The sequence below is a fragment of the Meles meles genome, chromosome 11, assembly GCF_922984935.1.
Source record: "Meles meles chromosome 11, mMelMel3.1 paternal haplotype, whole genome shotgun sequence".
Lineage (NCBI taxonomy): Eukaryota > Metazoa > Chordata > Mammalia > Carnivora > Mustelidae > Meles > Meles meles.
Genome location: NC_060076.1, coordinates 76,510,492 through 76,582,580, shown reverse-complemented (window position 1 = coordinate 76,582,580; position 72,089 = coordinate 76,510,492). Strand labels below are relative to the sequence as shown.

The following is a 72,089-nucleotide window of genomic DNA, read 5'->3' as shown; positions in this document are numbered from 1 at the left end:
TCTTGATCTCAGTGGGAAGGCTTTCAGTTTTTCCCCATTGAGAATGATATTTGCTGTGGGTTTCTTATAGATGGATTTTATGAAGTTGCATATTTTGAAGAGTTTTAATCAGGAAAGGATACTATCTTTTTTCAAATGCTTTTCCTGCATCAATTGAGAGGACCATATGATTCCTCTCTTTTGGAGACATGTCTTGATTTATTCCATCACAATGATTGATTTGTGAAAGCTGAACTACCCTTGCATGGGGATGCAAGGGGGGTACATTAACTCTTAAGGGTAGTCCTGTGCCCTGCTAAAGGACAGTCTGTCACAGGTCAGTTTGCACTCTGTATGTATTTGACAAACAATCACTATGTTTATCTGAAAAAGAAGTAATATGCTAAATTCTAAATGATAGTTTTTTTTTAAATGATGGTAGGTTTTGGGGCCAATGTGCATTTGTGTCTATATACTGGAACTTATACACCTGCTCCTCTGGAGTATGACAGCTGTTTATTAGACTAAGCTGGGGTCATGAAGGAACATTACATTCAGTTTATTTTACTGCAGAAGGTATGAAGGCATGCACTAGATTTCTGTTAGAATTTCACACACAAAAAATTACTATCTCTATTGTTTGTAGTGTTCACTTATGCAAAAATTGCACATTTTGAGGCAGCACTGGGTAAAATTTTGGGCTTATTGAACCCCTACCTTCATACTAGAAGGTGAATTAGGACCCTAGGAAGAAAGAAGTCCCATATTGAGTGTCTGAACTATGTTAAAACTGTGTAGACTCCAAGTTTACAAGCCTTCTGAGAGAAAATACACATGTACATCCACACATTCATGTACACACACGCATGAAAGAGAAGACTAAGGAGAAAAGAAGTAAACCTGCCATGGCCTCAGTTTCCAATTCACGAAATGAGAAAGTCAGGCTAGAAGGTTCTCCAAAGTCATTTCCAGCTCTGAGTGTAGCACATATCTCAAATCCTTGACCTGTATTAGCCCTTTGTGGACTGGGGGAGGAAGAATACAGGTTGCTCTCCAGCAAAACTTAAATTTAGAGCTTTAATTAGAAAAAGAATCAGAATTCTCTTTCAGATTTTTTTAATTTTATTTTTAATTGTGCTTTTATTGTTTCCATTTTATTTTAAAAGAATGAAACCTGCAATTTGCCAAATTGCTGTATGCTTTTCCTTGCCATACAACTGCCCTAGCACGTTAACCAAAAACAAGTTTCTAAAATGTATTTTTAATGAGAAACTGAGATCCCTGAAATTTGTCTTGTACATTTTTTTTTTTTTTCCCCTTTAAACCTCTTATAGGGCTCTGGAGTTTCCAGACCTCGGTGCCAAGAGCATGGCAAAGGAATCCGGCTCAGTTTAGTAATTACCTTGTGTTCGTCTTGCTCAAAGTTGTTTTTCTCTTAATGGGTTAGGAGAGCCATTCAAATGCTTTGATTCTAGTCATCAAAGTTCCAGTGGGGAGGGTAGGTGAACGTGTATGTAATGTTTAGCCTATAAAAATGGCCATACCCAGAGCTTATGCGGTATAAATTCTTACCAGGGACTCTGAGTAAGTTCAGATCAATGTGGAAGAAAGAATGAGATAATGAATGAGTCGAGGAATGTCTGGGAGTATCCTTCCCTCTCTAAATTAGGTCTCACGAGTTTAGTAGATGTTTATTTTTGCCCCCCCTCATGGCATGAGAGAAAGATCTTCCCAAAGTCTCCCTGTGTGCTTCCAGAATGCTGACTCACTCCCAGACTCCACCGTGGAGTGGGTACATTAGCCCACAGTTTCTCAGGCTTTCTGTGGTGAAGGACCAGTTTGCTTCCTCTCATACTCCCCCATCCACCATGGACTGATACTTGCATAAAATACAGTGCAAATCAATCACCAAAAAAAATGACACACAAAACAAAGACAAATAGGGGCACCTGGGTGGCTCAGTGGGTAAAGGCCTCTGCCTTTGGCTCAGGTCATGATCCTGGTGTCCTGGGATCAAGCCCCACATTAGGCTCCCTGCTCCTCGGGGAGCCTGCTTCCCCCTCTCTCTCTGCCTGCCTGCCTTCTGCCTACTTGTGATCTCTGTCTGTCAAATAAATAAATAAAATCTTAAAAAAATAATTAAAATTAAAAAAAGACAAAATATAAGCCTCAGTTTTAATTATTAGACGCAGTTACTCTGTCAGATTGTAATAGAAGTTTCTAACCATCCTCGATTTCTATACTTGTTGTGGATGGTAACCCAATAATTATTTTGGGAGCATTCTTATGACTTGAGCTGGTGCCATTCACCTGAATGTTGGGACTTTAGTTGAGAACACTGGGACAACAGTTCTCTGTTTTTTTCCTGGGAAGATCCATCTTGGGACATGTTTTTCTCTTAATGGGAAGAGAAGTGGCTTGGGAATGAGTCAACACTGAGGAAGCAGAACCTAGGGATAGTGAGTCAGAACCCAGATCTACTCTTATATTGCAGAGAAATATAAGCCAATAAATTAAAATTAAGCAAGCCAGAATTCATCTGGCTTTCTATCATCCACAAGGGAGTCTTATGTGATACAGTGATTAACTTGCATATTTCTTCATGAACTTTTAACCAGATTTTCTTTGGCAGTCATCTTTCCTAAACAGACTATGCCATTCTTCTGGTTATGAAGCTGCCCTCAGTGTCATGAAGTTCAAGTTTCTGAAACTGCCATTCAAAGGCATTCACCATTGATTCCCCTTCTACTTTTTCAGGCCAATTTTTTGCTGCTCTCATCATCAGGCACATACCATACTTTAGCATGAGCAGACATGTATTTTTATATATGCTTATATATGTTCTAGTTTTCTCAGGTTCCCTCTGGCTGGATTCCCACACCCTTTTCTGACTTTCTAAGAATAGAACCTTGAGAACATAAGGTGTTCATTACTCTGAAACATTAGGTATCGCCATCATTCCTGTTGATTCAAGGGCTAATTTTGCACATGTTTGCAGGAGGGAAACTTCATGCACCCAGACATTTGATAAAAGTTGCAATTAGACCCCAGAGATCTCATTTCATAGGGAATTTAATGTGGTTTTAGTAAACAAATCTCAGAAAGCAACATGCTTAGACAAAGTATGACCTTAAGTTACTATAAAAATGAATAAGCAAGAAATGAAAACTTACATCCACACCAAAACGCATACAGAAATAGCAGAATTATTCATAAGAGCCAAAAAGTATAAAGAACCCAAATATTCAACTGATCAATGTATAAATACAACATGGCATATCTATATAAGGGAATGTGATTTGCCATAAAAAGAAAGAAGTATTGATACATGGTACAAAATGGATGGACCTTGAAATGGTATGATAAGTGAAAGAAGTCAGGTACAAAAGGTCATATGATTCCATTCATATGAAATGTCCCGAACTGACAAGTCAGTAGATAAAGTAGATTAGTGGTAACTGGTGGGGGGGGGGGGGGGGCAGGAGGAATGAGTAGACCAAACGGTGAATGAAGCCTGTGGGGAAGAGTTTCTTTTTAGAATAATAAAAATGGGAATGCCTGGGTGCTCAGATGGTTAGGCGTCTACCTTTGGCTCAGGTCATGACCTTGGGGTCCTGGGATTGAGCCCCACATTGGGCTCTCTGTTTGGCAGGGAGTCTGCTTCTCAAAACCTTTCTCTCCCCACTGTTCCCCCTGATTATGCTCTCTCGCTCTCTCTGTCAAATTAAAAAAAAATAATGAAAATGTTCTAAAGTTGATTGTGGTGATGAATGCATAACATTGTGAATTCAGTAAAAGCCACTAAATTGCACACTTTTAATGGGTAGATTATATGGTATGTGAATTAAGTCTCAATAACGTGGTCTAAAAGATGTATAGGAGGGTTATTCATAGTTGCCAAAACTGGGGAGCAGCCAAGATGTCCTTTAATAAGTGAATGGATAAATCAACTGTGGTACATCGAGACAATGGATATTATCCAGCGCCAAAAAGGAATGAGCCATTAAGTCATGAAAAGACACAGAGGAGCCTTAAGTGCATATCATGAAGTGAAAGAAGCAAATCTGAAAAGGCTACACACTGTAGGATTCCAACAAGATGACATTCTGGAAAAAACTCTGAAGACAGTAAAAAGATCCATGATTGCCAGGGATTGGGGGCAAGATGGGATAAACAGGCAGAGCATAGAGGATTTTTAGAGTAGTGAAACTACTCTGTGTGATACTACAATGGTGGATACACATCATTATACATTTGTTTAAACCCATAGAAGGTACAATGCCAAGAGTGAACTCTAATGTAAACTATGACTTTGAGTGAGAAGGCTGTATCATTGCAGGTGCATTGGTTGTAGTAAATGCCCCTGCTGGTTCTGGATATTGAAAGTGGGGGAGGTTGTGTGTAAGGTAGGGGGCAGAGGGACATATGGGAACTCTGTACTTTCTGCCCAGTTTTGCTGTGAACCTAAACTGCTCTAAAACATAAAGTCTACACAAAGAAGAAGAGGAGGAGGAGGAGGGAGAAGAGGAAGAGAAGGAAGTCCTGAATGCCTCACAAGGCTCATGTCAGTTGGCACCAACTATAAAATTTTCCCTAACCCTTCTCTCTTCTCCTTCCTGGCAGAAGACTCCTTTATCTGTGTTTTCATTGTGTTCTTATTCCTACTTCCTTTATAGTTCACCTCACTTCACTTCATTATAGTTGTCTGCAGGTCTCACTAAACTATGACCTGCTCAGGGGCTGAGGCAATACCTTGTTTTGTTATTTCTACTAGAAATACTACATAGTAAAGTTCAGTGAGTTTGGTGTGTGAATGAATGAGAGACATCCTACAGCTAGCTACTCTTTTCAATACAGTTTAAAAGGATTTTGCCCCAAAATCTGTTCTTCAGGCCTTTTGTTATCCTGAAAACAGCTGTCCCCATGTGGCTTATCCCAAGGACAGTGAGGAGGATGGGAATGAGAGAGCATGGAGGACTGTCCTTAGAAAAATGGAGGACATATGAGAATCTACACTTATCTCTATGGAGTTTCTTCAAATTGAAGCCTATTATCTTACTAGAGCTTTTGAAAAATACTCCTCATTAGAGACAATACAATCAAGTGTAGTATAAAATCCAGGACCAGACTTATGTGGTGACCTAGGTCAGCTGGGAAGATATCCTGAGGTTGTGAGAACATCTCGCTCTACCAAAAGCCATCTCTGCCACCTCCGGATGGCTGCCTGAGATGTTCGTGTGAAGGCTTTAGTATAAGGCTTGAGGGTTAGATGTCTGTAAACTGTGTGAGATGTATTCCTTTGAAGGATGACATTTTAAGCTTTTGTTACTCACTTACACCTTACTGAGAATCATAAGTAATATGGTTGTTGAAAGCAGGTTTTCAGAGGGCAATGGAGAAAACCTATCAAGACATTGGTGGCAAGAGTGAAAAGGAAAATGTACCTAAAGGGGGGACAGAATAACAAAAAGAATGTTTCTTTTATCACAAACTTGCCAGCATTGAATAGACAAAGTGGATACTCTCAGCCACAAGGCTGCTTTAATTTTAGGACTAAGATGGCTTTTTAGAATATCACTTATTTAAAATAGAGGTGTTGAGGGTCACCTGGGTGGCTCAGTGGGTTAAAGCCTCTGCCTTTGGCTCAGGTCATGATCCCAGGGTCTTGGGATGGAGCCCCGCATCGGGCTCTTTGCTCAGTGGGGAGCCTGCTTCCTCCTCTCTCTCTCTCTGCCTGCCTCTCTGCCTACTTGTGATCTCTATCTGTCAAATAAATAAATAAAATCTTTAAAAAAAATAAAATAGAGGTGTTGAGAACATTGGGGATTTCATCGTCAGTGCTCTACGAGTTACAGCAGAGTGATCTAGAGAAGTCACTTACCCTCTCGGAGTTTTAGTTTTGTTCTTTCATAATAGAGACACAGTAATACCTGAGCTGCTTACATCATGGGGTGATTGTGAGGTTGCTCCCTGTAAACTTCTTGAAAAAGTATCAAATCATTTACACTTGCTGTTACTGTAGGAGGAGAAGTGCTGTGAACCTCCCCTACTGAACCTCAGTGGAGGTTATTTTTGGTCAGATTATATATATATATACCTTCCAGTCTTGTTCCTTTAAATTTTGAAGGAACTTCTACCAGGTTCTGAGAAAAGTTTTAACTCAAGGCACATAAATGTACAAAAGGATACCGAGGCAACATATGCCCTTTTAAAAGAGAAAAGCCATTCTTCGACTATCCTCTCAAAATCATTAATTTGTATCAGATAATTGTAGAGATTAGACATGCAGACTTGCCTTTCTAAGGAGCATGGTGTGTGTGAGCATTTGTGACCCACAGTACCTGTCACTCTGTTCCTCTGTTCCAGAGATCACCTGGCAATTCACAAATGTGGCAGGATACCTGTCCTGTGTCCTTCTTTAACTGTCAGCCTGTACAGGGCTTTTCCCTAGAATAGCACCATGAGGTCCTTAAGGACAGAGATCAGGACCTAACAGGTGTTTGTGTCTCTTGTCTTTCAAAAGTAACTATTGATTAAAAGAAAATGTGGCTAAGACTGCATGTCAGGATGAGGAAGAAGCGGTGCCTCTTGGCAGGTCTGATCTTCCAAGCAGGTGACCTGTTCCTGCAGAACTGAAAGGAGACTCTGCTGGGCCAGGGTGAAGGCTGTCCTACCCTTTCACAGATGACCAAGGTAATAATGCCAGGCCAGGGGCATCAAATAAAGGGCATCCCAGTTTAAGAAAGACATGAGAAGTTAGGAGGCAGTTCAGAGGACAGCTGTCATGAAGATAAAAGAGTTTAGAAGATGGAGGAAGAGTGGAAGGAAATACTGGGATTATTTAAACCTGACAAAAAGGAACCTGGAAAAACTGTCACAGGTAGTTGATTTTCAAACATACGTGGGGATGATAATATAGGGTGGAGCTTCTCAACCCCTTTTCCTGGCAAGGCGTTCCTAGGAAAGGATATACAAGGTCCACAAGGGCAATCAGGAGAGGATCTTCAAAACTACATTCTTCAGTAAGGCTGTGACACTCCTGGGTCCCACCCTGCCATCAGGGAGGATATCGATAGCTTACTTAGCAGCCTGCAACCTATCCTGGCATTTGGGGAGTTTATGAACTGTATGTTTGTGCTCCTCCCCAGATTCATATGTTGAAACCCTAATCCCAATGTGATGGTATTAGGAAATGAAGACTTTGGGAGGTGATTAGGTCATGAGGGTGGGGCCCTCATGAATGAGTTTTTATCCTTAGAAAAGAGACCCCAGAAACCTCTCACCCACTTTTTCTGCCATGTCAGGTTGTAGGGAGAAGATGCACCTGCCTGTGAACCAGGAGGTAAGTCTCAACAGACACTGAATCTGCTGTGCCTTGATCTTGGAATTCCCATCCTCCAGAACTATGAAAAATATATGTGTGTCATTTAAACCACCCGGTCTATGGCATTTCTTATAGGGCTGCAACTCACTGAGAAAGGATTTGTACACCTATTAGGGTATGGATGTACAGAACACAGTACTTTAGGTAGAGTAAGAACAACTGGTGTCAAAATTTTATGAAAGACTGAAATAAAAGGAGAAAACACTTTATTCTTCAATATGAAATATACTGGATTGTTTTGTCAAAGGGTGTGTGTGTGTGTGTGTGTGTGTGTGTGTGTGTATGTGTGTGTGTTAGCTTGTCCCCAAACCATTTATGCAGTTTAACTTCACTAACATTAGGAATACGAGTGCTACAGAGTTACCCCCAAGACCATTTGAAGGTTTAATTATTTACATTTATTTTATATTGATTTTAGTTTTGGGATTATTGAATAATGCATTATTGAGTTTAATTGAGTCAGGCTCTCTGACAGAAGATACTAAAGGCTGAATAAAACAAAAACTGAAATGTGCTGTGCAACATGTACAAAACTAGGTAAGTGTGAAAGAACTTTAAGGTCTCTATCTGGGTTCATGGAAGGCAAACACATTTTCTTTTAAAGGTTTTATTTTTAACAGGGAGTACACAATCAAGGGAGCTGCAGGCAGAGGGAGTGGGGGAAGCAGGCTCCCCATGGAGCAAGGAGCCAGATGTGGAGCTTGATCCCAGGACCCTGAGATCATGACCTAAGTTGAGGGCGGTTACTTAACGGACTGTGCCACCCAGGTGTCCCAGGCAAACACATTGTATAAAAAAGCTGGATCTGAGGACCTATGTGATCCTGAGTGTAAATGTCAGGGTACAAGCAAAATTCCAGGTAGTCTTGAAGACTTTCAAGGGACAGACCTGGTAAGACCCAAGTCAAGGTTTCAAACAGTAAAGGGGACCCAGGTAATATATGAATTATACATGGAACAAATAGAAAATTTCATAAGTTTCATAAATGATGAAAAGGAGCAGGAAAATAGGATGGCAGACCTGAAGGACTAGGAGGGTGGAGGGGTCTTCTGAGCTAGTGGGTGGGGGAGGGGCTGTGGACACACCTTGTTCAATTGTCCCCTCCCTCACCCTCAGAAACTCTTTGTGACAGTGTTCTGTGATGTAAGCCTGGGGAGGATATATATTCAGTGTGCGCACAGTATAGGCTGTCTTGTGATTCAGACAATGGAGTTCAAACACTGGGATGTTCTCTCATTTCTGAATAGCGATACTAAACTATGTCTGAGCTTTGGCTCAACATACTTGGAGACTAATCCCAACTTCACCTTCCTGTGTGGGTTGGGATTTCTCCTTCTGTTCCTGTGCTACCTGGTGGGGATTCTATTTCCAACTTGGAAAACCAAAACTACCCAAACGGTAAGAAATCCGGGGTGGGGGGGGGATTCAACATAGATTATTACGGTTTCCATTTCTAATCCCAAATTAATCTATTTTTAAGATTTTATTTAAGAGAAAGCAAGTGAGCAGGGTGGGGGGGGGCACAGTGAAAGCTAAGCAGGGAGTGCAATGTGGGGCTAGATCCCAAAGACCCTGGAATCATGACCTGAGATCAAGGCAGACATTTAACCAACTGAGCCACCCAGGTACTCTAATCCCAGGTTTCAAAAGAAGTTTGGTAGAGTCAGAGAAACACCTAAAATGGGAAGTCTTAAGAGAACAGACATTCACTCCTCTAGGAAAAGAGGCCTGGCAGGGGTAAGGGTTAAGAAAGGACTAAGGTTTCTACTTAAAACTACAGTCTATCTGGGTACAGTGGTGCTTCTTGTATAAAATCCCAAACACAGGGAATCTGTAGTCCTGGACTCGGTGACTTTGAAAGGATGCGGTCTGTGTAAGAGAACAAAGTTTCCCAGCACTCGATCATATCAAGTCACATTCCCATGTCCAGCATCACTCTATCAAGCCTTCCTTCATGCTGGGCTGATCAGGAGAACACTGCTAAGCCTCTGAGAAGACCGTGGGGTCTGAGCTATGACCTAGGATACAGGGTCCTACCTGAGGCAGCACAGATGTGACTGTTGGACTTCCTTTTCTATGTCATCATTGAACAAATGACTTCTGACTGGGAATACCAAGTGTGAACCTCCCAAACAAAGTCATCTCCCAAATGTTTCAAAGAAGTAAATATTGACCACATTTTATCACCTTAAAAACTGAAAAAATCAAGGAACACAAAGTTCTATTAAAGTCCTAGAATTCTTGGATAAAGAATGTTTCCATTTCTGAGAAAAGAGTGAAACATGGGTCCCAACCCCCCTCATTCTTTTCATTTTTCTTCTAGCATCAGGGCAGAGCCAAGAGGAGGAGGAAAGGTGGGACTCTGGAAGGTAAGGGTCTGCCTGTTCCACCTGAGCTCTCCAAGGCTGATCCTTGCTGTCCTCTCCATGTGAGCCCAGTCCATGATCTCTTGAGAATGCAAGCCACTAGGTACATTCCCTCTCAGAAAACAGAGGCCTCAGAGGAGAGGGAATTCAGAGGAAATGCAGCCAGAGTGCAAAACCCTTCTCATTACCTGCTCTGACCATTATTGAGCATGAAGCAGTGGTAGATCTGGACAATGAGTGCTGCCCAATAGGTGGCCTTGTGAGATTTCAAGAGTCAGAACTTCTGTCTCCTGACTTTGTGAAAGCTCTGTGCATCATGGATACTCAGGAGTCCTCCCAGACCTCTCTACTTCACAGAGGTGGTCTGATCATCCCATGGATAATTTACGTGAGAGTACTGTATACATGAAGTAAGATTACTAACCAGCTTCACATCATTGGCCATTTGCCCTCATCTATTGATTATTGGGGCTTTCAGAATTCCAACATCCCAAGGATGTCCCATCAGGGGACTCCTGTGTCAATACCTGTGTTTCTACTTTCACTATATAACTCATTCTCCTGTTTCCTCAGACAACAGATGGTACCAATGGGAAGTGGAGTAGACCCGGAAGATGATCTCTATTTTAAGAAGGTGATCAGTTTTTCCCCTCGATCCCATTGCCTCTTAGAGCATGTTTTATGCAATTGCAGGGTCTGTCATAGCCATGGGAGGGGGTTGCCATAGGAAAAGATATTGGGGTGAAGGCTACTGAGTACACTGTCAAGTCATAAAGGTGGGGCATTGTGAAGGGGCATCAGGCTTCAGGTGGCTTCTCCCTTGTGAGGCCTGCATGGACTCCTCCCCTTGTTCTGGTCCTGGCTACAGTTTTGTACCTCCTGTCTCTTGCAGCCCCCTTGGCCATCATCATGATACCATCCAGTTTCATCAACTGTTATGTCCAGAACCTCTCCTGTGAGGTATGTAATAGCACAACTGCTGAGATCAATTGGCTGCTGTTCCTGCAGGCTCTGGAAGATTCTACTCCCTTGGCTTCCACAGTTCCTGTGGCTTCTTCATGGTTCACTCTCTCCCCTGACTTCTCAGCAGTCCCTCCAGGAGAGCTAATACCAGCTTTGCTGCCTGAGCCTTCCCCACCACCTGCCTCCATCTTCTCACCTAACCTAGTGATCCCCATGGCTGATTTTTTTCCACCCTCACCAGTGGGTGATTCTTTGCCACCAGAGCCCTTTCCTCTCTTGGATTCCAAATTCCCAATGGACCATTTCCCACCCCAGCCCCCTGCCTTTCCTCCTATCCCACCACATCATGCCCATTCAGTGGACTGCAGTGTCCAAACAGACAGTTTCTCTAAATACCATCTTCTCTCCAGACCCTACCCTTTCCCAAAATGTCAGCCCCTTACCGGAGTTGTCCCAGATGGTGAATCCCAGTGAGACCGTTGCTCATCATCATGCACCACCAACCTGGTCTGCTTCACCACCACCAGGCTGCAATTTAACTGTGACACAATCTAAACTGATTTCTATCTCAAGGAAGCCTGTTCCAGAGAGCTCACCCCCAGAGACAACCCCAGAGGGTTGTCTAGTTATGGCCCAACAATCATAGGCATTAACCCCTCCAGCTTGTCAATTTTAGACCTCCCTTGGTGGCAAACACATGCCAAAGACTTCTTCCCTTCAACCCTGGCTCCACGTGATTTCCATCAAGAGTTTCTGGCCCTCCATTCTTCAGAGGCTTCTTCCAGGGGAGACCCTGCAGCCAACCTTGTAGAGCCTGGTAACCTCTCACTTCTCAGCCCTGATGCCCTGGCACTTCTAGAGAAACAAGTCCAAAAGAGGTGGGACTTCCTCAGGTGGGAGGAAACAGAGGGTTCTTTTCCAAAACAATTGTTGATAGGCATGATTTGGCATCCTCCCTTCCTTTCTGGAGCAGCAAAGACCAATCAAAGAAGCTGCATATGCATCAGCAGTGCCCATATCCTACAACCTTGGAGGAGGGCCATTTACAGCAAACCCCCATCCAGCTCTTCTGGGGTCTCCAAACTCCACATAGTGAGTCATCCTTCCCTGCAGCCGATGCTTCAGATAAAATCTCAAATGCCTCCCCAGAGCATGAATCCCCAGTGGTTCCCCATCCACTTCCTCCATCCTTGCCTGAGAACCTGCCTCAACTCCTGCCTCAAACCCAGCTCCTACCTATCCCTCATGTCCAGCCCCTGGCCCACCTTCAATCCCCACTCCCAATCCTGACATCTGTTCCTCTACCTGACATCAAGATCTGTGGAGTGTGTTTTCACAGACCTCAGAGTGAATCTGAGTGTCTCATATCAACAGAAATGGAACATCTGGAATGGAATGTGTTGCACAAGGTGCAGGAAAGTGTGTGGGGTTTACCCACTATTGTCCAAAGATCCCAGGAGGATTTTTGTCCTTCAGCTCCTAACCCTTCTCCCAAACCCTGGGCCTCACAGGCCCATGCTGCTGTCTCTATCCCTCCTGCACAGTTTCCTCTCAGTGCCGAGATTCGGAAAAAACTAGAGGGTCACCTTCAAGAGGCTCATCCAACACTGATGGGTCCTGTCCTGCAGAATATATGAGTCTCTCACACTGATGAATGGTCCGAGTACTCTTCTACAGCTTCCTGAGTTCAGCACCATCGTGGACACTCAGGGATCTCTAATAAGAGTAAGATTGAGTAAATTGAGTATGGCTAAAATTGTGTATGTGGAGGACCCAGAGATGCTTCATCTAGAGGACAGTGACCTGGCAAAGTGTAAAGGTGACTTGGAGAACGATAACAATGTCTTGAAGGAAAACAAAAATCTGGAGAAGGACAATGATGACCTGAAGAAGGATCAGGGATGCAACCCAGAGAATGGCCCAAAAGATTATCTGTTGAGTGACCCAGTTAGCTCTTCAGATAATGAAATGGGGTATGATTCTGCAAAAGAACTTAGGAGCCCATCTGCGAAAAACTCCACAGTGTCTGCGGAGACTATAGGTCAGAGACAACTTGAAAATGCCCTGAAGATACATGTAAGCAGAAAGTCTGAGGAAATCAATGAGGGTCAGTTGCCTGGGACTGTGCATAATTCATGGTATACTATGAAGCAGACATCTCTTCTTTCTGAGAAATCCCAGAGTGAAATAGAGAAGTTTGCCACCATCAGAGGTTGAGGACTACTCCCTGAACACCTTCCAGGAGCTTCCCTTTGTTGAACCTAGTGCAGAACAGAAGCTGGAAGACCATATTAAAAGTTTTCCTAAGAGGGTGACTTGGGGCCTTCCCCCTAGGGTCCTTGAAATCCTAGAGTTCTTTTAATTGAAAGAGTCCACATTCCATTCTAGCCTTTCCTCCTCAACCAACGTGATTTCTGGGGCAAATTGTAAACCTGGAGCTTCAATTTCCTTTGTGGAAGCTTCAAATTTATCCATGGAGACAAAGCAGGAACAGCAAATTCAGCCCCCATCCCGGATTGTCCTCTCCCTGCCACCTTAATTTTGGGCAAGGAAGAACAGAGAATTCTGAGGCAATCACCCTCTAATATCAACCATCAGTTTGCAGAGGATGTTCCGAAAACTGAGGATGGCAGCCAGACTCTTACACCTGTCAGACATGACACCATAGGAAACAGATGGCCCCCAAGGCTGCCTACAAGGCAAAGTGGGTTCAGACATGTGCCAAAGAGTAAGAGTGAAAATTTTGGTGGTAGGATAGGAGAGGTAGGAGAGGTGGGCACAACAGAACATGTTGTTGTGCCCACAGAGTCCAAGGAGATATTCAGGACCAAGGAATTTCATACACATCAGTCACAACCTAGCATCTTAACAACCAACAAGCCAGTTAGCTCCCAAATTATACAGGGGAATGAGCATCAAGTCAAAACCACCATCCCACCAAACATACCAATTCTGCAAGATCCTAAATCATGGAATCTCAAAGAACAACTCTTTCATGAGTTAAAGCTTATGCTGGAGGCCAGGGAGTGCAGCCAGGCCCAAGCCCAATACACTGGCCTGCCCCCTGCCTCAGATCATTTGACTTATAAGGCCTCACTGACTCAGGGTGTCTCCCGCGGGGACACGAGAGATTCCCAGGTGCTGCATGTCCATCCAGAGGACACAGGAATTACTATGGAACAACAGCAGGAGCCCTGGTTCTCTAAGCATGTCTTAAGGAAGTGCCAGAAAAGAATCCCCCACCTGCTGCAAAGACCATGAGGCCCCTGGGGTCCAAGGCACAAGAGCTTGGTGGAGGGGATGCAGGACTGGGGACATCCCAACTGAGAACAGACAGTTTCCCTACTGAAGATATGGCATTGCAGAAGAGGTTCCCTACTCAGGACATGGTATGGAAGGTAAAGCTGGGAAGCCAGCCATCCCAGACCCTATCACAGAATCAGCTGCCTCCTGAAAGCCTTTCACAGAAAGGTCAGCCTCCTTCTGAAAACCTTTTCAGAAAAAAAAAAATGGAGTTTTTGCAATGGCATACTCCTGGGATAAAATGTGAAAGGCAGGAAAACTCTCAGGAGAAGCCCAGTCCCCTATCATCTGTGGAAAGCAGAGGCCTGCTTAAAGGTAGAGCTGCCTTTACTGGGATGCCCGAAGCTCAGAAAATTATGACAGCCTTTGGGAAGTTCCAAGAGGAGAAAATGGGGGCATCGGTGTGCAATAGGCAGCATCTTCCCTCAGCAGTCCCATTCCCTCCCCAACCAAGTTTGGGAAAACTCAGCAGAAAGCACAAGTGCAGGCCCAGGCACAGCCTGTCCCAGGGTGCCCTTTCAACTACAGGGTTCCCGCCCATAAGGAGATAAATACCAGGTCCTGCCAGCAAGAAGCTGTCTTTGCTGGCCAAGGCCTTAATGGAAGTGACAGACAGCTCAGAAACAAGGACAGGCAGCCCCAGAAAGTTGTGGCATTTAAGGGCCAGCTACCACATCAGAAGTATCCCCTCTCCATGCCCCTCAGGGAGCCTGTACCCCACCCAAAGGCCACCTGCGGGCATCAGGCTGCCCAGTGGCCTCTGGCCACTCTCAGGACTCCTGAAGGCACTGTGTGCAGAGATGTGTCTCTACTATTTAGACAGAAAACTTCTCCAGAATTTCCAGTGAGAGGGTTTTGGGGGGCATTTCCTACCCCAAAATAATCCCTTGTGAGAAATATTTCTCTAATAAAGTGATGTCTATTCTGTGTACTGTCTTGGGAGCGTGGGTTTTGGGTAACTCAGCTCAGCTGTTACTGATTGCTTCCTTCGGCTTCTAAAAGGTGACCAATCTCCTGGATCTCTTGGAAAATATGTATCATGTGCCCCTCAAAGCCCCCAAAAGCCCAATCTCCTGGATCTCTTGGGAAATATGTATCATGTGCCCCCAAAAGCCCATTCCCTTTCTGATGAAGTTTGAGGAGATGGGGTCTCTCTCCTGTCCCATGGCTTAGCCTTACTGAAAGTGTATAATAGCTCACACCTCTCCCCTCACTGAATGTTTTACACCCTTTACAGCAAGTCTATATTTGAAGAGGATCAAAGACAGGTATAGTTTTCAGAAAATAATGATTAAGCCACTGTTGTTTCTTCATTGTTATTGTGTTACAGTAGCTTAGTCATTATTTAGAGGTCAGTGATCAGAGGATTCCCACAGGTGGATAAACTCTGAATGGGAGTATTTTTCGGGGGTGGGGGGGGAGGTGCTGTTCACATTGATCTTGGGCTGGTTGGAGTAGCGTCAAAGAATACCCTAGATGATGCTGAAGAATCTGTCCTGTGAGTCACGTTAAACTTGACATTGAGGTTACCACTGGAAGTGCTTCCCTTCAGGCTGCTGGACTGATGATGCTTTTGCAGAACAAAAGCATCACTTAGCTGTTAGTGGTAGGAATGTTGACAAGGCAGCTACCATCTTCCAGGGTAACACAACTTTGAAGAAATGAAAAGGTGAAAGAGGGACCTTGCTGGTAGAAAAAAAGTTTATGTTTAATCATTCCCTTCTCAGGACCCAGTCCTGCTCCCCTCCTTCCTCAGTCTGATCCAGGCACCACCACTTTGAGGCAGACTGGAGCCTGGCACAGCCTACCAATGCTTTATAACAAAAAGGCATGGCTCTGTTCCTTGAGTATGCAAGCAATACCTGCAGGCTGTCAGGCATGGCATCCCCTTTGGGGGAAGGTGATCTTGGTGCCTGCTTTCCATCCACACTCAATGACAATATGTAAGATACTGCCTTTACTATGGCTAGGATGGCGGTATGCCTCCTTCAATATTCATGGCCTTAGTGGAGCCATGGTAGCTCTTCCCAAGAAGATGTGCAATTAGGAACCAGAGGTGAGTTCTAGACTGTGTACCAGGATACAGATATTTGGGGGCTTACCATGGAACTCCATGGAATGCTTCTATTTTTGTTTTGCTTTTTGGGCCAAGACAGCACACATTCCCACACTTAAAACAGGGCTCTGGAGGGAAGGCAACTCCACCTCAGACTGGGACTCAAAATGGGGTGAGTGTGCTATAGAACACCTGACGTAGTCTTCTGGACAGTCTCAGGACTGCTCAGTGCTAAAACAAAAAACCAGGTGTCCATGACCTCTCTCACTACCACACTTGTAGCTTCTTGTCCAGGATATCATTGACCCTACACTATTTGAATGTTGGGGTCACAGAAAGAATGCAGATTTGATGCTGTGGAGGCCCTGAGGGGGACAATGGGTGGGAAGGGGCCCCAGGCAGGGAACTGAAGAGGTGAGGAGGAGGTGCAGGAGGCTCTAATATCTATGCAGACAGACCAGCCAGTAACCCAGCCTGCCGGTTCCTACATAATCTCATTTTAGGGTCATTAGGGCCAATCCAGTGCACTTTGTGCTACCCATAGAGCTTATTACTGGCAATACTTCTGCCATCAGGAAAACTATAGTCTGACATTCTGTCCCTTTGCCTCATGCCCCTGTCCTTCCAGCTTATATGTCCCTGTTAATTTTTCTACTCCACATCATCCACTTTCCACTTCTTGCTGTTCCAGCAAGGCCTTATTCTTCCTTTCCTCACTAATGGCTTGTCGGGTAACCAACATGTATAAAGCACCAGTCCAGCATAGGAAATAGAGTCCATGGTACTGTAACAGCATTATCTGGTGACATGTGGTAGCTGCAGTTGCGGTGAGCACAGCACAGCATAGAGTTGCACACCTGACACTAATGTGACATTGCATCAGCCATTCTTCAGTTAAAAAAAAAAAAGGTCAAGTACAAGTGGACGACCCGATTTAACCCCCTTCAGTCCTTCCTGTCTGGCAAAATCTTGTCTCTCTGCCTTCTTAAGAAATACCTTTCTGTATGTAACTGATTATTGTTGGATTAAATATCCCATGTCAAAACTGAGTCTACTCACAACTGAGTCTACTGATGCCACATGAAATTCAGCCCCAGCACTACCTGGAAATCATTCATTCACTCCACAAATACTTATCCAAGACTTACTAACTTGAACAGAATAAATGGAGCCAGATCACTATTTTCTTAGTACATTCTCTCCTCAGTGATCTCAGATCTAATTTATTTTATTTTATTTTTAATTTTATTTGAGAGAGCAGGAGCACAATCAGGGGGACTGGCAGAGGTAGAAGGAAAAGCAGATTTCATGCTAAGCAGGGAGCTGGACTCAATCCCAGGACACCAGGGTCATCACCTGAATCGAAAGCAGATTTTTAATTGACTGAGACACCAGGTAGCCCTCAGATCTATTTCAAATTTCCTTTATTTTCCTCAAACTTAGGCCATCTTCACTTGTCCAGCAGATGTGCTGGACCACAGCTCACAGAGGAGCAAGAAAGCAGTGATGGAGTTTCTCAGAAAACAAAACAAAACAAAACAAACACAAATCTTTCAAAAAAACCCCTCCCCATTATTCATTTTCCTCTTCCTTCCTGTTATATGGAAAGAGGTTTCCTTCCCAATCTCAAAGGAATTATACTTTCTGAATGTCTTTATTGAGAGAGAGCTAACTTCTAGTATTGAAGGACTGATCTATCCTTGCCAGTTCTCCTCCTGACCCCTCCTCCCTGTCCTTATGAGGCACCCAACATCTTTTTTTTTTAATGGTTTTTACTACAGAACTGTTTAAGCTTGTCCAAGGGCACACAGAACAATATAACTTCCCACATGTCTGTCACCCAATTTGCACTATTATCATTGGGCAGGTGTGATACACTGTGATTAAAGTACAAAAGCCCCTTTAAAACATCTTGCCATCCATCTCTGAGACATATGCTATGTGTCCACATCAAAGCCGTCATATTTCTTTGATATTTATCACCTGTGGAACACACTTATTCACAACAGGTGTACACAGCATTGGTGACATAAAGGCACTGGGCTTTAGAGCTTTTGGCAATCAGTTCTGCTCTGCCTTATAGTCAACCCTGAGGAGCGATTTGAATGAATTCCTCAACCCCACACAAGAAGAAATCTTATAGAGCAAATTCAGGGCAGAATTTCACTGTCCCTTAATCACTCAGTAACTGTAATATGCAAAAAGTACAGAAGAACACTGTATATGTTGTTAAAGTCTTGACACTATGTGTTTTCAAATATTTAGAAGAAAAATTTGTCCTGTTACTTTTCAAATAAACTACTGTGTTTCACCTTAAATGAAGTAGATCAAACACTCCCCTCTTTCCAAAATGGCATTAAAAGTAAAAGATTAGATAAAAACTGCTCAATATCATTAAGCATTGGAAAAATGAAAATCAAAATCAATATTTGCCAAAATTTCACACCCACAAGGATGGCTAAAATCCAAAAGATTACAAATGTTGGTGGGAATGTGGAGAAATTAGAACCCCCACACAATGTTGGTGAGAATGAAAAATGGTACAGCTATTTTAGAAAACAGTATGGCAGTTGCTCAAAATGTTAGACATAGAGTTAACATAGGACCCAGCAGTTCCACTTCTTGGTATATACTCACAAGAAATGAAAACATAGGTCTATACAAAAACTTGTAAACAAATGTTCATAGCTATCTTATTAAAAGGTCAAAAGATGGAAACAATTCAAACATCTGTCAACTGAGAAATGGGTAAATAAAATATAACATAACCTATGATATAATTTTTTTTGGAATAAAAAAGCCCAATATATGCCACAACACAGGGATGAACCTTGAAAACTTGTTAAATGAAAGAAGCCAGTCACTAATGACCACATATGATTCTATTCATATGAATTATTCAGAATAGGGAAATCTAGAAGCAGAAAGTAGTTCATCTTATAGCTGGAGGGAGGAGGGGAGAGGAGAATAATAGCAAAAGGTTGCAGATTTGTTTCTCTTAAGTCATGACAACATTTTAAAATTGATTGTGGTCTTCCTCAATTTCTTTCATGAGTACTTTAGAGTTTTCTGTATATAGATTCTTAGCCTCTTTGGTTAGTTTTATTCCTAGGTATCTTATAGTTTTGGGTGCAATTGTAAATGGGATTGACTCCTTAATCTCTCTTTCTTCTGTCTTGTTGTTGGTGTACAGAAATGCAACTGATTTCTGTGCATTGATTTTACCCTGACACTTTACTGAATTTCTGTTCAAGTTCTAGCAGTTTTGGAGTGGAGTCTTTTGGGTTTTCCACATATAGTATCATATCATCTGTGAAGAGTGATAGTTTGACTTCTTCTTTGCTGATTTGGATGCCTTTAATTTCCTTTTGTTGTCTGATTGCTGAGGCTAGGACTTCTAGTACTATGTTGAATAGCAGTGGTGATAATGGACATCCCTGCCGTGTTCCTGACCTTAACGGAAAAGCTTGCAGTTTTTCTCCATTGAGAATGATATTTGAGGTGGGATTTTCATAGATACCTTTGATAATACTGAGGTATGTGCCCTCTATCCCTACACTTTGAAGAGTTTTGATCAGGAAGGGATGCTGTACGAAGAAATGGAAAAATGTCCCATGCTCCTGGATTGGGAGAATAAATATTGTGAAAATGTCTATGCTACCTAAAGCAATCTACACATTTAATGCCATCCCTATCAAAATACCATCCATTTTTTTTCAAAGAAATGGAACAAATAATCCTAAAATTTATATGGAACCAGAAAAGACCTCGAATAGCCAAAGGAATATTGAAAAAGAAAGCCAAAGTTGGTGGCATCACAATTCCGGACTTCACGCTCTATTACAAAGCTGTCATCATCAAGACAGCATGGTACTAGCACAAAAATAGACACATAGATCAATGGAACAGAATAGAGAGCCCAGAAAAAGACCCTCAACTCTATGGTCAACTAATCTTTGACAAAGCAGGAAAGAATGTCCAATGGAAAAAGACAGCCTCTTCAATAAATGATGCTGGGAAAATTGGACAGCCACATGCAGAAAAATGAAATTGGACCACTTCCTTACACCACACACGAAAATAGACTCCAAATGGATGAAGGACCTCAATGTGAGAAAGGAATCCATCAAAATCCTTGAGGAGAACGCAGGCAGCAACCTCTTCGACTTCAGCCGCAGCAACTTCTTCCTAGGAACATCGCCAAAGGCAAGGAAGCAAGGGCAAAAATGAACTATTGGGATTTCATCAGGATCAAAACAGTTAAAACCAAAAGACAACTGACAGAATGGGAGAAGATATTTGCAATCAACATATCAGATAAAGGGCTAGTGTCCAAAATCTATAAAGAACTTAGCAAACTCAACACCCAAAGAACAAAGAATCCAATCAAGAAATGGGCAGAGGACATGAGCAGACATTTCTGCAGAGAAGACATCCAGATGGCCAACAGACACATGAAAAAGTGCTCCACATCACTCAGCATCAGGGAAATACAAATCAAAACCAAAAACTACATCTGCAATATCTTAATCCTACTCAGTGAAGCTCTTCACAGTAATTGGATTAATTATATTGAGTTCTTTTGGACCAAACCTTTTTGTCTTTAGAGTTGATCATTGTTTGTGATTGCATGTTTCCTTCAACTCTGTTCTCCCTGGCAGTCAGAGAGGAGGGGGAGGAGGGGGGAAGCCTCCCAAAGGTAGCGTCAACCTCTACTTTTGTGCATTCTGAGAATAAATTTGTTTCAAACAATAAAAAAAAAAAACAACCTCACCTCACACCAGTCAGAATGGCTAAAATTAACAAGTCAGGAAATGACAGATGCTGGCGAGGATGCAGAGAAAGGGGAACCCTCCTCCACTGTTGGTGGGAATGCAAGCTGGTGCAACCACTCTGGAAAACAGCATGGAGGTTCCTCAAAAGGTTGAAAATAGAACTACCCTATGACCCAGCAATTGCACTACTGGGTATTTACCCTAATGATACAAACGTAGTGGTCCGAAGGGGCACGTGCACCCGAATGTTTATAGCAGCAATGTCTACAATAGCCAAACTATGGAAAGAACCTAGATGTCCATCAACAGATGAATGGATAAAGAAGAGGTGGTATATATACACAATGGAATACTATGCAGCCATCAAAAGAAATGAAATCTTGCCATTTGCGATGACGTGGATGGAACTAGAGGGTATCATTCTTAGTGAAATAAGTCAATCAGAGAAAGACAACTATCATATGATCTCCCTGATATGAGGACATGGAGATGCAACATGGGGGTTTAGGGGGATAGGAGAAGAATAAATGAAACAAGATGGGATCGGGAGGGAGACAAACCATAAGGGACTCTTAATCTCACAAAACAAACTGAGGGTTGCTGGGGGGATGGGGGTTGGGAAAGGGGGAGGGGGGTTATGGACATTGGGGAGGGTATGTGCTATGGTGAGTGCTGTGAGGTGTGTAAACCTGGCGATTCACAGACCTGTACCCCTGGGGATAAAAATATATTATATGTTTATAAAAAAATAAGAAATAAATAAAAAAATTTAAAAAATTGACTGGTGAAGCATATACTGAAAATCAAGGAATTATACATGTTAAATGGGTGAATTTTATGGTATGTGAGCTGTATTTCAATAAAGCTGTTAAAACAAACAGCTAAATCCTAAAACAAAGGATTTAAAAATAAATGCTTAAAAATGACAAGAAGGGGAGCATAAAGGACAAAGGTTGTCAACACATTTTTGGAAGATGGAAATCTGGTGGAGGACTGGTAACTGATTAGCACAGCAAACAAAGTGCTGACAAATCAATTCACACTGCAAAACCCAGGAGAGGAGCAACCTGGTGGCATAGAGAAAAAGGAAATTAGGTGTTCTGTGTTAGTAAGCAATGTTGATGTTGAATTTTTGTTCTTTGTTGTTTGTTTTATATCGCATATAATTTCTAAAATTTTTTTTAAAATTTAAAATTTTAATTTAAATTAAAAAAAATTAAATTTTAAAATGTGTGCTCTTTGCTAGTTTTGTAAAACCTTGTTGAAATGTTAGCATGTTTCAAATGTGCAGAGAATATCCCACATTTCTTGCATTGGACAGAACTTAAGACAACTATTTTAAAGTTGGCATTGCACACATCTGGGGCTGGGATATGGTGGAGGCAATAGCTTCTGAAATCAAAGCCAGAAATCTCAAAAGTTGAGTTAAATTCATTTTTAAAATGTATTTAAAAATAAACTTGTGGAAAAGTTGAATGAATAGATGGTAAAGCCATAGATGGTAAAGCCATATACCCTTTATCCAGATTTACCTGTTAAGATTTTGACCTGTTTACAATCCCTCTCTCCTTTTCTCCTTCCCCTTCTCTACATATAGGAAAACACATACATGCATATAAAAATTATACATACATTCTTGAATATTTGAGAATACATTTCATGCATCACACACTTTCTCCCTGAGTATTTCATTGTGTATTTCTTATGAAAAAGAACATTCTCTGACAGCACAGTTAACTCCTTTGGTAAATTTCACATTGATCTTAAACTTTTAACTATTCTCCCACTCAAATTCCATTTTTATCAATTTATCAAGTAATGTCCTGTGTGTGTGTGTGTGTGTGTGTGTGTGTGTTTGTGTGTATGTGTGTTTGTGTAAACCTCCTTACAGGATGTAGTCTAGAATTACATACTACACCCAGTTGCTATATATTTTTAGTTTCCTTTAATTGGGATCAGTTTCTCACCCTTGTTTAGAACAAGGCCAGTTTGAAAAATCAATTCAATGTGCCATATTTATAACTCCTTCTCACCTGGAAACTTTTTGGGTGGAGCTTATCTTGCTCTGACTTTAAAGGATGATTTTATAGTTGTGAGTCCTAGGGGCCTATTTAAAAACAATTCTAGAAATTCAAAGATATGTGGAGGGATTTTTCTTAATAGACATATGTCCTGCACTGAAGGGAGGGTATGTGAAGTGGGGTGGGCTAGAAGTGTACTTTCCTTTGGGAGAGACAATGGTGAAGCTGTGGACACAGGTTAAGAGAGGAAAAGCAGGCTGTCATTACTGGCAAAGCCTCCTCATATGGGAGGGAAAGGATTGGGTGTCTAGGGCCAAGACTGATTCATCAGCAAGGGAATGTAGGCAAGTCAAGAAAGGAAATGATACAGGGCTTAATTTCAACAGTTTATAATCTAAATAATGAAGCCATAAGGGTTCCAACTATTAAATGACTAGATAGCATGGGGAGAAGAAATAAATACATATAACCATCAAGAAAAATGACATTATTATTTAACATTGGTAGAGATGACAATAAGGTATTTTGTTGAAAAGGTAGAAGCTCAGTGGGAAAAACAGTTTTCATGGAAGAAATAAACATAGGTGTCATCCAAAAAACCAAAAGGTATTGCTAGGTACAGTTACAGTTGTGTTCATTAGACAATATGCTAGAGGAGCCCACTTCCTAAATCAAGGTGAGTTTGGTCTGTTGCGGTGCAGAACACTTGCTCTGTAAAATAAAGGAATCTTTTAAAATGTTGGGGGGAGAAGGGGAAAGAGAGGGAAGAAGGACCAGCAAGGAGAGACACTGTATGTGTGGAAGAGAACCTGTATATATTTTAGTGGTTGTCCTAGAGTTTGTAATATATATTTACAACTATTCTAAGTCCACTTACATATAATTTTATATCACTTCATAGATAGTGCGGTAGTGTCCAATTCCTCCTGTCCCTTGTAACATTGATGCCATTCATTTTAATTATCCATATACTATAATCACCCAACACATTACCATTATTATTATTAGGTCAATTGAGAATAAGATGAATGCAAGTTTTATTTGATCCTCATTCATTCCTTCTCTTACTTTCCTTTATGTGGATCTGAGTTATTTTCTTTCTCACCAAAGAACTTCTTTTCACATTTATGCAGGGCAGGTCTGTTGCTGATGAACTCCCTGTTTTTATTTGTCTAAGTTTTTATTTCTCTTTTACTTTTGCAGGATAATATCACTAGATATAAAATTTTGGATTGGTGTTTTTTTCTTTCAACACTAAACATTTCACTCCAATCTCTTACTTTCATGGTTTATGATACTAGGTCATAATTCTTATGTTTTTTCCCTCTAGAGGTAGGGTTTTTATTTACCTCTGGATTATTTCCAAATTTTATCTTTTGTTTTCATACAGTTTGAATATGATTGGTCCAGGTATAGACTATTTTAATATTTCCCTGCTTGGTGTACTCTGAACTTCCACAAAGTATCACTAACCTGTTATTAATCTTGGAAAATCCTTGGCCATTATTACTTCAAACATTTTTTCTGTTCTTTCTTCTTCTGGTATTCCAATTACATATCTATTATACAGTTTGAAACACAGGTCTTGGATATTCTAGATTTTAGCATTAAGAAAATTCTTTTCCTCTTTGTATTTCAGTTTGGAAAGTTTCTCCTGACATTTATGCAGACTCACTTATTCTTTCCTTGACTTTATGCAACCTACAGAGGAGTTAATCAAAATCATTCTTCATATGTCATACTGCTTTTGTCTTCTAACATTTCCTTTTGATTCTTTCATAGAATTTCCCTCTCTTGGCTTACATGCATCATCTGCTTTCGTATGATGTCTACCTTTTCATGTAGAGCCCTTAAAAGAATAATCATGGTTATTTTAGCTTCTACGTATGAGAATTCTGAAATATGCCATATCTGAATGTATATCTGATGCTTCGTTTGTCTTATCAGTTTGCTTTTCCCTGCCTTTTAGTATGCCTTTTAATTTTTCTTTGAAAGTCAAACATGATGTATGAAAGTCAAACATCATGCGAACTGAAATAAAGAGACCTTTAATGTGAAGTCTTATGTTAATCTGGTTAGGTGTTGGTATGTCTTTAATATTGACTGTAGCTATACGTATCAGAGGCTTCAGTTTCCTCTAGTTTCCTTGCTTTTGTATCCCCTAGTGTCTTTAGGTTTCCCTAAATCTCCCTAAATAAAACCTATACCTTGCAGCTCTTTTTAGCTATGATCCTGTTCCTACACCAGAGCTGTCAATACTGTAGTAAGGTGTCAGGGGAGGGGATATGATTAATCATTCATCTTTTAATGGCCTTATGTTCCTGGATTGTGATGTTCACTAGTATTTCAGAGATTTTTGTTTTGTTTTCTTCCACTCTATAGATGAGAGAGGAAAGCTAGAGAGGGCTGCCATAGTTGGGTAATTTACCTTCTCCAATTGGGCATAAAGCTCTGGTAGGCTTTTCCCACTGAGTAGGTTTGTGTTATGGAAAACACTCTGGGAATATTTCACAATGTTTTCAAAATGGGTTAACTTCCTCCTTTCTCTCTGACACTACACTCCCCTGCCAGAGAGAAGAGCATTTTTCTCTTGCTCTTTACTCTGAGAACCAGGTGGGGTTCCTGGTAATATAACCCATGAATAAATGGGAGGCCCCCTTTAGATTGTGACCCCAGGAGTTTCTCACCCTCATGCTAGCCCATACGCATCCCCTAGCAATTTGTCAAAGTGTCTGTTTAAGTGTTCCTACCAGGGGAGCAGTGTTGAGCATCCAGTGCCTTCTGTTTCAGGTAAGCAAATCTTAGGTATGATTTTCTGCATTGACACTCTCAGAAGATTTGAGGTAGTGGTTTGCCACTATGGTTCCAAGAAATGTCATTGATTTTTAGTCTGTTCAGCATTTTGCTTCTTTCACAGGCTGAAGTGATGACTCCCAGGCTTTTAAAATGTTAGATCTGGAACCAGAAGTTGCCCTTCAGAGAATGACCCTTTATTTTCCTATTCCACTTCCCATATTTCTAAATGAGCTTGGTAGGGTCAGAGAAACACCTAAAATGAGAAGTCTAAGGAAAGAATAGACATTAACTCCTCTAGGAAAAGAGATCTGATAGGGCAAAGGATTAAGGAAACACTAAGGTTTCTATTTGTAATTCATAGTCTATTTGGGTATGGTGGTGGTTCCTGAGTAAAATCTCAAACACAGGGATTCTGCAGTTCTGGATTGGGTTATTTGGAGAGTATGAGGACTGTGTAAGAAAACAAGTTTTCCCAGGTCTTGATCATGAGTCATATTCCCATGTCAAGCATCACTCAATCAAGTCTGCCTTCACATTGGCCTGATCAGGAGAACAGTGTTGAGCCTCTGAGAAGAGACTGGAGTCTGAGCTATAGCCTAGGATACAGGATCTACCTAAGGGAGCACAGATGTGACTCTCAGGCTTCAGTTTCTATGTCCTCATTGAAAAAAGAACTTCTGACTGAGACTATCAAGTGTGGACCTCCCAGATAAAATCCTCCTTTGTTTTTCAAAGTAAATGTGGAAAATATTTTATCACCTTATAAATTGAGAAAAGCAAGGAAAACAAAGTTCTAAAAATTCAAGTCCTGGTATTCTTGGATAAAAAATGTCTCCATTTCTGAGATGGGTCTGAGATGGGTCCACACCCCTCATTCTTTTCTTGTTGTTCTAGCATCAGGGCAGAGCCAAGAGGAGGAAAGGAGGGACTCTGAAAGGTAAGGGTCTGCCTATTCCACCTGAGCTCTCCAAGTCTGGCTCTTCCTGTCCTTTCCATGAGGGCTGAGTTTTATGATCTCCAAGGATGCTAGCTGCGAGATACATTCCCTCTCAGAAAACAGAGGTCTCAGAGGAGAAGCTCATGGAAACACAGTCAGAGTGCAAAACCCTTCTCAGATTCCCTGCTCTGACCATGACTGAGCATTAAGCAGTGATGGATCTGGACATGGGTGCTGTGTAATAGATGGCCATGTGAGACATTAAGAGTCAGTACATCTGAAGTTCTGAGACTTTCTGAAAGTCCTGTGACATCATGGATACTCAACTTCCTCTTTGAGGTAACCATTGACTTATGTTCCACATAAGGTGATTTTCAGTATCATATGGAATAGATAATACATACAAAAGCCCATTGTGAATGATCAAATAATGCAAGTCTTATTATTATCATTGATCATGTTACCTTGTATCCTAATTCCTGGAGCTCTCCAAGTCCAATCTATCAAGGATATCTTTAAAGGACACTCTATTCAACCTCTTTAAGATCTCTTGCTTCTATCTTCATCATTCTCTTGGTTTCCCAGGGTGAAGAACTTGTCAGAAGTAGGGGAGGCAATTAAAGTGCTTTCTCTTGTGTAAATGGTGAGTAAACATTACCTTCTTTCCTGTACCCCTCTTTTAAGCAGAGTCTATGTATTTCTAGGGCCTCAGGGAAGCCTGGAAATGACATGGGATGGGAAATTCTCAGAGTTAGAATTTTAAAGTGTTGGGGATGTTGGTGGGTGGGGGGCTACCTTTGCCAGACAAGCCAGGGTCACATATGTTTTTTCTGGTCCTGGTTGCAGTTTGGTACCTCCTGTCTCCCACAGCCCCCTAGGCTGGCGTCTTGATATCATCCATTTTCATCAACTATTATGTCCGACCCCTTCTGTGGGGTGTGTAACAGCACAATTTCTGAGATGAATTGGCTCCTGTTCCCAGAGGCCATGGAAGATGCTACTCCTTCTCTGATATCCTTTGTTTTACAGCTTTGGTGACTCACTCATCATTCACTTCATCTCCTGACTTCTCTACAGTTACTCCAGGAGACCTAATACCAGCCTCTTTGTCTGAGCCTTTCTCCCAACCGCCTCCATCTTCTCACCTAACCCAATGACCCTTTTAGCTGACTTTTTCTTACTCTACCTCCTGGGCACTCCCTGTCACTAGAGCAAAATCCTAGGATTCTTTATTCCCAGGGAACCATTCCATATTTCTGCCCCTTCCTTTTACTTCTTTCCTACCATATGATGCTCAGACAACCATAGGCCACTTTTCCTCTGAATATCATCTCTGCTCTTGACCCCACCACTTCACAGGGTATCAACCTCTTACCAAATCTGTCTCAGAGAAGGAATCCCACTGATTCATTTGCTTGTTATCATGCACCACCAACGCCATCTCTTTCACCACTCCAGACTGCCCTTTAACTGTGATTCAATCTAATCGATTTTCATCTCATTGAAACCTGTTCCTGAGAAGTCAGATCCAGATAGGCCTGGTGGGCTGTCTACTTATGTCCCCACAATCAGAGGTAGTGACTGTTCAAACCCATCAAGTTCAGAATTCTCCTATTGACATGATCATGCCAAGAACATGTTTCTTTCCTCCCCACATTAGAACACTCTAATTTTCAGCAAGAGCAAGTTTACCTCCATCATCCAGAAACGTAGTTCTGGAGAGACTCTGTGACTAAGCACAAGGAGACCAGTGGAATTTCTTTCCCTGCCCTTAATGTCCAGGCCCTCTTGGAGAGATAAATGAAGAGGACAATGGATTTCCAGATTTTAGAGAAGAAAGTAAAAGACGAGGGGCCATTTTCCAAACAAATGTGGTCAGAGTACCAGCAGACATCTTTAGGGAATTTGTTGCATCTGTTTGATGTACAGGTCACCACAGCATCCAAAACTGGCTGGAACATTGAAGGGAAACCAGAGCAGCTCTCTATTTATCAACAGCTCCTCTATGTCAAGGCTTTGGCAGAAAACTTGCATCAGAAATATAGCCAGCTCTTCTGGAGTCTTCCTTCTTTGCACAGTGAGTCCTTAGTAGCCACTCTCTTGTTAACTAGTAGTACTTCCCCACTAGAGTCTCACTTTGTCTTATTCAATGGAATTCATAATACCTCTGCCATCAAAATGCAAGCATCTCGACCACTTCCTCATTCCCAACCATTTCCTGTCCCCATCGTACACCCCCAATCCTTGCCTCAAACCCTGTCCCCATCCCAGTCCCTACCTTTCACTAATGTGAACACCCTTGCCCATTTTAATCCTGCCTCCCGATCATACCACCTTCTTCATCCCTGATTAGGGACTGTAGAGTATCATTCCATAGATCCAAGAATGAATCAGACTCTCCTATCTTAACTGAAAATCAACACCTGGGAACGCACGTGTTGCAGAAGCAACAGGAAAGTTTGTGGGCTTTAGTTCCTGTGTTCCAGAAACCTAAAGAAATCATTAGTCCTTGAGGTCACAACCTTCTATTGGTTTGCGGCCATCCCATGCCTATGTATCAGTCTCCATACTTCCTGGCCATTTTCATATCATCTGTGAACCCCAGGAGATGCTGGAGTTACATAGCCCAAGGACGGTATTCCCACGCTGGTGCCTCCATGACTGTAGAAATCTAGCCTCCCTAGCAGTGATGGAGTCTCAGTGTAAATCATCAGAACTCTCTCAGCAAAAAGGCAGACACATTCACTCACAATTCTCTGAGTTCCAGGGCCATAGTAACAGGGATCTAGCAAAGACTGAATTGAGTCTCCCCGGAAGTTTCCATGAGAGGGTCCAAACAAAGTTCCAGCTAAGGAAGGATTTGAGGAAAACTCTTGGGTATATCCTAGAGAAGAGTCCAGAAGACAGTCCACATAGGTTCTCAGAATGCTCCCTAGTCAAGGGTCTGAGGGCTGCCTTGGAGACAAGTAACTGTGTGTGTCATTCAAGCAATCACTCGGGGAATGAATTATTGAACGTCTCAAGGAAGGACACAGACCAGAATCAAATGAAAAGTATTCTTAGTTTACATATGAGCAAGAAGTTTTGGCAGATCACTGTGGGTAGGATTCCTATAGGTGTGTGTTATTCATGGCTGGCTGATGACAACACATTGCCTTTCTCTGGGAATTCCACATTGCTACAGAAAACGCAGATTCTAAAAAGACAATGGTGGGTAGTGTTTACTGCCAGAACACCACTCTAGAGTATTCTTTTCTTGATTCCAGTACATGACAGGTGCTAGAGGCCCATATTATTAGATTTCACATGAGTGAGAGGTGGGGTCTACCCCTCAGGGTTCTTGAATCCATAAAATTCTATATGTTGAGAGAAGCCGAAACATGGCCTCTCCCCCAATTTAACTTTCCCTCTACAGCCTTGCATATTTCAGGGTTGGAATCCAAAGCTGAGTTTTTTAAACCCCTTGAGGGAAGCTCTAAACCTTTTTTGGGAAACAGGGTGAGAACAACAAAGTTAGTCCCCACTGTGGATCATCCTCTTCCCACTATGTCATCTATGAGCAGTGAAGGAAAGGGGTCCTGAAGGCATCACACTCTGACACTGACCGTAAGACTGCAGAGTGTATCCAGATAGCTGAGTGGGGAAGCCAGAATTTTCAGCCCCTTACACACAGCATCAGAGCTCAAGTGCGACCCAGTGAGACTGGACAAAACAACACATGTGGCCCAGAGGTACCCTCAAGGCAAGCTGGGGCTGGACATGAGCCAATGCATGAGAATGTGAGTTCCAGTAACAGAGTAGAAATGGAACAGGGCAAAGTGATGGTGGAGAAGAATTTAGAACATTTTGCCATGTCCAACCTGTCAAGGGATATATTTGACACCAAGGAGCTATGTACCCTTCAATCCCAATCTTATGACACCTTGACAAGCAATGAGTTGGGAAGCTCCAAAATGATAAATATCAACATGAACAAGGTAGAAACTGTCCTGATCATGAAATACCTCTCACCAAAAATACTGGTTCCCCATGATTCTTAACTATCAGATCTGAAAAGACAGATACTGAGTGAGTGAAAGTTTAAACTGGAGAGTGAGGAGCATAACCAGGCCCAAGGATGTCCCACTGATATGCACCTTCCTTCAGATAGCTTGACTTCCAAGGCTTCACTGACTCAGTCCCAGATTGTGTACAGCAGGACATGGAAGCATCCCAGGTGCTGCACGTCCAACTGAAGGACAGCAGAATTAGCACGGAGCAGATGCAGGAATCCTTGGACTCAAAGCTGGCCTTCTGTAAGGGCCAGCCTATGAATTTCTCACAAAGCAGAAGTGCAAAGAAAGTGAGACCTCAGGATTCCAAAGCAAGAAAATGCAGAAGTGAGGACTCAGGAGTAGGGACATCTGTAGGCAGAGAGGAGAGACACCATGCTGAGGACAGAAAATTAGAGAGTGCTTCCCCAACTCAGTCACAGAATGAAGTCTCCTCTTGAAAGTTACTTCAGAAAAATGATGAGGCAATTTTCTCAGTGGATCAATTCCAAGAAAAATATCACAGGGCATCAAGAATGTCCCCGCAAAAAGCCAAGTTAATGTCCACCTTTCTTCAGCACCAAGACCCAGTAGAAAGTGTAGCTACTTTTGGGAGTGATCGGCCTCCTGAAGCTCACAAGCTCACTACCTTTGGGAATGTCCTAGAAGAGAAGCTGGCACATATATATGGATCTGAGGCCTCAGAGTTAAGCCAGCAGCAGGAGGAACTACAGGTCAGACAAAAGACCTCCCTCTAACTACTGGGCTCTCTCTGACCCATAACAAAAGAAACTGGCAAGTATCAAATCCTGCAGCCAAGAAGCTGCCTGTGCTAACCAGAACCATCTTATAAGTGTCAGACAGAACAAAGACAGGGTCAGACATCCCCAGAAAGCTGAAGCCTTCAAGGATCAGCTATTAAGCTGGGGTCAAACCCCTTCTTCTCTGCCCTCTGGGGAGTCTGTGTCTCATCCAAGCCCCACCTGTGTGCATCAAGTATGCGAAGTCCTTTGGGCAACCAGGGGTGACCCTGACAAAAGTACTGTGTTTAGCGATTAGACTCTCTACTCAGGAAGAAAATGCTTCTCCAGCACTTGTAGGGAGAAAAATTTCTCTAAGGAAATTATTCAGTCCTTATTGAGAAAGCTTCAAAATTTTCATGACCATATAACCTCTGATGAGAACAACGTTCAGCACAAACAAGAATATTAATCCTTCTCAATAAATGTTTCTTCTAATAGAGAGTGGTGTTCTCTGTGTGCTGCACTGGGACTGGGGCTGGGGCTTGTGCTCAGCGAAAGGAAGCAGGGCATTCAACTCTTAGTAGTTAATGCTTTTGGCTTCTACAAGTGCACCAGTCCCTTGTACAAAGCCTGACAGTGGCCTTCTCAGTTTTATACTGGGGTCCTTTATTTGGTTCTGCTCTGATGTCCTGTATTTAAAACATTTACATTTTTGGGGGGTGCCAGTGGCTCAGTGGGTTAAGCCTCTCCTCTGCCTTCAGCTCAGGTCATGATCTCAGGGTTCTGGGATCGAGTCCTGCATAGGCCTCTCTGCTCAGCAGGGAGCCTGCTTCCTCCTCTCTCTCTCTCCCTGCCTGCCTTTCTGCCTATTTGTGATCTCTGTCAAATAAATAAATAAAAGTCTTTAAAGAAAGCATTTACATTTTTTTTCATAAAAACATAACCTGCCTACTCTGAAAATCTTCAGGCCTTTACAAATAGTGAAAAAAAAAAAAAAACACTTAAAGTCTAGAACTTGATTTAAATTCCCTTTCATCTGCTCCCAAACTATTTGTTGGGTAGGATACTGTGTTAGGTAGGCCTCACCTCCTGGAGGCTATTCAGGCCCAATGATACCATTTCAACATATGAATATACAGGATAATCTTTGAGCTTGAAGACGGTGTCTTCAGGGATTTTGCCAGGGACGTTGTCCTCCTATATGATGCCTGCCTTCCCAGACATGCAACTTTTTACCCCAAGGTTACAGTAATTGAGGGGTGCATTAATTATTTATTGCTGTGTAATGGATATTCCAAAATTTAGTGGGTTAAAAAAATACATACTCATTATCTCATGGCTTCTGTGAGTCAGAAATTTGGGTGAGGCCTACCTGGATTCTCTGCTTCGAGGCTCCATTTAAGGTGTCAGCTGAGGCTACTACATTCTCATCTGGAGGCTTTACTGGGAAAGGACCAACTCCTGTACTCATTCACATAGTTGCTGGCAGGATGCAGTTGCTCAAAGTCTGTTGGAATGAGATCCTCAGTACCTTGCTGGCTCTTGGCTGGGGCTGACTGGTTCCTAATCATGTGGGCTTCTCCAGCATGGCAGCTTACTTCATCAAAGCAAGGAGAGAGTTTGAAAACAAGATAGAAGTTACAATCTTTTGGAAACTAGTAATGGAAATGACATCCTATTACCTTCCCTTTATTCTATCACTCAGAGGCAAATCACTAAGTCCAGCCTATGCTTAAGGGCAGGTGTAATTACACAACGGTGTGAACACCAAAAGTGCGGATGATTGGAATTTTCTCTTCCTAATTCAAGGGCTTCTTCTTGGACACCTTCCTCAGTTTACTGGCATAAAAGTCTCCAAACATGCCAAGTGGATCTTTGTCCTTATTCATGTCCAAGTCATCAAGGTCAAAATTGCTAAATGGCTAAACGAAGTGGCATCTGGTAAGTAATCATCAAAGAGATTGGAGCATCCAAAGAAGGAAGGAAAGGTGACACAGAGAGTTCAAGGTAGTTTGGGTTTATCCTGAACGGTTAAGTAAAATAAACCCTGAGAACCACCTGACTTACCAGTATTCAAACTGGGGAGCGGGGAAGGAAGCTGGTGTAATATGGCTCATCCAGCTCTACTGCAATCTCTCTCTTTTGCCCTAGTTCTCAGACCATAGTTGTGTAGAAGTAACCCTCAGCTTCTGTAGACTTAGCCCAGGTTATAGAGGAAGGGAACCCTATAGGTTGTAAGGTTTAATTTCTGTTCTTGTTAATATATTTAATATAGCAATCCATCATCTCAAATTTAATTCTCATAACTTGAACATCAGAGAGAATGGGTCACTCAACTGTTGGAAAAGCCAGTACTCGGGATCTTAGAGCACATACTCCCATTTTGGGATATTTCCACGTACCTATGTCTTGAAGGCTCTGATGCCTGGGAACTCTGTCACACTCAGGCACCCCTGTTCTTTCTGTGATTCCGGGGATCCTGAGACCACACTGCCCCAGCTAGGATTCAGCTTGCTTTGGCACCAAGGCATCTTTCAGACAGGGACATACCTCACTGGAGCTGACTTCTGAAAGTTCTGATTTTGTGCTCTGCCACTCTATCACTTACCTGTAGCCAGCTGACGGAGGCTCCCTCCCCTCAATGGTTTATCTTCCCATATATCACCTCGGATTCCCTCCTTTCCACCTCCTACCTGGCAGAACATGGTCACTTTTCTGTTTGTAAAGTTGCAGGTATTCTTTTCTTTGATCTCCCCTTGATTTTGTAGGTTCAGAATGATTTGATAGCTATCTAGCTGAATTCCTGCAACCAGACAAAACTAAGGTCTCTTACTCCTTTGCCATCTTGGACTGCAATCTCAATGCAGATTTCTTAATTCCCTCTCATAGAAGGGCAACCTGAAGGATAGAGAAGGTAATAAATATTTAGTGGGCTAGCATGAGAGTGGGAGCCAGGGATGGAGAGCCCCCTTATACTGTGAGGAAGATTTGGATGTAAATGACAGCAAATATAACTTAACTGACTTAAAAAGGAGAATCTGTTGACTTAGGTACCTGAAAAAGTCTGGGAATAATGTTGGACTAAGGTATGAGGGTTCATGCTGGGGCTCAATTGATGCCTTCAAGATTCACTTTTATCCATTTCTTGGCATTTTGGACTGGCTTTCTGTCAGACAATTTTTAAATTTTTTTTTTCCTTTTTTCTTTCTCTTCGTTTCTTCTTTTTTTTTGTTTTATTTATTTATTTATTTATTTATTTATTTATTTATTTATTTATTTTTATTAACATAGAATGTATTTTAGCCCCAGGGGTACAGGTCTGTGAATCATCAGGCTTACACACTTTTCAGCACTCACCCTAGCACATACCCTCCCCAATGTTCATAACCAACCACCCTCTCCTACCTACGTCCCACCAGCAACCTTCAGTTTGTTTTGTGAGATTACACGTCTCTTATGGTTTAGCTTCCTTCCCATCCCATCTTGTTTCATTTTTTCCTTTCTTACCCCTCAAGCTCCCCACATTGCTTCTCGAGTCCCCCATATCAGGGAGATCATATGATAATTGTCTTTCTCTGATTGACTTATTTCCCTCAGCACAATACCCTCTAGTTCCATCCACATCATTGCAAATGGCAAGATTTCATTTCTCTTGATGGCTTCATGGTATTCCACTGTGTGTGTGTGTGTATACTTTTTCTTTATCCATTCATCTGTTGATGGACATCTAGGTTCTTTCCATAGTTTGGTTATTGTGGATATTTCTGCTATAAATATTTCAAGTGCATCTGCCCCTTTGGATCACTCCATTTGTATCTTTAGGGTAAATACTTAGTGGTATGATTCCTGGTCATAGGGTAGCTCTATTTACAACTTTTTGAGGAACTTTCATGCTGTTTTCCAGAGCGGTTGCACCAGCTTGCATTCCCACCAACACTGTAGGATGGTTTCCCTTTCTCTGCATCCTCGCCAGCATCTGCCATTCCCTGACTTGTTAATTTTAGCCATTCTGACTGGTGTGAGGTGGTATCTCATTGTGGTTTTGATTTGTATTTCCCTGATGGCGAGTGATGTGGAGCACTTTTTCATCTGCCTGTTGTCCATCTGGATGTCTTCTTTGCAGAAATGTCTGTTCATGTCCTCTGCCCATTTCTTGATTGGATTCTTTGTTCTTTGGGTGTTGAGTTGGATAACTTCTTTATAGATTTTGAATACTAGCCCTTTATCTGATACGTCATTTGTGAATATCTTCTCCCATTCTGTCAGTTGTCTTTTGGTTTTGCTGACTGTTTCCTTTGCTGTACAAAAGCTTTTGATCTTGATGAAGTCCCAATAGTTCACTTTTGCTGTTGAATTTTCCCTTCATGGTCCAGCAGTTGTTTGTCTTTCTTTTGCTCAGCTTCTTTATTCTCCATCATTTGGTCTTCTATATCACTAATTCTCTCTTCTGCCTCATTCATTCTAGCAGTAAGAGCCTCCATTTTTTATTGCACCTCATTAATAGCTTTTTTGATCTCAGCTTGGTTAGATTTTAGTTCTCTTATTTCTCCAGAAAGGACTTTTATTTCTCCAGACAGGGTTTCTCTAATATCTTCCATGCCTTTTTTGAGCCCACCTAGCACCTTGAGAATTTTCATTCTGAACTCTAGATCTGACATATTACCAATGTCCATATTGATTAGGTCCCTAGCGTTCGGTACTGCCTCTTGTTTTTTTTTTTTTGTTTGTTTGTTTGTTTTTTTTGGTGGTGAGTTTTTCTGTCTTGTCATTTTATCCAGATAAGAATATATGAAGGAGAGAATAAAATACCAAAAGAGTGCCAAAGACCCCAGAAAAATATATGCTAACCAAATCAGAAGAGACCCCAAGGGGTTAAAAGAAGTTTAAAAAATTTTTTTAATTAAAAAATATTTATATATTAGACTGGTAAATAGAACAGAACCACCCACTTGATTTTTGGTGTATTTTGGTCTCTTAGAAGAAACTACCTCCCAGAATTTTAAAGAAAGAAAAACTTATATATATATACAAAAATAAGGGTAAACATGATGAAGGGATGGAATATGACTATAAAGATGAAAATTTTTCTTTCTTTTTTTTTTTTAAAGATTTTATTTATTTATTTGACAGAGAGAGATCACAAGCAGGCAGAGAGGCAGGCATAGAGAGAGAGAGGGAAGCAGGCTCCCCGCTGAGCAGAGAGCCCAATGCGGGACTCAATCCCAGGACCCTGAGATCATGACCTGAGCCGAAGGCAGTGGCTTAACCCACTGAGCCACCCAGGTGCCCCGAAAATTTTTTTTTCTTGAATCTGGGTTTCTTTACCCCATTTCCTTTATTTTTTTTCCACTTTTTAAAAATTTTTTTCAGCATAACAGTATTCATTCAACAGTGCTCCATGCAATATGTGCCCTCCCTATTACCCACCACCTGGTTCCCCTAAAAATAAAATTAAAAAAAAAATCTAAAAAAGGAATTGATAAGAGAAGTTGGTTGGAAAATTAAGAAAAAGATGTAGAGAGAATTTTCTCAGGCTGGAGACTAGAACAAAGCCCTGTGCTAGATTTAGGATAAATTTTTATCTATTAAAAGAAATTGTATCCCAATGTTTTTTAGAAGAAAAAACCCCGATATGTATACAAAAAATAAAGCTATATAGAATGAAGGATAAAATGAGTATAATAATGAAGGTTTAAAAAGATTTTTTAAGAAAGGTATTGTTAAGATAAACTACTTAAAAAACATTAAAAGAGGAAAAATGAAAGGTTCAAAAAAATTAGAGTAAGAAAAAATAAAATTAGAAAAATTTAATTAACTTTGCAAGACTAAAGAATCATGGGGAGTAAGCCATGAATTCCATGCTTTGCTTTCCCCTCCTCTGGAATTCCACTGTTCTCCTTGATCAGTGAGCTTGGTGTGGGCTGATGTTCTTGCTGATCTTTGGGAGAGGGGCCTGGTGCAGTGATTCTCAAATTTTTGCCCGAGGTGAATTGCACCACCCTTGCCAGGGGCTGGGCTAAGTAATCTGCTCAGGTTCGCTCTATGGAGCTTTTGTTCCCTGAATGCTTTCCATAGAGCCCTGGAGGACAGGAAAGAAAATGGCTGCCTCCCAGTCTCCTGCACAGAGGAGCCGAGAGCTCAGGGCCGCACTCCTCAGTGTGCTCTTGGAGAAAACTGCGCAATCACTCCGATCTCCCTGGTGTCTGGCCGTCCTTCAAGCTCACCCGGCCTGTGACTGAGCATTTCTGTCTCTGGCATGCTGCCCTGTTTAGAGTCTTTTAGCCCAATAGATCCTGCTGCTCTGCTCTTCTGGCAGATGAAGATTGTTCTCCCCGGATCCGCCATTTGTGGGGTCCCTGCTCAAAGAGCACTGGCCTGTCTGTGCCACAGATGACAGTTTAAGGTAACCCGAGCTGAGAGCTCACTCCTCAGCTGGCTTTTCTGCTCTAATACCTGTGAGTTCTGCCACAATCAGACACCCGCAATCCTTCTGTGACCCTGTGGATCCTGAGACCACACTGTCCCTGCAAGGGCTCTACCCCCACTTAGCAGCTGGAGTGATGCCCCTCAGTGGAGCAGAATTCTAAAAGTTCAAATTTTGTGCTCCATTTCTCCACCACTTGCTAGGAGCTGGCCCCTCCCCCCACAGTCTATCTTCCTGTTGCTTCAGATTCACTTCTCCCCATGTCCTACCTGTCAGAGAGTGGTCGATTTTTGTTTCTAAAATTGCTGCTCTTCTTCTCCTCGATCTCCTGTTGGGTTTGTAGGTGTTTGGAATGGTTTGATAACTATCTAGCAGAACTCCTGCGACCTGATGTCATCTCTGTCTGCTACTCCTCCGCCATCTTGACTCCTCCCCCACCCCCCGTTTGACAATTTTTTAGCTTTAAGTGTATCTTCCAAGTTTTAAGTGAAGCTAAAAATGGTTGTGTCTCTCAGTAGTCCCTGCAGAAAATACCACTGTGCCTTATTGGCTCCACTTGGCTCAGTTTTGCTGATCCCTGACCAATCACTGTTGTCAAAAGCATAAAATCATCTTTTGGCCAAGCTGGAGTTATAGATGCATTCTTTAAATAGGAGTGTTAGGGAAAAACAACTTCACCTGCCCATAGACTGAGACTGAGAATGGGATTAGTTCTCTAGACATGAATAAAGGGACTGTTTCCAGAAGGTGAGTGAATGCTAGGTATCAAAACAAAAACAGATATCTACTCCAGACCTCTTTCTCTCTGCCCCATTTCTGCTTTCTTGTCCAGAGTTATGCCATGACTAAAGCTTGGAGTTGCAAGAAACGCTGATTCTGAGGAGACTTAGGGATAAGAAAGAGGTGGGATGGGGCCCAGAAGAGGAACTTGAAGTAGGAGGAATCAGTCAGAGTCCCCAACATCCATGTGGATAGACCACCCAATAATCTGGTCTCTCACCATCTACCCGTTCTCATCCCTGAGCCCTTTACTTCCATTCGTTTAGTTATGGCCATATCCTAGAACTTATCACCTGGAACACTTCTGCCATCTGAAAACACAATCTGACATTCCATCCGATTTCATCCTTTCAGATTATGCCCTCAGTATGAAAATTCTTCAACTTAGTCAGGAACTACACAACACTTTATACATCTCTCTCTCCACCTGAGAATGGTTTGTTTCATTTCCTCCCTCTCCAAGGAAAACTTCATTGTTCATCACTTAATTCCAAACCTAAAGAGCTCTTCTTTTGACAGCTTTTCATTTGCCTTTCATCTGTCGTGCTGGGCAAAAGTGAGTGTGTCTTTTTAAGACCCGTATTCTAATAAAGGGGTGATTCATCTAGGATAAAAGCAACACAAGTAATTATGTTGATGTCACCATAAATGTTCTATAATAATGGTCAGCTTCAACAATCCCTGAAAACAACCCATTATTTCCTTCAGTGTTTACTGTGTACTAGGCATTCTTCAAAGAATTAGGGGCACACCAGTGAAGGAAACAAAGCTCCCTGTCTTAGCTGACCTCATCTTATTGTTCTTTAGTCAATTCTCTTGTCTAAGTGCTCAAAACAATTTCACTTTTCTACAATCTCTCCACTCTCCTCACTTGTTGAGCGTGTGTGCTAGGGAATAAATGGGGGAAAAAATGGCACCAGAACTTTTCATCATTAAAAACTTCAAAAGAATAACAAAATCAAAACGTGAACACCCATCCCTTCTTTCTTCTTTCCTTCCTTTTATACTGGAAGGATTTCCTTGGGGATCTCTCCTTACTTTCCAACTTACAACACTTTTTTGCACTACCCATCTACTCCTGATTTTTTGGAGGAAGATAGATAGATAGATAGATAGATAGATAGATAGGTGATAGATAGATTTCATAGTACCAAAGGCAGTTGGCTGCTTATTGATCTTGCCTCTAGGAATACCATGTACTCCAAGTTATTTCTAAAGACCATTTTAAGTCAGACCCTCTTGGCTGCCATTCATACTTTGCTAACCATGCTATTCCAAGATCTTCTCATCCCCATTGCTTCTAGGGAACTCACTCTATAATAGTTACTAATTCAACCCACAGAAGACAGACATTACTGTACATTGCAGTGATGTTGATGTGTTCCTCCCCAGTTCATTCCTTATTAGTTTAATAAATGGAATGCTCTCCAGGCCTCTTAAGGAAAATGACCAGCTGGTAGGTTTTCCAGTTGTATATGATTGATCTATTCTAGCAGCTTCAGCTCTATAACCCTATTTCTCACAATGTTCCATGGCCTCTCTAATTTAATGCCAGCTATTGGTTTCTTTTTTCCTAAGCCTTTTAGAAGCATTGCTTAGTGTTCTGCCAGGTAGTTAAATCCTGTATCATTAGAAAGTTTTCTCATATTGTAAATCCTCCTTTATCTATCTTTATACCCCACCTTCTTGATCTAGCACCTTCAGGATTCAATCCCAGACACATTTTCCTGGTCCCTGCCAGTGCATGCTACCTGTGTCCTATAGCAACTTTGATGTATAATCCCTCCTCATCCCTCACAGGTTCAGGACTTCTCCAAGCTGGCTCCGCTGAGATTTGATTATATTAAAGGGCCTGGTGTATGGGTGGAGATAAGAGGGCAGATTCTAAAGAGGTTATTCATTGTTTTGTCTGGCACCTATCTCATTGGAGGCTTCTACAGTCTTAAACGAGGTGACAGATCTCTCTTCCAAAAGAAGTAGGCCACTTCTTCTGGCTTGGTAGGCTCAGAGAAATTAAGGATACAAGATCACAAGTTCATCTACCTACAGATCCTCATCTCAAATCTCAGAGTTCCACTCTTTCCCTCTCTAGGTCCTGTAATGACATGGGAGATTTGCTGAGGCCAAGAATTCTTCAAAGCTCTGCCAATATCACACTTAAGTTCTCTGTCTACAGCCATTTCTACCCGCTGGCTTCAGGTGATGAGAATCTTTTCAAAAGCTACCAAGGAGGCCTCTGACACTGACACTTTACTTTGAATTATTAAGAGGTCTGAACGAACCTGTCATTTTCTTTCTTCACTAAGTCAATGGTACTTAGCAACAGCCACTCAATTTCACAGTCTTTAGAGTTGCTACTTCCCCATATCTCTCCAGTGCCTAAGAAATTGTACCAGTTAGTGCATCCCCTCCACCTGCATCTCATCCCATTCCCCTCAAGTGAAAGACTTAGTAGTTGCCTGTTACAGCGTCCCAGAGACTATCAGTACATCACCTACCACCCGTGATCCAGCTGGCAAGTTAAATCTAACTACAAAATTCTATCCTTAGCATCTGTTTCTCAGATCTATTTCTAGTACAAACCAACTTAGGCTGAGTTTCTTAAAAGTGGAGCGTGAGATGGGGATTCTTATTCAAGTCACTAGAGGAGTATTCTCAGGAGAAAAGGAGTAGACAGTGCCTGACAGAGCAGACCATAAAAGCTAATCATGAATATGGTCTCAATCAAAGATGAGCTTTAGTCTGAATCCAGGAGGACGTTTTGGAACACACCCTGCAATAAGTAATCTCACCCTAACATGAGGAACCAGGCTTTCATCCCTTGGTACCAGTCAATTGTTAACTGAAATTTGTTGGGTGGGTACCGTGTAGCTTTCCAAGTGAGGAAGCTCCTGTTTGGCCAGCGGTAACTCTCTAGATAAAGGGCCAGCTGTGAGTTTTTAGCAGCAAGCACTTGTGGCAGCTAAAGGATGGGCACGTTGGCAGATGAAAATGATTCATGCACCAATACCATCCCTACAACAGATCAGCGGGATGTCTGAGATTCCGTACTCCAGAACAGTTCTTGGGGATACCAATGTGTCTAAGCCAAGGACCACACTTTGAGCGGTATGAAATAGATTGTTTTGTTTTCAGGTTTTTCTACATTTTGTCCCTACATCCCTTTTACTTTTCTTTCCTTCATTTTTCTTCTTTCTAATTACGCTGATTCTATGTCTGATCTCCAAACCAGTTTGTGGGACTGCATTCAGAGATTTGGGTATCTCCCAAGTTGTTTTTTTTTTTTTAAGAAGAAAGGGAAGAAAAGCCTCAATTTACTACTTTTTTTTGGTTACATTCAGTTACCTAAACTAAAGTTGATTTTAAGCAGGATGCTTTCTTCACATGAATGAACAGTTTTTACTTCTTACATTATTTATTTAATTTTTATTTTTTATTTGCATATAGTTGATACACAATATTGCCTTTGTTTCAGATGTACAACTTAGTGATTTGACAAGTTTTTGCATTATGCTGTGTTCACCACAGGTATAGGTATAGTTCTTTTGGATAGGTTTATTCATTTATTCATTCATTCAAGATTTATTCACCCATTCGGAACAATGAGTGTGCACACGTGCATGGAAGTGCATGGGAGAGAGGCAGAGAGAAGGAGAGAATCTCAAGCAGACTCCCTGTCATTTGGGGAGCCCCACCTGGGACTCCATCTCAAGACCCATGAGATCCTGACCTGAGTGGAAATTGTGAGTCTGATGCTTAACCTTAACCAACTGAGCCACCTAGGGGCCACAGGTCTTTTTAAATATTATAGTCTTGGGATCTGATTCAAGAACAAGGCAGGACTCTCAGCTTTTCATGAGAAGACCAGTAACAGCAAAGCTACCTTAAAGTAGGAACCACAACCAAATCTTTTGATTTCAGTGTAGCATTAAAAGAAGTATTTATAAGCCTAATTACTATGGGGTCTCTCGATTGGATGGGGCCCCCCAAATGTGAGGTAAGCTGATCTGGTGGAAGCCTGCAGGGCATGAGTGGTGAAAGAATTCACCTCAGGTAGAACAAAAGAGAGAATACACCTTGAACACACTGCAAGGGAGCAGCAGGCAGGACAGCAGAACAGAGACTGGGGCAGGCTGTAGTTATAGGCAGAAGGTGAGGAGGTATGGGAACATCCTTTTTTGGTACCTGTGTCTGGGTGTAAGTAACCTATTGATCAGCTAGGGCTTAGGGATATTTTGATGTGGGTCACCCATTGGGCTTGTTCGAACTCAGCCAGTGTGTCACGTGGGCCCTTTGGCCTGACTCACGTTTCCATTGTTCAAGTTGATTGCCTGAAAGTGGCCCCTACAATTACTTCCAACTTATTTGGAAATGCTGAGATCCCAAAAAGTTAAGGAATGTATTCAAGGTCACACAAGAAGTGACTGGCAACTTTTGGATAAGGTACATCCTCATCCTTGGGCCTCTTGTTATGCTATGCTACAATTAATTTGAAATTGTGTCATTGCACCTTGAAAACAATTTTCAAAGCAGGGCTACCAGCCATCATTTTTATACTTATGCTTTATTCTTAGAGCACAGTGGAATAGAGCATTGACATGAAAATAGAAACCCTGTGTCAAAGCCATGCTTCAGGGCTCTAGACACTCTAGAGTGGACTGAAAGGTCTGACGTAGTTTAGGATGCCAATATTCACTTTAGAGAAAATCTCCCATGATTATAGCATCATGCTCTTTCCTGTAGAAAATTTTTTAATAAGACCGTGATATCTGCTTCAGATTGGAGAAGATGACTTTTATTGCTCTCTGCCGTTTCTTAAGTGTTGCCATTTTTCATGGCATGGAGGTGACTGGGAAACAGAATGTATTCATTACAGTACAAGACTCTCTTTCTCTATTCACATTAAAATTAGGACATTATTACCATAACCATTAACATTATCCCCCTTCTCCTCCCCCTCCTCATCAAAATTATTAAGTCTCACTGAGGGCTATGTACCAGGCATCTCTTGGCTTCCCAAAATAACTATTGATTAAATGAAAATGTGGCTGAGACTGCATGTCAGGATGAGGAAGAAGTGGTGCCTCTTGGCAGGTCTGATCTTCCAGGCAGGTGACCTGTTCCTGCAGAACTGAAAGGAGACTCTGCTGGGCCAGGGTGAAGGCTGTCCTACCCTTTCACAGATGACCAAGCTAATAATGCCAGGCCAGGGTCATCAAATAAAGGGCATCCCAATTTAAGAAAGACATGAGAAGTTAGGAGGCAGTTCAGAGGACAGCTATCATGAAGATAAAAGAGTTTAGAAAAGAAGATGGAGGAAGAGTGGAGGGAAATACTGGGATTATTTAAACCTGACAAAAAGGAACCTGGAAAAACTGTCACAGGTAGTTGATTTTCAAACATACGTGGGGATGATAATATAGGGTGGAGCTTCTCAACCCCTTTTCCTGGCAAGGTGTTCCTAGGAAAGGATATACAAGGCCCACAAGGGCAACCAGGGAAGGCTCTTTAAGACTACATTCTGCAGAAAGGCTGTGACACTACTGGGTCCCACCCTGCCACCAGAGGAGGGGATCAACAGCTTACTTAGCAGCCTGTAACCTACCCTGGCATTTGGGGAGTTTACGAACTGTATGTTTGTGCTCCTCCCCAGATTCATATGTTGAAACCCTAATCCCAATGTGATGGTATTAGGAAATGAAGACTTTGGGAGGTGATTAGGTCATGAGGGTTGGGCCCTCATGAATGAGTTTTTATCCTTAGAAAAGAGACCCCAGAAACCTCTCACCCACTTTTTCTGCCACGTCAGGTTGTAGAGAAAAGATGCACCTGCCTGTGAACCAGGAGGTAGGTCTCAACAGACACTGAATCTGCTGTGCCTAGATCTTGGAATTCCCATCCTCCAGAACTATGAAAAATATATGTGTGTCATTTAAACCACTTGGTCTATGGAATTTCTTACAGGGCTGCAACTCACTGAAAAGGAATTTGTACACCTATTAGGGTACTGATATACAGAACACAGTATTTTAGATAGAGTAAGAAGACCTGGGGTCAAAATTTTATGAAAGACTGAAATAAAAGGAGAAAACACTTTATTCTTCAATATGAAATATACTGGATTGTTTTGTCAAAGGGTGTGTGTGTGTGTGTGTGTGTGTGTGTGTGTGTGTGTATGTGTGTGTGTTAGCTTGTCCCCAAACCATTTATGCAGTTTAACTTCACTAACATTAGGAATACGAGTGCTACAGAGTTACCCCCAAGACCATTTGAAGGTTTAATTATTTACATTTATTTTATATTGATTTTAGTTTTGGGATTATTGAATAATGCATTATTGAGTTTAATTGAGTCAGGCTCTCTGACAGAAGATACTAAAGGCTGAATAAAACAAAAACTGAAATGTGCTGTGCAACATGTACAAAACTAGGTAAGTGTGAAAGAACTTTAAGGTCTCTATCTGGGTTCATGGAAGGCAAACACATTTTCTTTTAAAGGTTTTATTTTTAACAGGGAGTACACAATCAAGGGAGCTGCAGGCAGAGGGAGTGGGGGAAGCAGGCTCCCCATGGAGCAAGGAGCCAGATGTGGAGCTTGATCCCAGGACCCTGAGATCATGACCTGGGCTAGGGCTGTTGCTTAACTGACTGAGTCACCCAGGTGTCCCAGGCAAACGCATTCTATATGAAAGCTGGATCTGAGGACCTATGTGATCCTGAGTCTAAATGTCAGGGTACAAGTGAAAATTCCAGGTCGCCTTGTAGATGTTCAAAGCATGGAACGAGTAAGACCCAAGTCAATGTCTCAAACATTAAAGGGGACCCAGGTAATATATGGATTATACATGGAACAAACAGAAAATTTCATAAATTTCATAAAGATGTAAAGGTATAGGAGAATAGATTGGCAAACCTGAGGGACCTAGGAGGGGTGGAGGGGTCTTCTGAGCTAGTGGGTGGGGGAGGGGCTATGGACACACCTTGTTCAGTTGTCCCCTGTCTTTGTGACAGCGTTCTGTGATGTAAGCCTAGGGGAGGATATATATTCAGTGTGTGCACAGTATAGGCTGTCTTGTGCTTCAGACAATGGAGTTCAAACACTGGAATGTTCTCTCATTTCTGAATAGTGATACTAAACCATGTCTGAGCTTTGGCTCAACATGCTTAGAGACTGATCCCCAACTTCACCTTTCTGTGTGGGTTGGGATTGCTCCTTCTGTTCCTGTGCTACTTGCTGGGGATTCCATTTCCAACTTGGAAAACCAAGACCACCCAAAAGGTAAGAATCCTTGAGGGGGGGAGTGTCTCGACATAGATTATTACAGTTTCCACTTCTAATCCCCAATTAATCTACTTTTAAGATTTTATTTAAGAGAAAGAAAGTGAGCAGAGGTGGGGGGGGGCACAGGGAGAGCTAAGCAGGGAGTGCAATGTGGGGCTAGATCCCAAGACCCGGGAATCCTGACCTGAGCCCAAGGCAGACATTTAACCAACTGAGCTATCCAGGTACCCCCAATCCGAAATTTTAAAATAAGTTTAGTAGAGTCAGAGAAATACCTAAAACAGGAAGTCTTAAGAGAACAGACATTCATTCCTCAAGGAAAAGAGTCCTGGAAGTGTTAAGGGTTAAGGAAGGACTAAGATTTCTACTTGAAACTCACAATCTATCTGGGTATGGTGGTGGGTCTTGGGTAAAATCCCAAACACAGGGAATCCATAGTCGTAGATTGGGTTATTTTGAGAAAATGGGATCTGTGTAAAAGAACAAAGTTTCCCAGCACTTGATCAGGAGTCACTTTCCCAAGTCAAGCATCACTCGATCAAGCCTTCCTTCATGCTGGGCTGATAAGGAGAATAGTGCTGAGCCTCTGAGAAGAGAGGGGGGTCTGAGCTATGGCCTAGGATACAGGGTCCTACCTAAGGGAGCACAGATGTGACTGTCAGGGTTCATGTTCTATGTCCTCATTGAACAAAGGACTTCTGACTGAGAATACCAAGTGTGGATCTCCCAGACAAACTCCTCAGAGTCTATCAAAGAAGAAAAAAACTGTAAAAAGGAACACAAAGTTCTATTTAATAAAGTCCTAGTAGTCTTGGATAAAGAATGCCTCCATTTCTGAGAGAAAAGTAAGACATAGGTTCCAACCCCTCTTTCTTATTTTTCTTCTAGCGTTAGGGCAGAGCCAAGAAGAGGAAGAAAGGTGGGACTCTGAAAGGTAAGGGTCTGCCTATTCCACCTGAGCTCTCCAAGGCTGATCCTTGCTGTCCTCTCCATGACAGCCCAGTCCATGATCTCTGAGGATGCAAGCCACTAGGTACATTCCCTCTCAGAAAACAGAGGCCTCAGAGGAGAGGCTCACAGAAATGCAGCCAGAGTGCAAAACCCTTCTCAGATTCCCTGCTCTGACCATTACTGAGCATGAAACAGTGATGGATCTGGGCAATGAGTGCTGCCCAATAGGTGGTCATGTGAGATGTCAAGAGTCAGAACTTCTGTCTCCTGATTTTGTGAAACCTCTGTGACATCATGGATACTCAGGAGTCTTCCCTGAGGTAACCACTGACCTCTCTGCTTCACAGAGGTGGTCTGATCATCACATGGGATAATTTACATGGAAATACTTTATACATGGAGCAAGATTACTAACCAGCTTTACATCGTTGGCCATTTGCCCTCACCTATTGATTATTAGGCTTTCAGAGTCTAACAACCCAAGGCTGTTCCATAAGAGGACTCCTATATTATTACCTATGTTTCTACTTTCACTACATACAGCATTCTCCTGGTTTCCCAGACTACAGATGCCACCGAAGAGAAGTGGAGGAGACCCGGAACCTGATCTCTGTTTAAGAAGGTGACCGGTCTTTCCCCTTCTATAGTGATGCCTCTTAGAGCACATTTTATGCAATTGCAGGATTCACTGCAGTCTGTCATGCCATGGGAGAGGGTTGCCATAGGAACAGATATTGGGGTGAAGGCTACTGAGTACACTGTCAAGTCATAAAGGTGGGGCACTGTGAAGGGACAGCAGGCATCAGGTGGCCCTTCCCTTGTCAGGCCTGCATGGCCTCCTCAACTTGTTCTGGTCCTGGCTGCAGTTTCTACCTCCTGTCTCCTGCAGCTCCCTTGCCGGCATCATGATAGCATCCACTTTGGCCAACTGTTATGTCCAGACCCCTCCTGTGAGGTATGTAATAGCACAACTGCTGAGATCAATTGGCTGCTGTTCCTGCAGGCTCTGGAAGATTCTACTCCCTTGGCTTCCACAGCTCCTGTGACTTCTTCATGATTCACTCTCTCCCCTGACTTCTCAGCAGTCCCTCCAGGAGAGCTAATACCAGCTTCGCTGCCTGAGCCTTCCCCACCACCTGCCTCCATCTTCTCACCTAACCTAGTGATCCCCATGGCTGATTTTTTTCCACCCTCATCAGTGGGTGATTCTTTGCCACCAGAGCCCTTTCCTCTCTTGGATTCCAAATTCCCAATGGACCATTTCCCACCCCAGCCCCCTGCCTTTCCTCCTATCCCACCACATCATGCCCATTCAGTGGACTGCAGTGTCCAAACAGACAGTTTCTCTAAATATCATCTTCTCTCCAGACCCTACCCTTTCCCAAAATGTCAGCCCCTTACCGGAGTTGTCCCAGATGGTGAATCCACTGAGACCTTTGCTCATCATCACACACAACCAACCCCATTTGCTTCACCACCACCAGAATGCAATTTAATTGTGACACAATCTAAACTGATTTCTATCTCAAGGAAGCCTGTTCCAGAGAGCTCACCCCCAGAGACAACCCCAGAGGGTTGTCTAGTTATGGCCCAACAATCATAGGCATTAACCCCTCCAGCTTGTCAATTTTAGACCTCCCTTGGTGGCAAACTATGCCAAACCATGCCAAAGACTTCTTCCCTTCAACCCTGGCTCCACGTGATTTCCATCAAGAGTTTCTGGCCCTCCATTCTTCAGAGGCTTCTTCCAGGGGAGACCCTGCAGCCAACCTTGTAGAGCCTGGTAACCTCTCACTTCTCAGCCCTGATGCCCTGGCACTTCTAGAGAAACAAGTCCAAAAGAGGTGGGACTTCCTCAGGTGGAAGGAAACAGAGGGTTCTTTTCCAAAACAAACAATTGTTGATAGGCATGATTTGGCATCCTCCCTTCCTTTCTGGAGCAGCAAAGGCCAATCAAAGGAGCTGTATATGCATCAGCAGTGCCCATATCCTACAACCTTGGAGGAAGGCCATTTACAGCAAACCCCCATCCAGCTCTTCTGGGGTCTCCAAACTCCACATAGTGAGTCCTTCTTCCCTGCTGTTGATGCCTCAGCTAAAATCTCAAATGCCCTCACAGAGCAGGAATCCCCAGTAGTTCCCCATCCACTTCCTCCATCCTTGCCTGAGAACCTGCCTCAACTCCTGCCTCAAACCCAGCCCCTACCTATCCCTCATGTCCAGCCCCTGGCCCACCTTCAATCCCCACCCCCAGTCCTGCCATCTGTTCCTCTACCTGACATCAAGATCTGTGGAGTGTGTTTTCACAGACCTCAAAATGAATCTGAGTGTCTCATACCAACAGAAATGGAACATCTGGAATGGAACGTGTTGCAGAAGGTACAGGAACGTGTGGGGTTTACCCACTGTTTTCCAAAGCTTGCAGGAGGACTGCTGTCCTTCAGCTCCTAACCCTTCTCTCAGCCACAAGGCCACCAAGGCCAAAGTTGTAATCTCTGTCCCTCCTGGACAGTTTCTTCTGAATGAAGAGCTTCAGAGAAAACTAGAGAGTCACCTTCAAAAGAGGCTCATCCAACAATGGTGGGGCATTCCCTGCAGGATCTATGAGTCTCTCTCACTGATGAGAAGTCCGAGTACTCTTCCACAGCTACCTGAGTCACAGCACTTTTGTGGATGCTCATGGATCTCTAAGAGTCAGAGCAAATTAAATGACACTGCAAGTGTCAATGATGAGGACTCAGAAATGCTTCAGCTAGAGGATGGTGACCTGAAGAAGGATCAGGGACACAACCCAGAGAATGGCCCAAAACACGATCTGTTGAGTGACCTAGAGAGCTCTTCAAATAACAATATGGGGTATGATTCTGAGAAAGAACTTAGGAGCCCATCAGAGAAAAACTCCACGGTGTCTGTGGAGACTACAGGTTGAGACAACTTGAAAATGTCCTGAAAATACATTTGTGCAAAAAGTTGAAGAAATAAGTGAGGGTCAGCTCCCTGGGACTGTGCATAATTCATGGCATACAAAGAAGCAGACATCACTTCCTTCTGAGAAATCCCAGACTGAAATAAAACAAAGAAGTTTGCTACCATCAGAGGTTGAGGACTACTCCCTGAATACCTGCCAGGAGCTTCCCTTTGTTGAACCTCATGTACAATAGATGCTGGAAGCCCATATTAAAAGTTTTCGTTGGAGGATGCTATGGGGTCTTCCCTACAAGGTCGTTCAATCCATAGATATCTTTAAATCAAGAAAGGCCATGTCCCCTTGTAGCCCTTCCTGCTCAACCAAACTGATTCCTGTGGCAAATTCTAAACTTGGAGGCTTCAACACCCTTAGAGGAAGCTGGAAATCTCTCCATGGAGACAAAGCAGGAATCGCAATTTCAGCCCCCATTCTGGATCATCCTCGCCATGCCACCTCAACTGTGGGCAAGGAAGAGCTGGGAATTCCAAGGCAATCAACCTCTAATATCAACCATCAGCTTGTAGAGGATGTTCCAAAAACTAAGGATGGAAGACAGACTCTTAAGCCTGTCAAACATGTCACCATAGCCAACAGATGGCTCCCAAAGCCACCTGCAAGGCAAGCTAAGGCCAGACAGGAGCCAAAGGATAAGAGTGCAAATTCCAATGATAGCAGAGGAGGGGAGGCAACAAGGCATAAAGATGAAGAATCCAGAACCTGTTGTGCCCACAGAGTCCAGGGAGATATTCAGGACCAAGGAATTTCATACACATCAATCACAACCTAGCATCTTGACAACCAACAAGCCAGTTAGCTCCCAAATTATAAAGGGAAATGAGCATCAAATCAAAACCACCATCCCACCAAACATACCAATTCCGCAAGATCCTAAATCATGGAATCTCAAAGAACAACTCTTTCATGAGTTAAATCTTACGCTGGAGAACAGGGAGCATAGCCAGGCCCAAGCCCAATGCACTGGCCTGTCCCCCACCTCAGACTGTTTGACATATAAGGCCTCACTGACTCATGCCCAGGGTGTCTCCCGTGGGGACACGAGAGCTTCCCAGGTGCTGCATGTCCATCCAGAGGACACAGGAATTACTATGGAACAACAGCAGGAGCCCTGGTTCCCTAAGCATGTCTTAAGGAAGTGCCAGAAAAGAATCCCCCACCTGCTGCAAAGACCATGAGGCCCCTGGGGTCCAAGGCACAAGAGCTTGGTGGAGGGGATGCAGGACTGGGGACATCCCAACTGAGAACAGACAGTTTCCCTACTGAAGATGTGGCATTGCAGAAGAGGTTCCCTACTCAGGACATGGTATGGAAGGTAAAGCTGGGAAGCCAGCCATCCCAGACCCTATCACAGAAGGGTCAGCTGTCTCCTGAAAGCCTTCTGAAAACCTTTTCAGAAAAAAAAAAAAAATGATGGAGTTTTTGCAATGGCACACTCCTGGGATAAAATGTGAAAGGCAGGAAAACTCTCAGGAGAAGCCCAGTCCCCTATCATCTGTGGAAAGCAGAGGCCTGCTTAAAGGTAGAGCTGCCTTTACTGGGATGCCCGAAGCTCAGAAAATTATGACAGCCTTTGGGAAGTTCCAAGAGGAGAAAATGGGGCATCGGTGTGCAATAGGCAGCATCTTCCCTCAGCAGCCCATTCCCTCCCCAACCAAGTTTGGGAAAACTCAGCAGAAAGCACAAGTGCAGGCCCAGGCACAGCCTGTCCCAGGGTGCCCTTTCAACTACAGGGTTCCTGCCCATAAGGAGACAAATACCAGGTCCTGCCAGCAAGAAGCTGTCTTTGCTGGCCAAGGCCTTAATGGAAGTGACAGACAACTCAGAAACAAGGACTGACAGCCCCAGAACATTGTGGCATTTAAGGACCAGCTACCACATCAGAAGTATCCCCTCCCCATGCCCCTCAGGGAGCCTGTACCCCACCCAAAGGCCACCTGCAGGCATCAGGTTGCCCAGTGTCGTCCTGCCACTCTCACAACTACTGAAGGCACTGTGTGCAGAGATGTGTCTCTCCTACTTAGAGAGAAAACCCTTCTCCAGAATTTATAGTGGGGAGGGTTGGGGGCAGAATTTCCTACCCCAAAATAATGCCTTGTGAAGAATAAATATTTCTCTAATAAAGTGATGTCTGTTCTGTGTACTGTCTTGGGAGCATGGGTTTTGGGTAACTCAGCTCAGCTGTTACTGATTGCTTCCTTCAGCTTCTAAAACGTGACCAATCTCGTGGAGTTCTTGAGAAATATGCATCATGTGCCCCCAAAGCCCCCCAAAGCCCATTCTCTCTCTGATGAAGTTTGAGGAGATGGGTTCTCTTTCCCATCCCATAGCTTAGCCTTAGAGAATATGTATAGTAGCTCACACCTTTCCCTTCATTGAATGTTTTATAACTTTTATAGCCGTCTTCTATATCTGAGGAGGATCAAAGACAGGTATAGTTTTCAGAAAATAATGATTAAGCCACTGTTGTTTCTTCACTGTTATTGTGTTACGGTAGCTTAATCATTATTTAGAAGTTAGTGATCAGAGGACTGCAGATGGGTGAACTCTGAATGGGAGTGTTTTGCCGGGGGGGGGGGGGGGTTGTTGTCTGGGTTGATCTTTGGCTGGTTGGGGTAGGGTTGAAAAATAGCCTGGATGCTGCTTAAGAATCAGTCCTGTGAGTCATGTTAAACTTGACATTGATATTTCCCACTGGAAGTGCTTCCCTTCCCTGGTTGTTTCTTCAGACTGCTGGAATGAGGATGCTTTTTGCAGAACAAAAGCATCACTTAGCTGTTAGTGGTAGGAATGTTGACAAGGCAGCTACCACCTTCCAGGATAAGATACCTTTGATGAAATGAGAAGGTGAAAGAGGGAACTTGCTGGTAGAACAAAAGTTTATGTCTATCATCCCCTTCTCAGGACCCTTCCCACTCCCCTCCTTCCTCAGTCTGATCCAGGCACCACGACTTTGAGGCAGACTGGAATCTGGCACAACCTACTGATGCCTTAGGCCAAAAAGGCATGGTCCTGTTCCTTGAGTATGCAAGCAATACCTGCAGGCTGTCAGGCGTTTGGGGGAAGGTGATCTTGGTGCCTGTCTTCCATCCACACTCAATGACAATATGTAAGATACTGTCTTTACTATGGCTAGGATGGCGGTATGCCTCCTTCAATATTCACAACCTTAGTGGAGCCATGGTAGCTCTTCCCCAGAAGACGTGCAACTTACGAACCAGAGGTGAGTTCTAGACTGTGTATCAGGATGATACAGATGTTTTGGGGTCTACCATGGAACTCCATGGAATGCTTTTTTTGGGGGGGGGGGGCAAGATGGCACACATTCCCACACTTAAAACAGGGCTCTGGAGGGAAGGCAACTCCACCTCAGACTGGGACTCAAAATGGGTAAATGTGCTAGAGAACACCTGAGGTAGTCTTCTGGACAGTCTCAGGACTGCTCAGTGCTAAAACAAAAAAACCAGGTGTCCATGACCTGTCTCACTACCACACTTACAGCTTCTTATCCAGGATATTATTGACCCTACACTATTTGAATGTTGGGGTCACAGAAAGAATGCAGATTGATGCTGTGGAGGCCCTGAGGGGGACAATAGGTGGGAAGGGGCCCCGGGCAGGGAACTGAAGAGGTGAGGAGGAGGTGCAGGAGGCTCTAATATCTATGCAGACAGACCAGCCAGTAACCCAGCCTGCCGGTTCCTACATAATCTCATTTTAGGGTCATTAGGGCCAATCCAGTGCACTTCATGCCACCATAGAGCTTATTACTGGCAATACTTCTGCCATCGGGAATACTATAGTCTGACATTCTGTCCCTTTGCCTCATGCCCCTGTCCTTCCAGCTTATATGTCCCTATTAATTTTTCTACTCCACATCATTCACTTTCCACTTCTTGCCTATCCAGCAAGGCCTTGTTCTTCCTTTCCTCCCTGATGGCTTGTCCAACAACCAACATGTAAACACCAGTCCATCATAGGAAATTGAGTCCATGGTACTGTAACAGCGTTATCTGGTGACATGTGGTGGCTGCAGTTGTGGTGAGCACAGCACAGCATAGAGTTGCACACCTAATACTAATGTGATATTGCACCAGCCATTCTTCAGTTAAAAACAAAACAAAACAGGCTCCAGTACAAGTGGACAATCCCATCTAATCCACTTCAGTCCTTCCTGTCTGGCAAAATCTTATCTCTCTGCCTTTTTGGAAATGCCTTTCTGTATGTAACTGATTATTGTTGGATTAAATCTCCCATGTCAAAACTGAGTCTATTCACTGAGTCCACTGATGCCACATGAAATTCAGCCCCAGCACTACCTGGAAACCATTCATTCATTCCCCAAATACTTATCCAAGATCTACTAATGTGGACAAAATAAATGGAGTTAGGTCACTATTTCCTTAGTACATTCTCTCCTCAGTGTTCTCAGATCTAATTTATTTTATTTTAAATTTTATTTGATAGAGAGCAGGAGCACAGTCAGAGGGAGTGACAGACACAGAGGAAAAAGCAGGTTTCATGCTAAGCAGGGAGCAGGACTCAATCCCAGGACACCAGGGTCATCACCTGAACCGAAGGCAGATTCTTAACCGACTGAGACACCCAGAGTGGCCCTCAGATCTATTTCAAGTTTCATTTTCCTCAAACTTAGGCCATCTTCACTTGCCCAGCAGATGTACTGGACCACAGTTCACAGAGGAGCAAGAAAGCAGTGATCGAGCCTCTCACAAAACAAAACAAAGTCAAATCCTTCCAGAAAAATCTCCCCATTCTTTTTTCCTCTTCCTTCCTGTTATATGGAAAGAGAATTCCTTCCCAATCTCAAAGGAAATATACTTTCTGAATGTCTTTATTGAGAGAGAGCTAACTTCTAGTCTTGATGGACTGATCTACCCTTGCCAGGTCTCCTTCTGACCCCTTCACCCTGTCCTTATGAGGCACCCAACATCTTTTTTTTCTTTTAATGATTTTTACAACAGAAATGTTTAAACACGTCCAAGAGCACATAGAACAATATAACTTCCCACATATCTGCCACCCAACTTGCACTGTTATCATTGGGCGGGTGTCATACACTGATTAAAGTGCAAAAGCCCTTTTAAACCTTGCCATCCATCTCTGAGACATATGCCCTGTGTCCACATCAAAGCTCTCACATTTCTTTGATGTTTATCACCTGTGAAACACGCTTATTCACAACAGGTGTACGCAGCATTGGTGACAAAAAGGCACTGGGTTTTAGAGGCTTTGGCAATCAGTGCTGCTCTGCCTTATAGTCAACCCTGAGGAGCCATTTGAGTGAATTCTTCAACCCCACACAAGAAGTAATCTTAGGGAGCAAATTCGGGGCAGAATTTCACTGTCCCTTAATCACACAGTAACTGTATTATGCAAAAAGTACAGAAGAACACTGTATATGTTGTTAAAGACTTGACACTGTGTTTTCAAATATTTAGAAGAAAAATATGTCTTGTTATTTTCCAAATAAACTACTGTGTTTCACCTTAAATGAAGTAGATCAAACACTCCCCTCTTTCCAAAATGGCATTAAAAGTAAAAGATTAGGTGAAAACTGCTTAATATCATTAAGCATCAGGAAAATGCAAATCAAAATCAATATTTACCAAAATTTCAAACCCACAAGGATGACTGAAATCAAAATGAATAGAAATGTTGGTGGGAATGTGAAGAAATTAGACCCCCCACACAATGTTGGTGGGAATGAAAAATGGTACAGCTATTTTAGAACAGTGTGGCAGTTGCTCAACATGTTAGACATAGGGTTAATGTAGGACCCAGCAGTTCCACTTTTTGGTAGATATTCATGAGAAATGAAAACATAGGTCTACACAAAAACTTGTAAACAAATGCTCATAGGTATCTTATTTATGAGGTTAAAAGACGGAAACAATTCAAACATCTGTCAACTGAGAAATGGGTAAATAAAATATAACATATCCCCATGACATAATATTTTTTTTGGAATAAAAAAGACCAATCCATGTCAAAACAGGGATGACCTTGAATACATGTTAAACTAAAGAAGCCAGTCACTAATGACTACATATGTTTCCATTCCCATGTCCAGAATAGGGAAATCTAGAAACAAAGTAGATTTATCTTAGAGTTGGAGGAAGGAGGGGAGAAGAGAATGATAGCAAAATGTTGCAGATTTGTTTCTCTTAAGTCATGACAACGTTTTAAAATTGACTGTGGAGATGCCTAGACTGAAAATCAAGGAATTATACATGTTAAATCGGTAAATTGTATAGTATGTGAACTGTATTTCAATAAAGCTGTTAAAACAAGTCAAGGATTTAAAAATTAATGCTTAAGGATGACACAAAGGGGAGCATAAAGGACAAAAGTTGTCAACACATTTTTAGAAGATGGAAATCTGGTGGAGGACTGGTAACTGACTAGCAGAGCAAACAAAGTGCTGACAAATCAATTCACACTGCAAAACCCAGGAGACAAGCAACCTCGTGGCACTAGAGAAAAATGAAATTAGGCGTTCCATGTTAGTAACCATGTTGAACTATTATTCTTTGTTGTTTGTTTTATATTGCATGTAACTTCTAAAATATATATATTTTTTCGAGTGGGGTGGTTTTTGCCAGTTTTGTAAAACCCTGTTGAAATGTTAGTGTGTTTCAAATGTGCAAAGAGGATCCCAGGTTTCTTGCATTGGACAGAACCTGAGAAAACTGTTTTAAAGTTGGCATTGCACACATCTGGGGTCGGGGTATGGTGGAGGCAGTAGCTTCTGAAATCAAAGCCAGAAATCTCAAAGGTTGAGTTAAATTCATTTTTTAAATGTATTTAAAAATAAAGTTGTGGAAAAGTTGCATAGATAGTAAAGCCATAGATGGTAAAGCCATATACTCTTTATCCAGATTTACCTGTTAAGATTTTGACCTGTTTACAATCTCTCTCTCCTTTTCTCCTTCCCCTTCTCTACATATAGGAAAACACATACATGCATATGAAAATTATACATACATTCTTGAATATTTGAGAATACATTTCATGCATCACACACTTTCTCCCTGAGTATTTCATTGTGTATTTCTTATGAAAAAGAACATTCTCTGACAGCACAGTTATCTCCTTTGGTAAATTTTACATTGATCTTAAACTTTTAACTATTCTCCCACTCAAATTCCATTTTTATCAACTTATCAAGTAATGTCATGTGTGTGTGTGTGTGTGTGTGTGTGTGTCTGTGTGTGTAAACCTCCTTACAGGAGTTAGTCTAGGATGACATACTACACCCAGTTGCTATATATTTTTAGTTTCCTTTAATCTGGATAAGTTTCTCAGCCTCTTTTAGAACAAGGCCAGTTTTGAAAAATTGATTCAATGTGCCATATTTAGAACCCCTTTTCACCTGGAAATTTTTTCGGGTGGAGCTTACCCTGCTCAGACTTTAAAGTATGTTTTTATAGTTGTGAGACCTAGGGGCCTTAGGGACAGTTAAGAGCACAACTTCTATTTAAAAACAATTCCAGAAATTCAAATATATATGGAGGAATTTTTTCTTAACAGACATACATCCTGCACTCAAGGGAGGGTATGTGAAGTGGGGCGGGCTAGAAGTGTACTTTCCTTTGGGAGAGACAATGGTGAAGCTGTGGACCCAGGTTAAGAGAGGAAAAGAAGGCTGTCATTACTGGCAAACCCTCCTCATATGGGAGGGAAAGGATTGGGTGTCTAGGGCCAAGACTGATTCATCAGCGAGGGAATGTAGGCAAGTCAAGTAAGGAAATGATACAGGGCTTAATTTCAACAGTTTATAATCTAAATAATGAAGATGTAAGGATTCCAACTATTAAATGATTAGGTAACATGGGGAGAATAAATAAATACATATAACCATCAACAAAAATGACATTATTATTTAACATTGATAGAGATGACAAAAAGGAATTTTGGTGAAAAGGTAGAAGTTATGTGGGAAAAACAGTTTTCATGGAAGAAATAAACATAGGTGTCATTCAAAAAACCAAATGGTGTTGCTAGGTATAGTTACAGTTGTGCTCACTAGACATTATGCTAGAGGAGCTCACTTCCTAAATCAAGAGAGTTTGGTCTGCTGTGATGCAGCACACTTGCTCTGTAAAATAAAGGAATCTTTAAAAATGTTGGCAGGAGAAGGGGAACTTGACAGAGAGGAAAGGGAGCAGCAAGGAGAGACACTATACGTGTGGAAGAGAACCTGTAGGGCGTGAATAGCCTAAGAGGGATTTGGGGAAATGAAAGAATTACTAAATGTTTTTAAGTTGTTTGCCTCAGTTCCATGGGTGTGTTGTGCCCTTGTCTCCCTCTTTGTCATGTTTTCTGTTCCTTGGTACAGGCTATTCTGCTTTCTCGTGCCTTTTAGTAAACGTTTGAATACTTTTTGTTATTCAGTACTTTTGGATACTTTTGAGGAGCTATGGGGGTGGGGCTGCTCCTGAGTCTATTTCTGGCTTCATACAGGGAAAGATGAATGAGGGAGAGCTGCAGCTGAAGGCAGAGTACATCTTGAGGATGTAAATCCTGGGGTACAGCAAACCTTCAGAGATGAATTGAGGTCCAAAGTGAGATCACCAAGCAGTGAGAAGGGTCTCAGGTGATATCACGGTAACAGGGGACCGAGAACATTTCACTAAGGTAAATATATGATATGTGACTAGGTGGAGCAGGAAGGTAGGCTGGAGGCATCTAACAGGCCAGGAAGGATGGACACATCTGCTGGGGGGGATAGTGGGGGAAGGGCTGCATGTGAGTTTCTCTCTCCTGTGCTGTCCCGTCCCCAGCACTCAGGAACCTTTGGTGTCTGTACTAAAGCCCTGTGATGTGGGCCTGGAACTCTAGTCTAGCACATGCATTCTCCATGCCCAGCTGCCTGAGGCAGGAGTGCATTTGCAATGATGTGAATCATCTTTGTCTGAGAAGTCTTACTGCACCATGGCTGAACTCCAATTACACTTGCTCAGTCTTCCCATCCTTGCCTTCCTGCGTCGGGGAGCGCTCCTTCTTCTGGTGCTGTGCTACCAAAAGAGGAAACCGTGTTTACCAGTATTTTGGAAACAGAGATGTCAATCAGGTAAGTAAAGTCCCTCAGAGATACTAAAACTTTCTTTTCAAATAGATGAATTCAAAACAACTTCCATATGATGCTTTTGCTGAATCTTGCAAATTTTAAGTAGTTTATTTTTTTATTCTATTTTATTTTATTTTATGAGTCTCTACACTTAGTGTAGAACCCAAGATAGGGTTTGAAGTCATGACCCTGAGATCAAGACCTAAGCTGAGACCAAGAGCCAGATGCTTAACCGATTGAGCCACCTCAGTGCCCCTTCAGTTGTATTTTAATTTTCATTTGGTTTAAAATATTTTTTTTCTTTTGAGTCTCCTTTCTTGGTCTGTGTATTAGTAGTATGTCATTTAATCTAATCTAAACATGTTGGGATTTCCAGCTATCTTCCTGTAGTTGATTTCTAGTTTAAGTCTACTATGGTCTGAAAACACTGTGTGTGATTTCTTTTTTTTTTAATTAAAAAAATTTTTTTATATTAACATATAATGTATTATTAGCTCCAGAGGTACAGGTCTGTGAATTACCATGTGTGTCATTTCTACTTTATATTTGTTAAGTTGTGTTTTGTGGTCCTAAATATGGCCCATCGTAGTGAACGTTCCATGTGAGTTTGAGAAGTATGTGTATTCTGTGGTTGGATGAGGTATTCTATAAATGTCAATTAGAGCAAGTTGATTGATGATGTTGTTTGGGTCAACTATATCTTCACTGGTTTTCTGCCTGCTGAATCTGCCCATTTCTGAGAGAGTGCTGCTGAGATCTCCAACAATAACAGTGGATTCATCCATTTTTTCTTGCAATTATACTAGTTTTTGCCTCACATATTTTGATACTATGTTGTTACATGTGTACCTGTTAAGGAGTGTTCTGTCTTCTTGGATAATTGACCTCTTTGTTGTTATATAATACTTTTCTTTACCCCTGATAATTTTCCTGTTGTGAAGTTTGCTTTGTCCAAAGTAATAGAGTTACTCTTATTTTCTTTTCGTTAGTGTTAGCATGGTACATTTTTTCCTGTTTCTTAGTTTTTAATCTATCTGTATCTTTATACTTAAAGTGAATATTTTATAAACAACATATAATTAGGTCTTGTTTTTTTTTAAAGTGTTCTGACAGTCCCCTCTTTTAATTGGTGAGTTTATACTACTTCTATTTAGTGATTTTATTTTTTTTAAGATTTTATTTATTTGACAGAGAGAGAGAGAGAGAGCGAGAGAGAGCACAAGTAGGCAGAGCAGCAGACAGATCGAGAGGGAAAGGCAAGCTCTCCGCTGACCAGGGAGCCCCATGCGGGGCTCAATCGTAGGACCCCGTGATCATGACCTGAGCCGAAAGCAGCCACTTAACCTACTGAGTGATCCAGGTGTCCCAAGTATTTTTTATGTATAGTAAGATTAAAATCTCTATCTTATCTGTACTGTTTGCTATTCATTATACCTATCCTTCCCCTCTTTTTCTCGTTTCAAACAAGTATTAAATATAATTGTATTTTCTCACTTTTGTTAGTCCTTCAATTATTCTGTTTAAACATCTTTTAGTGGTTGTCCTAGTGTTTGTAATATATATTTACAACTACTCTAAGTCCACTTACATATAATGTTATATCACTTCATAGTGCAGGAGTGTCCAATTCCTCCTGTCCCTTGTAGCATTGATGCCATTCATTTTACTTATTCATATACTAATCACCCAACAAATTATTATTATTATTAGGTCAATTGAGAATAAGATAAATGAAAGTTTTATTTGATCATCATTTATTCCTTCACTTCATTTCCTTTACGTATATCTGAGTTATTTTCCTTCTCCTCAAAGAACTTTCTTTAACATCTATGCAGCGCTGGTCTGTTGCTGATGAATTCCCTATTCTCATTTGTCTAAGTTTTTATTTCTTTTTTACTTTTGCAGGATAATATCACTAGATATAAAATTTTGGATTGATGGTTGCTTCTTTCAACACTAAACATTTCACTCCAATCTCTTTGTTTCATGGTTTATGATAATACATCATAATTTGTATGTTTTTTTCCTCTAGAGGTAGGGTTTTTATTTCCCCCTGGATTCTTTCAAAATTTTAACTTTCATTTTCCTACAGTTTGAATATGATTTGTGTAGGTATAGACTTTTTTAGTATTTTTCTGTTTGGTGTACTCTGAACTTCCACAGTCTGTCACTAACTTGTTATTAATCTTGGGAAATCCTTGGCCATTATTACTTCAAACATTTTTTCTGTTCCGTCTTCTTCTGGTATTACAATTACATATCTATTATACAGATTGAAACACAGTTCTTGGATATTCTAGATTTATCTAGATTGGATATTCTAGATTAGCATTAATAAAATTATTTTTCTCTTTGTATTTCAGTTTGGAAAGTTTCTACTGTCATATATGCAAACTCATATATTCTTTCCTTACTATATGGAACCTACAGATCAGTCAATCAAAGGCATTGTTCATTTGTCATACTGCTTTTGTTTTCTAATGTTTCCTTTTGATTCTTTCAGGGAATTTCACTCTCTTTGTTGTTTTTGTAAGTTTTTGTATGTTGTCAACCTTTTCTGTTTTTGTATGTTGTCTACCTTTTCCATTAGAGGCATTAACATAATAATTGTGATTATTTTAGATTCCACATATGAGAAGTCTGAAATTTATCATATCTGAATATGCACCTGATGCTTAGTTTGTCTTACCAGTTTGCTTTTTCTTGCCTTTAGCATGCCTTGTAAGGTTTCTTTGAAAGCCAAACATGATGTATTAAGTAATCAGAACTGAAATAAACATATCTTTAATGTGAAATTTTATGTTAACCTGGTCAGGTGTTGGGTGTGTTCAATATTTACAGTAGCTACGCAAAGCAAAGGATGCAGTTTCCTCAGTGTCCTTGCTTTTGTTCTCCTAGTGTCTTTAGGTTTCCCTAAATTTCCCTAAATAGAATCTATATCTTGCAGCTCTGTTTAGCTATGATCCTGTTCCTACACCAGAGCCATCAATACTGTAGCAAGGTGTCAGGGGAGGGTTTATGATTAATCATCCATCTTTTAATGGGGTTATGTCCCTGGATTATTATGTTCACTAGTGTTTAAAGGTTTTTGTTTTGTTTTGTTCCACTCTATTGATGAGAAAGGAAGCCTAGAGGGGGCTTCTGTAGTTGGGCAATTTACATTCTCCCATAGAGTATAACGCTCTGTTAGGCTTTTCCCATTGACTAGGTTTGTGTTATGGAATACACTCTGGGAATATTTCACAATGTTTTCAAAATGGGTTAACTTCCTCCTTTCTCTCTGACACTACACTCCCCTGCCAGAAACTTGAGCAATTTTTATTTTTATTTTTTTTTTTTTTGGTAGCTCTACTGTGAGAACTACGTTGGGTTCTGGTAATATAACCCGTAAATAAATGGGGGTCCCCCATTAGATTGTGACCCCAGGAGTTTCTCACCCTCATGCTAGCCCATATGCATCCTCCACCAATTTGTCAAAGTGTCTGTTTAAGTGTTCCTACCAGGAGAGCAGTGTTGAGCCTCCAGTGCATTCTGTTTCAGCTAAGCAAATCTTAGGTATGATTTTCTGCACTGACACTCTCAGAAGATTTGAGGTAGTGGTTTGCCACTATGGTTCCAAGAAATGTCATTGATTTTTAGTCTGTTCAGCATTTTGCTTCTTTCACAGGCTGAAGTGATGACTCCCAAGCTTTGAAAATGTTAGATCTGGAACCAGAAGTTGCCCTTCAGAGAATGACTATTTTCCTGTTCCTCTTCCCATATTTCTAAAATGAGTTTGGTAGGGTTAGGGAAACACCTAAAATGGGAAGTCTAAGGAAAGAATAGACATTAACTCCTCTAGGAAAAGAGATCTGACAGGGCGAAGGATTAAGGAAGCACTAAGATTTCTACTTGAAACTCATAGTCTATTTGGGTGTGGTGGTGGGTCTTGGGTAAAAGCCCAAACATAATGATTCTGCAGTTCTAGATTGGGTTATTTGCAGAGTATGGGGTCTGCATAAGGAAACAAATTTTCCTAGGTCTTGATCATGAGTCACATTCCCATGTCAAGGATCACTCAATCAAGTCTGCCTTCACATTGGGCTGATCAGGAGAACAGTGTTGAGCCTCTGAGAAGAGACTGGAGTCTGAGCTATAGCCTAGGATACAGGGCCTACCTAACGGAGCACAGATGTGACTCTCAGGCTTCAGTTTCTATGTCCTCATTGAACAAAGAACTTCTGACTGAGAAAATCAAGTGTGGACCTCCCAAATAAAATCCTCCTTTGTTTTTCAAAGTAAATACTGAAAATATTTTATCACCTTAAAAATTGAGAAAACTAAAGAACACAAAATTCTATGAATTAAAATAAAGTCCTGGTATTCTTGGATAAAGAATGTCTCCATTTCTGAGAGAAGAGTGAGAGATGAGTCCCCACCCCTCATTCTTTTCTTTTTGTTCTAGCATCAGGGCAGAGTCAAGAGGAGGAAAGGTGGGACTCTGAAAGGTAAGGGTCTGCCTATTCCACCTGAGCTCTCCAAGTCTGGCTCTTCCTGTCCTTTCCATGAGGGCCCAGTCCATAATCTCCATGGATACCAGCTGCGAGACACATTCCCTCTCAGAAAACAGAGGCCTCAGAGGAGAGGCTCATGAAAATGCTGTCAGAGTGCAAAACCCTTCTCAGATTCCCTTTTCTGACCATTACTGAGCATGAAGCAGTGATGGATCTGGGCAATGGGTGCTATCTAATATGTGGCCATGTGAGACATTAAGAGTCAGAACTTCTAAAGTTCTGAGACTTTGTGAAAGACCTGTGACATCATGGATACTCAACTTCCTCTTTGAGGTAACCATTGACCTATATTTCACATAGGGCGGTTTCCAGTAACACATGGGTTAGATAATACATACAAAAGCCCATTGTGAATGATCAAATAATGCAAGTCTTATTATTATCATTGATCATGTGACCTTGTATCCTATCTTGGAGCTCTCCAAGTCCAATCTACCAAGGATATCTTTAAAGGACACTCTATTCATTGTCTTATAAGATCTCTCGCTTCTATCTTCATCATTCTCCTGGTTTCCCAGGGTGGAGAACTTGCCAGGAAGAAGCAGAGGAGGCAAGAAAGGTGCTTTCTCTTGTGTAAAGGTGAGTAAACATTACCTTCTTTCCTGTACTCCTCTTTTAAGCAGAGTCTATGTATTTCTAGGGCCTCAGAGAAGCCTGGAATTGGCATGGGATAGAAAATTCTCAGAGTTAGAATTTGAAAGTCCTGGGGATATAGGTGAGTGGGGGCTACCTTTGACAGATCTGCCAGAGTCACATATGTTTCCTCTGGTCCTGGCTACAGCTTTGTACCTCTTGTCTCCCACAGCCCCTAGACTGGCGTCATGATATCATCCACTTTCATCAACTATTATGTCCAGACCCCTTCTGTGAGGTGTGTAACAACACAACTGCTGAGGTGAATTGGCTGCTGTTCCAGAGGCCCTGGAAGATGCTACTCCCTCTGTGATCCCCTTGGTTTCTACAGCTTCTGTAACTGACTCATCATTCACTTCATCTCCTGACTTCTCTACATTTGCTCCAGGAGACCTAATACGAGGCTCTTTGCCTGAGGCTTCCCCCCAATCCCCTCCATCCTCTCACCTAACCCAATGACCCCTTTAGCTGACTTTTTCTTACCTTCAACACTAGGTACTCCCTGCCACTAGAGCCAAAAGCCTAGGATTCTTAATTCCCAGAGAACCATTCCATACATCTACCCAGTGCATTTCCTCCTTTCCTACCATATGATGCTCAGACAACCAGAGGCCACTTTACCTCTGAATACCATCTCCGCTCTTGACCCCACCATTTCACAAGATAACAACCTCTTGCCACATCTCTCTCAGAGAAGGAATCCCACTGATTCATTTGCTTGTTATCATGTACCACCAATTCTCTCTCTTTCACCACTGCCAGACTTCCCATTAACTGTGACCCAATCTAAATCAATTTCCATGTCATTGAAACCTGTTCCTGAGAAGTCATCTCCAGATAGCCCTGGTGGGTTGTCTACTTATGTCCCAACAATTAGAGGTAGTGACTGTTCAAACCCATCGAGTTCAGAATTCTATTGGCAGGCCCATGCCAAGAACATGTTCCTTCCCACATTATCACACTCTGATTTTCAGCAAGAGCAAGTCTACCTCCATCAACCAGAAGCCTGCCTCTGGGGAGACACTGCTACTAAGCACAAGGAGGCCAGTGGAATTTCTTTCCCTGCCCTTAACATCCAGGCCCTCTTGGAGAGACAAATGGAGAAGAGAATGTCTTTCCAGATTTTAGAGAAGAAAGTAAAAGAGGAGGGGCCATTTTCCAAACAAATGTGGTCAGAATACCAATGGACATCTTTAGAGAATTTGTTGCATCCCCTTGATATAAAGATCACTACAGCCTCCAAAATTGGCTGGAACACTGAAAGCAAACCAGAGCAGCTCTCTATTTATCAACAGCTCCTCAATGTCAAGACTTTGGCAGAAAACTTGCATCATAAATATAGCCAGCTCTTCTGGGGTCTTCCTTCTTTGCACAGTGAGTCCTTAGTAGCCACTCTCCTGTTAACTAGTAGTACTTCCCCACTAGAGTCTCACTTTGTCTTATTCAATGGAATTCATAATACCTCTGCCACCAAAATGCAAAAACCTCCAGCACTTCCTCATTCCCAACCATTTCCTCTCTCCATTGTACATCCCCAATCCTTGCCTCAAACCCTGTCCCCGTCCCAGCCCCTACATTTCACTAATGTGAACACCCACACCCATTTTCAATCCTGCCTCCCAATCATACCACCTTCTTCATCCCAGATTAGGGACTGTGGAGTGTCTTTCCATAGATCCAAGAATGAATCAGACTCTCCTATCTTGACTGAAAATCAACACCTGGGAAGGCATGTATTGCAGAAGGAACAGGAAAGTTTGTGGGCTTTAGTCCCTGTGTTCCAGAAACCTAAAGAAATCATTTGTCCTCAAGCTCCCAACCTTCCATTGGTTAGCCAGCCATCCCATGCCTATGTACCAGTCTCCATCCTTCCTGGCCATTTTCATATCATCTGTGAACCCCAGAAGATGCTGGAGTTACATAGCCCAAGGACGGTATTCCCACACTGGTGCCTCCATGACTGTAGAAATCTAGACTCCCTAGCAGTGATGGAGTCTCAATGTAAATCATCAGAACCCTCTCAGCAAAAAGGCAGACACATTCACTCACAATTCTCTGATTTCCAGGGCCATAGTAACAGGGATCTAGCAAAGACTGAATTGAGTCTCCCCGGAAGTTTCCATGAGAGGGTCCAAACAAAGTTCCAGCTAAGAAAAGATATGAGGAGGAATCTTGGGTATATCCTAGAAAAGAGTCCAGAAGATAGCCCACAGAGGATCTCAGAATGCCACCTAGTGAAGGGTCTGAGGGCCGTCTTGGAGACAACAAGGAACTGTGTGTGTCATTCAAGGAATCACTTGGGGAATGAATTATTGAATGCCTCAAGGAAGGACACAGACCAGAATCAAATGAAAAGTATTCTTAGTTTACATATGAGCAAGAAGTTTTGGCAGATCACTGCGGGTAGGATTCCTATAGGTGTGTGTTATTCGTGGCTAGCTGATGACAACATATTGCCCTTCTCTGGGAGTTCCCAGATTGCTATGGAAAACACAGATTCTAAAAAGACAATGGTGGGTAGAGTTTACTGCCGGAGCATCACTCTAGAGCATTTTTTTCTTGATCCCAGTACACAACAGGTGCTAGAGGCCCATATTATTAGATTTCGCATGAGTGAGAGGTGGGGTCTACCCCTCAGGGTTCTTGAATCCATAAAATTCTACATGTTGAGAGAAGCCAAAACATGGCCTCTCCCCCAGTTTGACTTTCCCTCCTCAGCCATGCATATTTCTGGGGTGGATTCCAAAGCTGAGTTTTATAAACCCCTTGAGGGAAGCTCTAAACCTTTTTTGGGAAACAGGGTGAGAACAACAAAGTCAGTCCCCACTGCAGATCATCCTCCCCCTGCTATGTCATCTGTGGGTAATGAAGGACCTGGGGGTCTGAAGGCATCACACTCTGACACTGACCATAAGACTTCAGAGTGTATCCAGATAGCTGAGTGGGGCAGCCAGACTTTTCAGCCCCTTACACACAGCATCAGTGCTGAAGTGAGAACCAGTGAGACTGTACAAGACAACACATGTGGCCCAGAGGTACCCTCAAGGCAAGCTGGGGCTGGACATGAACCAACGTATGAGAATGTGAGTTCCAGTAACAGAGTAGAAATGCAACAGGGCAAAGTGATGGTGGAGAAGAACTTGCAACATTTTGCTATGTCCAACATGTCCAGGGATACAGTTGACACCAAGGAGCTATGTACCCTTCAATCCCAATCTTGGGACACCTTGACAAGCAGTGAGTTGGGGAGCTCCAAAATGATAAGTGTCAACATGAGTAAAGTAGAAACTTCCCTGACCATGGAACACCCCTCACCAAAAATACTGGTTCCCCAGGATTCTAAACTATTAGACCTGAAAAGACAGATCTTGAGTGAGTTAAAGTTTAAACTGGAGAGTGAGGAGCATAACCAGGCTCAAGGATGTCCCACTGACATGCACCTTCCTTCAGATAGCTTGACTTCCAAGGCTTCACTGACTCAGTCCCAGAGTGTGTGCAGCAGGGACATGGACGCATCCCAGGTGCTGCACGTCCAACTGAAGGACAGCAGAATTAGCACGGAGCAGATGCAGGAATCCTTGGACTCAAAGCTGGCCTTCTGTAAGGGCCAGCCTATGAATTTCTCACAAAGCAGAAGTGCAAAGAAAGTGAGACCTCAGGATTCCAAAGCAAGAAAATGCAGAAGTGAGGACTCAGGAGTAGGGACATCTGTAGGCAGAGAGGAGAGACTCCATGCTGAGAACAGAAAATTCGAGAGTGCTTCCTCAACTCTGTCAAAGAATGAACTGTTACCTCTTGAAAGTTACTTCAGAAAAATGATGAGGCAATTTTCTCAGTGGATCAATTCCAAGAAAAATATCACAGAGCATCAAGAATGTCCCCAGCAAAAAGCCAAGTTAATGTCCACCTTTCTTCAGCACCAAGACCCAGTTGAAAGTGTGGCTACTTTTGCTAGTGATCGGCCTCCTGAAGCTCACAAGCTCACTATCATTGGGAAGGTCCTAGAAGAGAAGCTGGAACGTATGTACGTATCTGAGGCCTCAGAGTTAAGCCAGCAGCAGGAGGAACTACAGGCCCAGGTAAGGCCTGACAAGAGACCTCCCTCCAAATATCGGGCTCTTTCTGACCCACAACAAGAAAAACGGGCAAGTATCAAATCCTGCAGCCAAGAAGTTGTCTGTGTTGACAAGAACCATCCTACACGTATCAGACAGAAGACAGACAGGGTCAGACAGCCCCGGAAAGCTGAGGCCTTCGAGAATCAGTTATTAAGCCAGAGTCAATGCCCTTCTTCTCTGCCTTCTGGAGATTCTGTGCCTCATCCAAGCCCCACCTGTGTGCATCAAGTATGCCAGGTCCTTTGGGCAACCAGGGGTGATCCTGATGAAAGTACTGTGTTTAGCGATTTGACTCTTCTACTCAAGCAGAAAATGCTTCTCCAGCACTTCCAGGGAGAAAAATTTCCCTAAAGAAATCATTCAGTCCTTGTTGAGAAAGCTTCACAATTTTCATGACAATATATCCTCTGATGAGAACAACCTTCAGCACAACCAAGAATATTAATCCTCCTCAATAAATGTTTCTTTTAATAGAGAGTGGTGTTCTCTGTGTGCTGCACTGGGACTGGGGCTGGGGCTTGTGCTTAGGGAAAGGAAGCAGTGCGTTCAACTCTTAGTAGTTAATGCTTTTGGCTTCTATAAGTACACCAGTCCCTTGTACAAAGCCAGACAGTGGCCTTCTCAGTTTTATCCTGGGGTCCTTTATTTGATCCTGTTCTGATATCCTATATTTAAAACATATACTTTTTTTTCATAAAAAGTATAATGTGCTTACTCTGAAAACCTTCAGGTCTTTACAAATAGTGAGAAAAACCCTTAAAGTCTAGAACTTGATTAAAACTGTCTTTCATCTGCTCCCAAACTATTTGTCAGGTAGGATACTATGTCAGCTAGGCCTCACCTTCTGGAGGCTATTCAGACCCAATGATACCTTTTCAACATATGAATATACAGGATAGTCTTTGAGCATGATGTTGCCAGGGACGTTTTCCTCCTATATGGTGCCTGCCTTCCCAGACATGCAACATTTGACCCCAAGGTTATAGTAATTGAGGGGCGCATTAATTATCTATTGCTGTGTAATGGATATTCCAAAATTTAGTGGGTTAAAAAATATATACTCATTATCTCATGGCTTTAGTAGGTCAGAAATTCGGGAGAGGCCTACCTTGATTCTCTGCTTCAAGGCTGCATTTAAGATGTCAGCTGAGGCTACATTCTCATCTGGATGCTTGACTGGGGAAGGACCAACTCCCGTACTCATTCCCATAGTTGCTGGCAGGATGCAGTTGCTCAAAGTCTTTTGGAATGAGATCCTCAGTACCTTGCTGGCTCTTGGCTGGGGCTGGCTGGTTCCTTATAAGGTGGGCTTCTCCAGCATGGCAGCTTACTTCATCAAAGCAAGGAGAGAGGGGCGCCTGGGTGGCTCAGTGGGTTAAAGCCTCTGCCTTCTGCTCAGGTCATGATCCCAGGGTCCTGGGATCGAGCCCCGCATCGGGCTCTCTGCTCAGCGGGGAGCCTGCTTCCTCCTCTCTCTGCCTGCCTCTCTGCCTACTTGTGATCTCTGTCAAATAAATAAATAAAAAATCTTTAAAAAAAAAAAGCAAGGAGAGAGTTTGCAAATAAGATAGAAGTTACAATCTTTTGGAAACTAGTAATGGAAATGACATCCTATTACCTTCCCTTTATTCTATCACTTAGAGGCAAATCACTAAGTCCAGCCTATGCTTAAGGGCAGGTGTAATTAAACAACTGTGTGAACACTAAAAGTGCGGATAATTGGAATCTTCTCAGAAGTCTTCTTAATGCAAGGGTTTCTTCTTGGACACCCTATTCAGTTTGCTGAAGCAAAAGTGGCCAAAGCTGCCATGTGGATTTTTGTCCTCATTCATATCCAAGTCATTAAGGTCAAAACTGTTTAATGGCTAAATGAAGTGGCACCTGGTAAGTTACCATCAAAGAGACTGGAGCATCCAAAGAAGGAAGGAAAGGTGATATAGGGATATAAAGTAGTTTGGGTTTATCCTGAATGGTTAAGTAAAATAAACCCTGAGAACCACCTGACTTACCAGTATTCAAACTGGGGGGTGGGGAGGAAACTGGTGTAATATGGCTCATCCGGCTCTACCACATTCTATTTTGCCTTAGCTCCCAGACCATAGGTGTGTAGAAGTAAACTTCAGCTTCTGTAGACCTAGTCAATGTTATAGAAGAAGGGAACACTACAGGTTGCAAGGTTTAATTTCTGTTTTTGTTAATATATTTAATATAGCACATCCATCATGTCAATTTTAATTCTCATAGCTTGAACATCAGAGAGAATGGGTCACTCAACTGTTGGAAAAGCCAGTACTCAGGATCTTAGAGCACATACTCCCATTTTGGGATATTTTCCACGTACCTATGTCTTGAAGGCTCTGATGCCTGGGAACTCTGTCACACTCTGGCACCCCTGTTCTTTCCATGATCCTGGGAATCCTGAGACCACATTGCCCCTCCTAGGATTCTGCCTGCTTTGGCACCTAGGATTCTTTCAGGCAGGGACGTCCCTCACTGGAGCTGACTTCTGAAAGTTCTGATTTTGTGCTCTGCTACTCTTTCACTTACCTGTAGCCAGCTGATGGAGGCTCCCTACCCCCCATAGTTTATCTTCCCATATATCACCTCGGATTCCCTCCTTTCCACCTCCTACCTGGCAGAACATGGTCACTTTTCTGTTTGTAGAGTTGCAGGTATTCTTTCCTTTGATCTCCCCTTGATTTCGCAGGTGTTCAGAATGATTTGACAGCTATTTAGCTGAATTCCTGCCACCAGAAAAAAGTAAGGTCTCTTACTCCTCTGCCATCTTGGGCTGTAATCTCAATGCAGATTTCTTAATCCCCTCTCATAGAAGGGCAACCTGAAGGACAGAGAAGGTAATATATATTTAGTGGGTAGCATGAAAGAGGGAGCCAGGGATGGAGATTCACCTTATACTGTGAGGAATTATTTGGATGTAAAAGATGGGAAATACAACTTCACTGACTTAAAAAGGAGAATCTGTTGACTTAGATACCTGAAAAAGTCTGGGAATAAGGCTGGCCTAAGGTAAAAGGGTTCATGCTTGGGCTCAAATGATGCCTTCAAGATTCACTTTCTATCCATTTCTTGGCATTCTGGACGGACTTTCTGTCAGACAATTTTGTAGCTTTAAGTGTATCTCCCAAGTTTTAAGTGTAGCTAAAAACGGCTGTGTCTCTCGGTAGTCCCTGCAGAAAATCCCACTGTGCCTTATTGGATCCACTTCTGGTTCAGTTTGCCCATCCCTGACCAATCACTGTTGTCAAAAGCATAAAATCATCTTTTGGCCAAGCCAGAGTTATAGATGCATTCTTAAAATAGGAGTGTTAGGGAAAGACAACTGTACCTGCCCATAGACTGAGACTGAGAATGGGGTTCCCTAGAGGTCAATAAAGGGACTGTTTCCAGAAGGTGAAAGAATGGTAGGTATCAAAAATAAAACAGATGTATACTCCAGACTTCTTTCTCTCTGCCCCATTTCTGCTTTCTTGTCCAGAGTTATGCCATGACTAAAGCTTGGAGTTGCAAGAAACGCTGATTCTGAGGAGACTTAGGGATCAGAAGAGTCCCCAACACCCATGTGGATAGACTATCCAATAATCTGGTCTCTCACCATTCACCCCTTCTCATCCTTGAGCCCTTTACTTCCATTTCAGTTTAGTTATGGCCATATCCTAGCACGTATCACCAGGAACACTTCTGCCATCTGAACAGACAGTCTGACATTCCACCCGAGTTCATCCTTTTAGCTTATGCCCTCAGTATGCCAATTCTTCAACTTAGTCAGGAATTACAAGACACTTTATACATCTCCCTGTCCATCTGAGAATGGTTTGTCTCATTTCCTCCCTCTCCAAGGAAAACTTCATTGTTCATCACTTAATTCCAAACCTAAAGAGCTCTACTTTTTAAAATTTTTAT

At 42.3% G+C, this 72,089-nt stretch overlaps 2 protein-coding genes across 2 annotated transcripts; both read left to right on the top strand.

Moving 5' to 3' along the window:
• The first annotated feature begins 45,643 nt into the window (after positions 1-45,643).
• On the top strand, positions 45,644-51,825 carry SPATA31D1 (SPATA31 subfamily D member 1). Its single transcript, XM_046021861.1, is given in 12 exon segments — positions 45,644-45,733; positions 45,735-45,836; positions 46,734-46,772; positions 47,343-47,402; positions 47,657-47,684; positions 47,687-48,364; positions 48,424-49,177; positions 49,179-49,646; positions 49,715-49,758; positions 49,761-50,376; positions 50,546-50,887; positions 51,231-51,825. Coding segments are annotated over 12 exon segments (3,816 nt in total).
• A 1,128-nt stretch (positions 51,826-52,953) lies between these two features.
• LOC123952605 (spermatogenesis-associated protein 31D1-like) lies at positions 52,954-68,519 on the top strand. The gene is given in 6 exon segments (XM_046021860.1): positions 52,954-52,996; positions 58,758-58,867; positions 64,223-64,328; positions 64,331-64,468; positions 64,471-64,545; positions 64,813-68,519. Coding segments are annotated over 6 exon segments (4,179 nt in total).
• The last annotated feature ends 3,570 nt before the right edge of the window (positions 68,520-72,089 follow it).